Source organism: Tachyglossus aculeatus, chromosome 3 (assembly GCF_015852505.1).
Source record: "Tachyglossus aculeatus isolate mTacAcu1 chromosome 3, mTacAcu1.pri, whole genome shotgun sequence".
NCBI lineage: Eukaryota > Metazoa > Chordata > Mammalia > Monotremata > Tachyglossidae > Tachyglossus > Tachyglossus aculeatus.
This window is the reverse complement of record NC_052068.1, coordinates 106,966,659-107,038,079: the sequence shown is the minus strand read 5'-3', so window position 1 is coordinate 107,038,079 and position 71,421 is coordinate 106,966,659. Positions and strand designations below refer to the sequence as shown.

Here is a 71,421-nt window from a genome sequence, read left to right as displayed (position 1 = left end):
CACGAAAACCTGCCGGTGTCACCTCCACAACATCGTCAAGATCCGCCCTTTCCTCTCCATCCAAACCGCTACCTTGCTGGTTCAATCTCTCATCCTATCCCCACTGGATTACTGCATCAGCCTCCTCTCTGATCTCCCATCCTTCTGTCTCTCCCCACTTCAGTCTATACTTCACTCTGCTGCACGGATTATTTTTGCGCAGAAATGCTCTGGGCATATTACTACCCCTCCTCAAAAATCTACAGTGGCTGCCTGTCAACCTACTAATCAAGCAAAAACTCCTCACTCTCGGCTTCAAGGCTCTCCATCACCTTGCCTCCTCCTAACTCACCTCCCTTCCCTCCTTCTACAGCCCAGCCCGCACCCTCTGCTCCTCTACCGCTAACCTCTTCACTGTACCTCGTTCTCGCCTGCTCCGCTGTCGACCCCCGGCCCACGTCCTTCCCCTAGCCTGGAATGCCCTCCCTCCACACAACCAACAGCTATCTCTCTTCCTCTCTTCAAAGCCCGAGAGCTCTCCTCCTCCAGGAGGCCTTCCCAGATTGAGCTGCCTTTTTCTTCTCCTCTTCCTCATCCCCCCACCCTACCTACTTCCTCTGCCCACAGCACTTGTATATATTTCTATAGATTTATTACTCTATTTTCCTTGTATATATTTCCTATTCTATTAATTTTGTTACTGATGTGCATATAGCTTTAATTATATTTGTTCTGACTATTTTGACAGCTGTATATATGTTTCGTTTTGTTGTCTGTCTCCCGCTTCTAGACAGTGAGCCCGTTGTTGTGTAGGGATCGTCTCTATATGTTGCCAACGTGTACATCCCCAGCGGTTAGTACAGTTCTCTGCACACACTAAGCGCTCAACTACGATTGAATGAAAGAATGACTTTAACCTCTCTGGGCCCCAGTTTCCTCACCTGTAAAACAGGTATAAGAATGTCTCTCCCTCATACTTAGATTGTGAGGTGCTGTTTATCCTGTATCTACCCAAGCACTTAGAACTGTGTTTCGCACAAAGTAGGTGCTTAACAGATGCGCTAATTATTATATTTTGCTATTGTATCTGGGCCAAAATGGACTATTACCTCCTGTCACCCAATCACATTATACGTTTTCTTGAGATTGGTTAATCAATCGATTAATCAATCAATCATATTTATTAAACACTTGCTGTGTGCAAAGGACTGTACTTATCACTTTGGAGAGTACAATATAACAATAAACAGATACATCCCCAGGCCACAACGAGCTTACAGTCTGGAGTGGGAGAATGATGTTTATATAAATAAATAAATTACAGACATGTACAAAGTTGCTGTGGGGCTGATGGAGGGGTAAAGCGAGGGTACAAATCCAAGTTCAACGGTGATGCCGACGGAGTAGGAAAAGAGGAAATGAAGGATTAGTTAGGGAAGAACTTTCAGAGGAGATGTGCTTGTGATAAGACATTGAAGGAGGGGAGAATGATCATCTGTCAGATATGAAGGGTAAGGGCACTACAGGTCAGCTGTATAATGTGGGTGAGAGGTTGGGAGTGAGGTAAATGTGTTCGAGGTGCAGTGAATAGGTTGGCATTACTGGAGTGAAAAGTGCGGGCTGGATTTTAGTAGGAAATCAGGGAGGTAAGATAGGATGGGGCAAGGTGATTGAGCGTTGAAAAGCCGACGGTAAAAGTTTCTCTTTGATGCAGAGGTTCATGGGAAACCACTGGAGGTTCCTGAGGAGTGGGGAGATGTGGACTGAATATTTTTCTGGAAAAATGTTCCGGTCATCAGAGTGAAGAATGAACTGGACTGGGAAAAGACAGGAGGCAGCAAGTTCAGGCAGGTGGCTGTTGCAGTCATCAAGGTACACTACGATAAGTGCTTAGATCATCATAGCAGTTATTTGCATGGAGAGTTAAGGGTGGGTTTCAGTGGTGTTGTGAAAGTGAAACCAATAGGATTTGGTGGCATATTGAATATGTGTGTTAAATGAAAGAGATGTCGATGATGATGGCAAGTGTTCATATTTGTGAGACAAGGAGGATAGTGACATTGTGTTCAGTGATCCTAAAGTGAAGGGGAGGACAGTGTCTGGGGCAGAAGATAAGGAGTTCTGTTTTGAGCTTGTTAACTTTGAGGTGACAAGAGGAAATCTAAATAGAAATGTCTTGAAGGCAAGAGAAAATATGAGACTGCTGAGGAGAGAGTCAGGGCTGGAGAATCATCCATGTACAGAAGGTAGTTGAAGTCAAGGGACCAAATTAATTTTCCAAGGATGTGAGTGTACCCGGAGAATAAAAGAACCGATCCTTGAGGGACTCCCACGTTTAGAGGGTGGGAGGCAGATGAACCTGTGAAAGAAATTGGAAAGGAGCAGAAAACTAGGTGAGGATAGTGTCAGTGAAGGTGAAGATGGATAATGTTTCCACAAGAAGGGGGAGGTCAACAGTGTTGAAGGCAGCTGAGAGGTCAAGGATGATTAAGATGGAGGCCTTTGGATTTGGCAGAATGGAGATCACTGGTGACCTTAGAGAAGGCAGTTTCAGCGGAGCAAAGGGGGCAGGTACCAGATTGGAGTGAATCAAGGAGAAGAAGCGTACAGCCTGCTCAAGGAGTTTGGAAAGGAACGGGAGAAGGGAGATAAGACAATAGCTGGTGGTAGTTGTGGGGACAAAGAGGGTTTCCTAAGATAGGGGATATGTGAGCACGTTTACGAGCAATGTACTAGAAGTCCCTGGAAAGTGAATGGCAGAAGATTGCATCAGAAGCATTGGTGGAGGGTGTAGATTTTGAGAGGAGGTCTACTCTTTACCATGAATCCCTGTCAATGAAGGACAGTGGATGACTTTGTTGGGGGGTGGGGGTGCAGTAAATGCCTGCTGACTCACTGCCATGGAAATATAACTGGATTTTACCTGGAATCATATCTCAATCAATTGTATTTATTAAGTGATTTTTGGTGTAGAGCGCCGTACTAAGCACTGGGAATAGCACAATAGCGTAGGTAGACATGATCCCTTCCCTTAAGGGATTTATAGACTAGAAGGAGAGACACACATTAAAATAAATTACAGATAAGGGGAGCAGCAGAGTATAAGGTTATGGAAAAAGTGCTCTGCGACTGGGGATGGGGTCAATATCAAAGTTCTTAATGGACACTGACCATAAAGCTTAGATTAATCAATAAAGAAATGATACTAATTGAGTACCTCCTTCATGTACACAGTGTGCCTGGAAATTACATCGCAAATGACCACTGACCTCAAGGAGTTCAGCCACTTGTCAGTTTCGTTGCTTGGGCAAGTCACTTAACTTCTCTGTACCTCAGTTACCTCATCTGTAAGAAAGAGGATTAAAACCGTGAGCCCCACGTGGAACAGCCTGATTACCTGGCCTATACCACAGCGTTCAGAACAGTGCTTGGCACATAGTAATCTCTTAACAAATACCATTAAAAAAGGGAGCTAGCAATACTAGTTGGGGAGACAGGCATTAAAATAAATTACTAGTAATGGAAGTGTCAGCAAATAACTATATGGACATAAGTGCTCTGTGTCTGTGGGTGGAGAATTCTGAAAACGTGAGGTATAGTGGGATAATCTGCAATAGATCTCTTTTTGTTAATTGTTTATTGTAGAGCATTGTTGGAGTGTAAACTCCTGGTGGGCAGATGACAAATCTCTCCCTTCTGTTTACCTTTCCAAATGCTTCATACTGTGCATTGCAGTTAGTGCGACTATTAATACATACCATTCCCAATCAATCAATGGCATTTACTAAGTGCTTACTGTGTGAGGAGCACTGTACCAAGAGCTTGGGAGAGTACAGTATGATAGCATCGGTAGACACAATTCCTTGCCTCGGATAGCTCACAATCATGGTGGAATGAATCAAATTAATAAGCTCCAACTACTCTTACCCAGAACAGAATTGGTCAATCATTCAGTGGTATTTATTGACCCCTTACTGTGTACTGAGCACTTAGTAGTCACCTGGGAGGGTATAATAAAATACAGTTGGTAAATATGATCTCTGGGGTTTGACTTACAGAATGCATGGTGGTTTATTAATTACTAGTGGTAATATTCAGCTCCTTTAGGGCAGAGGTCGTGTTTATGAACTCAGAATCAATCAATCATTCGTATTTACTGAGTGCCTAATGTGTGCAGAGCACTGTACTAAGCGCTTGGGAAGTACAAATTGGCAACATATAGAGACAGTCCCTACCCAACAGTGGGCTCACAGTCTAGAAGGGGGAGACAGAGAAAAAAACAAAACATATTAAAAAAATAAAATAAATGGAATAGATATGTACAAGTAAAATAAATAAATAAATAGAGTAATAAATACGTACAAACACATATACATATATACAGGTGCTGTGGGGAAGGGAAGGACGAAAGGCGGGGAGTATGGAGAGGGGGAGGAGGGGGAGAGGAAGGAGAGGGCTCAGTCTGGGAAGGCCTCCTGACAGGCCTCCAGATAGAACACATTGTCCTATCTGGACATTGATAAACCCAAACATTCTCTCACTGCAATCGAACCTGCAATTTACCATCTCTCTGTGCTGAATTTTCTAGTACGAGGATACCCTCAATAGCACAAATCAGCCACTATCTTCCTCATGGCCCTACTGACAATTTCAAGTTACACCGTAGTTTTCCAACTCCAGTCTTTATGTCCGGGTGTGAAAAGGTAACCTGTGTCATTTCTCTATTGCATGGCTGTTGTTGTCCTAATTTTATCTGTTTCTTGTTACTCTGTGTTACCCTTGGCTTCCTCAGGTTCAGGCTCTGTGACAAAGAGAGGAGCCTTGGGATGTTTCCTGTAGAGACAACACTGGTGTCCGCCCATCCCAGGCGCCAAGGAGTCCAGCACAGACAGCTTCTGCTGCCATGGGGCATGCTCGTAATGCCACATCAGTTTCTTCCCTGCTCCCTCCTTTTCTGTTTTCCAGACCGCAGTCTGAGTTGAACTCCTGTGATCTGCAGCATACCGAGAACCATGCTGTCTGCTGCTATCAAGGGATGAATGAAGGGAGCATGTCAAGGCGTCATAGAAGGGAAAGGGAGAAGAGGAAAGAAGGGCTTAGCCAGGCAAGGCCTCTTGAAGGAGATGTGCCTTCAGTAAGGCTTTGAAGGAGGAGATAGTAATATTCTGTCTGATATGAGGAGGAAGGGCATGCCAGGCTAGAGGTAGGACATGGGCAAGACGTTGGCGGTGAAATAGATGTGGTCAAGGTACAGTGAGAAGGTTAGAATGAAATTAGAGTTGTAGTAGGAGAGTAGCACAGTCAGGTAGTAGGAGGCAAGGTGATTGAATGCTTTAAATCCTATAGTGAGGAGTTTTTGTTTGATGCAGACGTGGATTGGCAACCATTGGAGTTTCTTGAGGAGTGGGGTAACATGGACTAAATAATTTTGTAGAAAACTGATCAGAGCATGGACTGGAGTGGAGAGAGACAAGATGCTGGGAGATCAATAAGGAGTGTGATGTAATATCCAAACTCCTGGACCGAGTTGTCTACACGCGCTGCCTCGAATTCCTCAACAACAACACTCTCCTCGACTCCCTCCAGTCTGGCTTCCGTCCCCTACATTCCACGGAAACTGCCTTCTCAAAGGTCACCAATGACCTCCTGCTTGCCAAATCCAACGGCTCATACTCTATCCTAATCCTCCTCGACCTCTCAGCTTCCTTCGACACTGTGGACCACCCCCTTCTCCTCAACACGCTATCTGACCTTGGCTTCACAGACTCCGTCCTCTCCTGGTTCTCCTCTTATCTCTCCGGTCGTTCATTCTCAGTCTCTTTTGCAGGCTCCTCCTCCCCCTCCCATCCCCTTACTGTGGGGGTTCCCCAAGGTTCAGTGCTTGGTCCCCGTCTGTTATCGATCTACACGCACTCCCTTGGTGACCTCATTCGCTCCCACGGCTTCAACTATCATCTCTACGCTGATGACACCCAGATCTACATCTCTTCCCTTGCTCTCTCCCCCTCTCTCCAGGCTCGTATCTCCTCCTGCCTTCAGGACATCTCCATCTGGATGTCTGCCCGCCACCTAAAACTCAACATGTCCAAGACTGAACTCCTTGTCTTCCCTCCCAAACCCTGCCCTCTCCCTGACTTTCCCATCTCTGTTGACGGCACTACCATCCTTCCCGTCTCGCAAGCCCGCAACCTTGGTGCCATCCTCGACTCCGCTCTCTCGTTCACCCCTCACATCCAAGTCGTCACCAAAACCTGCCGGTCTCAGCTCCGCAACATTGCCAAGATCCGCCCTTTCCTCTCCATCCACACCGCTAACCTTCTCGTTCAAGCTCTCATCGTATCCCGTCTGGACTACTGCATCAGCCTTCTCTCTGATCTCCCATCCTCGTGTCTCTCCCCACTTCAATCCATACTTCCTGCTGCTGCCCGGATTGTCTTTGTCCAGAAACGCTCTGGGCATGTTACTCCCCTCCTCAAAAATCTCCAGTGGCTACCAATCAATCTGCACATCAGGCAGAAACTCCTCACCCTGGGCTTCAAGGCTGTCCATCACCTCGCCCACTCCTACCTCATCTCCCTTCTCTCCTTCTACAGCCCACCCCGCACCCTACTCTCCTCTGCCGCTAATCTCCTCACCGAACCTCGTTCTCGCCTGTCCCGCCATCGACCCCCGGCCCACGTCATCCCCCGGGCCTGGAATGTCCTCCCTCTGCCCATCCGCCAAGCTAGCTCTCTTACTCCCTTCAAGGCCCTACTGAGAGCTTACCTACTCCAGGAGGCCTTCCCAGACCTCAGTCTTCCTTCCTCTCCCCCTCGTCCCCCTCTCCACCCCATCTTACCTCCTTCCCTTCCCCACAGCACCTGTATATATGTATATATGTTTGTACATATTTGTTACTCTATTTATTTATTTATTTTACTTGTACATATCTATTCTATTAATTTTATTTTGTTAGTATGTTTGGTTTTGTTCTCTGTCTCCCCCTTTTAGACTGTGAGCCCACTGTTGGGTAGGGACTGTCTCTATATGTTGCCAACGTGTACTTCCCAAGCGCTTAGTACAGTGCTCTGCGCACAGTAAGTGCTCAGTAAGTACGATTGATGATGATGATGATGATGATGATGATGATATAGTGATCAAGGATAAGGATAAGTGATTGGATTAATGTGGTAGCAGTTTTAGATGGAGAGGAAAGGGCAGATAGTAGAGATGTTGTAAAGGTGGAATCGACTGGAACTAGTAATGGATTGGAATATTTGGGTTGAATAGGGGAGAGAAGACAAGGATAATGCCAAGGGTTACTTGTCAGTGAAGAGGGGTTCAAAGTACAGGAAGGGTGATCTAAAGAGGATCTGCGTCTGAAAACTGTTTGTGTAGGAGGATGTCCTCAAAAAACAATCCATCGGTCCACCAAACCTACTAGTTGACCATTTACTGTGGACAGAACATTGAACTAAGTACTGGAGGAATGCAACAGAGTAAATTCATATAATCCCTGACCCCAAGAGGCTTTCAGTATATTAGGGAAGAGTCATGGCCCCTCCTTGCCATGCTTTAGCCAGGCTTGTGTCTGTTGAGTTGATTTTGACTTTGAGTATTACATTATCATGGTCAATCTGAGACTGAGGTGAAGTCAGGACCAATTCCTCCATAGTTGTGCCCTGAGAATTGTCCCATCTATGAAACTAGGTGGCCTGTTCCATTGGCCCGGGAGACCCCTTGGGACTTGTGAAGCTCCCACTTCTGGGACTTTACGGTGGACAAGGCTGTGCCAGTCACAGAACAGTCCAGCCCCAAGAGAAAATATATGGTGCTTAAAATCCAGATCAAGGTACAATGATTTGGTTGGCATTAGAGTAGTGAAGCATGTAGCCTGGGTTGTATTGTGTAATCAGCCAGGTAAGATATGAATGGCAGAGCCGATTGAGAATTTAAAATCTGAGAGTAAGGCATTTCGATTCGATGTGGAGGTAGATGGGCAACACCTGAGATTTTTGAGGACTGAAGAGACCAATCAATCAATTAATCAATCAATCATATTTATTAAACACTTGCTGTGCACAAAGGACTGTACTAATCATTTGGGAGAGTATAATATAACAATAAACAGACACATTCCCAGCCCACAACGAGCTTACTGTCTGGAGTGGGAGAATGACGTTAATATACATAAATATATTACAGACATGTGCATAGTTGCTTTGGGGCTGATGAAGGGGTGAAGGGAGGGTACAAATCCAAGTGCAAGGGTGATGCAAGGGAGTGGGAGAAGAGGAAATGAAGCCTTAGTTAGGGAACACGTTTTGAAGGAGCTGTGCTTGTGATAAGACTTTGAAGGAAGGGAGAATGATAGTCTGTCAGATATGAAGAGTAATGTCACTCCAGGTCAGATACATAATGTGGGTGAGAGGTTGACAGTGAGGTAAATGAGTTTGAGGTGCAGTGAATAGGTTGACGTTAGAGGAGTAAAATGTGCAGATGGATTGTAGTAGGTAATCATGGAGGTAAGGTATGAGTGGGCAAGGCGATTGAGCACTGTAAAGACGATCGCAAAAGTTTCTGTTTGATGCGGGGGTTCGTGGAAAACCACGGTGGTTCCTGAGGAGTGGGGAGATGTGAACTGAGCATTTTTCCACAAAAATGATTCTGTCAACAGGGTGAAGTATGAACTAGACTGGGGAAGAGAGGAGGCAGCAAGATCAGCCAGGAGGATGCTGTAATCATCGTCAAACTACAATACGTGTTTGTAACAACATAGCAGCAATTTAGATGGAGAGTTAAGGATGGGTTTCAGTGGTGTTGTGAAGGTAAAACCAACAGGAATTGGTGGCATATTGAATATGCAGGTTAAATGAGAGAGAGATGTCGATGATAATGGCGAAGGTACAGACTTGTGTGACAAGGAAGATAGTGGTGTTGTCTTCATTGATCCTAAAGATAGGGGGAGGACAGGGTCTGGGGCAGAAGATGAGGAGTTCTGTTTTGAGTGTGTTAACTTTGAGGTGACACCTGGAAATCCAAATAGAAATGTCTTGAAGGCAAGAATAAATATGGGATTGCTGAGGAGAGAGAGTCAGGACTCGAGAGGTAGTTTAGGGAATCATTCACTCATTGATTCATTCATTCAATCGTATTTATTGAGCATTTTCTGTGTGCAGAGCACTGTACTAAGCGCTTGAGAAGTACAAGTTGGCGACATATAAAGACGGTCCCTACCCAACAACGAGCTCACAGTCTGTAGAGAAGGTAGTTGAAGTCATGGGAGCAAATGAATTTTCCAAAAGAGTGGGTGTATCTGCAGAACCAAAGGGGATCCAGAAACCATCCTTGAGGGACTCCCACATTTATTAGGTGGGAGGAAGAGGAACCTGTGAAAGTGATTGGAAAGGAGTGCAAAACTAGTAGAGGACAGTGTCAGTGAAGCCGAGGTAGAATAATGTTTCCAGAAGAAGGGGGTGGTCAACAGTATTGAAGGCAACTGAGACATCAAGGATGATTAAGATGGAGGCCTTTGCACTGGGCAAAAGGAAATCACTCGTGACCTTTGAGAAGGCAGTTTCAGTGGAACAAAGGGGGCAGAAACCAGAATGGAGTGAATGAAGGACAGGAATGTAGGAGAGGAAGCAGATAACTTGTTCAAGGAGTTTGGAGAGGAATGGTAGGAGGAAGAAAGGACAGTAGTTGATGGTAGTTATGAGGACAAAGAGGGTTTATTAACTTAGGGGATACGTGAGCACGTTTACAAGCAACATAGAAGAAGCCACTGGGAAGTAAATGGTAGACGATGGGGTAAAAAGCACTGGTGTAGGGTGTATATTTTGAGAGAAGTTCTACTATTTACCATGATCCCTGTCAATGAAAAGCAGTGGATGACCTTGTGGGAGGGTGCAGTAAGTACACACTGATCACTGCCATGGAAACATATCAGGATTCTACCTGGAATCCTATCTAAATCAATTGTATTTATTAAGTGCTTACTGGTGCAGAGCACTGTCCTAAGCACGGGGAAGAATACAATACAATAGAGCTGGTAGGTATGATCCCTTCACTTAACGGGTTTATAGACTAGTAGGAGAGACAGGAATTAAACTAAATTACATATAGGGGAAGCAGCAGAGCATAAGGCCATGAACAGAATGCTATGAGACTGGAAGTAGGGTGAAGAGCAATGTTCCTAAAGGATACAGACACTAATGCTTAGATCAATCAACAAAGAAACAAATAGTGAGCACTTACTACGTGCAGAACACTGTACTAAGTGCTTGGAAAATTACAGCACAAATGACCACTTCGCTCAAAGACCTATACCACTTGTCATCTTAGGGACTTTGGGCAAATCACTTAACTTCTCTGTGCCTCAGTTACCTCATCTGTTAAAAAGGGGATTAAAACTGTGAGTCCCACGTGAAACAACCTGATTACCTTGCATCTACTCCAGTGCTTAGAACAGCACTTGGCACATAGTAATCACTTAACAAATACCATTTAAAAAATGAGCTAACATACTAGTTGGGGAGACAGACATTAAAATAAATTACAGGTAGATGAAGTGGCAACAAATAAAGATATGATATAAGTGCTTTGTGTCTGGAGCGTCGAGTGAGAAAGAACGTTCTCAAAGGGTACGGTAGTGATTCAAGTGTTTACATGACATAGAAGAGAAGGCCAAAGAGTGGGTAAATGAGAGTATAATCAGCGGAGGCTACTTGGAGGATGTGTGATATACTAGGGTTTTTGAAGATGATGTGCGTAGGAGTTCACTACAGTAGTTGCATGGCCTATTGGAAAGCCACGAGGCTGGGAGACAGAGGACCTCGGTTTTAACATGATTCTGCCATTTGCCTGATGGTTGATCTTAGCAAGTCATTTAACCTCTATGGGCCCCAGTTTCCTCACCTGTAAAATGGGGATTAAGAACTATTCTCCTTCCTACTTATATTGTGAGGTAATGTTTATCTTGTATCTCCCCAGCACTTAAAACTGTGTTTGGCATATAGTAAGTGCTTAACGTATACCGCAGTTATTATTTTTTACTGTTGTATCTGGGCCAAAATGCACTCCTGCCTCCTGTCACCCCATCACATTATGAATTTTCTTGAGATTGGCTATAGCTCTTCACCAGAAAACCCCCAACACTAATAGCAGACTCAGACGATTGGTATGTTGACTTTGCACCATTCTTCACTCTCACAGGCAGCTCATGAAATCTCCCAGACCATGTCTAACATCACGACGGTGAAAGAATTCCTCCTCTTGGGATTCTCCGACATCTGGGAGTTGCAGCTGATCCACCTTGGGATGTTCCTTCTGGTCTATCTGGCAGCCGTGATGGGGAATCTCCTCATCATTGCTGTAACCACCCTTGACCGGTACTTGCACATCCCCATGTACCTCTTCGTCAAGAACCTGCCCATCCTTGACCTCGGCTACATCTCCATCACAGTCCCCAAACCCATCTTCAATTCACTCACAAATATCAACTCCATCTCTCTACTGGGCTGCGCTGCCCAGGTATTCTCCGTCTTTTTATTCGGTAGATCAGAGTTGGCCCTGTTCATGGTGATGTTCCATGACTGCTATGTCACCATCTGCCGCCTTCTGCACTATGAGATAATCATGCCCCATGGGGCCTGTGTACGCATGTTGGCTGCCTCTTCGTTCAGAAACTGTTTGAATGCCATCATGTACACAGCCAACACCTTCTCTCTATCCTTCTGTGGTCCCAACACTGTCCACCAGTTCTACTGCGATGGTCTCCAGTTGCTAAGACTTGCATGTTCCACTGACCATGTCCTAGAAGATGTGAGTTTAGCCATCAGTATCTGCTTAAGTTTCCTCTGCTTCGTGCTCATCGTGGGTTCCTACGTCCGCATCTTATCAGCTGTGCCGAGGATGCCATCGGCGGAGGGCCACTACAAAGCCTTTTCCACCTGTCTGCCCCACCTGGTCGTTATCACTCTGTTCATCACGTCTGCCTTCTCTGCCTACCTAAAGCCAATATCAGACTCTCCCTCTGCTCTGGACCTGCTGGTGTCTGTGTTCTATGCTGTCGTGTCCCCTACCCTTAATGCCCTCATCTACAGCCTGAGGAACAGGGACATTAAGGCAGCGACAGGAAGGCTGCTATGGCCAAATCATTTCGCAAAGGAGAAACCATCTATCGGATAAAAGGTCCTTCTCCACGGACCGCCCTGACCATGGGTCTGGCTTAACCAGTCTTCATGCCAGAATGATTTTACCTCAGCATTGTCTGGAAAAACTAGTGTTAAAAGCACTGGACTGAGAATCAGAGGACCTGGATTTTAGTCCTGGGTCTGCCACTCTCTGCAGTGTGACATTGGAAAAGTCAGGAAAACTTTCTGTGCCTCTGTTTCCTTTTGTGTACAATGGGGATGAAATACCCATTCTCTCTCCTACTTTGAGGGCCTATGTGGGGTAAGGACTGTGTTTGAACCCACAAATGATACCTAATGCAGTGCTTGGCATATGATAAGCGCTTAACAGATATCACGATTATTAGTATCATTATGAAGCTTGAAATCTTGACCAGTGGGCATAAATGCTCCATGGAGGGGTCCGGGAAGAACACAGACTGCAATTCTTACGCACTCCATGCCTTACTACAGTGAAAGACATCTTTGTTTCACTTCTTCTTTCTTCTCTCCTTCCCCTGATTACACTGCCTCCCTCCCACTCCCCTCTTTTCCTTATTTTCCTCACAAACGAAGAGTGAGCAGTCGGTCTGAAGCACATATGGAGGGTTTAGTTAAAAACGGAAAGAATTCTGAAGACATGAGATGGAGTGCGAAAATCAGGAGTAGACTTTGTTCTGTTTGTTGTTGCTAGAATGTTAAGTCCTGGTGGGCAGATGACAAATCTCTACTTTCTGTTTACCTTTCCAAATGCTTCATACTGTGCATTGCAGCTACTGGAACCTCAATAAATACCATTCCCAATCAATCAATGATATTCATTAAGTGCTAACTGTGTGAGGAGCACTGTACCAAGTGCTTGGGAGAGTACAGTATAATAGCATCTGTTGACACAGTCCCTTGCCTCGGAAGGCTCACAGTCTTAGTGGAATGAATCAAATTAAGAGACTCCAACAGCTCTTACCCAGAAGAGAATTAAGCAATCATTAAGTGGTATTTATTGACTCCTTACTGTGTGCTGTACACTTTCTACTCATTTGGGAGGGTACAAAAAATATAGTTGGTAAACATGATCTCTGGTGTCTGACTCGCAGAACTCCATGGCAGTTTATTAATGACTTGTGATAGGATTGATCTCCTTGAGGTTAGGGGTCGTGTTTATGCACTCAGAACACATTATCCTATCTGGACATTGATAAACCAAACTATTCTCTCACTTCAATCGACCCTGCAATTTACCATCGCTCTGTGCTGAATTTTCTAGTATGAGGATATCCTAACTAGCTCAAATCAGCCACTATCCCCCCCATTACCCTACTGAGAATTTCATGTTACGGTGTGGTTTTTCAACTCCAGTCTGTCTGTCCAGGTGTGAAAGGGACAACTGTGTCATTTCTCTATTGTGCGAATGTTGTTGTCCTGCATTTATCTGTTTCTTGTTACTCTGTGCTACCCCTGGCTTCCTCAGGTTCAGGATCTGTGAAAAAGAGGAGAATCATGGGCTGTTTTCTGCAGAGACAACAGTGGTGTCTGCCCACCCCAGGTTCCAAAGAGTCCGACACCAAGAAGCTCTGCTACCATGGGGCATCCCCAGTTTGCCACAGCAGTTTGTTCCCTGTTCCCTCATATTCCCCTTTCCAAACTGCAGTCTGAGTTGAGCTCCTGAGACCTGGAGCACACACGGAGAACCATGCTGTCTGCTGTTATCAAGGGATTAATGAAGGGAGCCGGTCAGGGTGTTTTAGAAGGGAAAGGGAGAAGAGGAAAGGAGGACTAAGTCAGGGAAGGCCTCTTGGAGGAGATATGCAATCCTCCAATAAGGCTTTGAAGGTGGAGAGAGTAATTTACTGTCTGATATGAGGGGGAAGGGCATTCCAGGCCAGGAGTAGGGCAAAGTCAAGAAGTTCGTGTTGAAATAGATGACGTCAAGGTACAGTGAGAAGGTTAGCATCAAAGGAGTGACATGTGTGGGCTGGGTTGTAGTAGGGGAGTAGAAAAATCAAATAGGAGGGGGCTAGGTGATTGAATGCTTTAAAACGTATGTTGAGGAGTTTTTCCTTAATGTAAAGGTGGATAGGCAAACATTGGAGTTTCTTGAGGAGTGGGGCAACATGGACTAAACATTGCTGCAAAAACCTGATCTGAGGAGCGGAGTAAAGTATGTACTGGAGTGGGGAAAAACAGGAGGCTGGGAGGTCAGCAAGAAGGCTGATATAGTAATCAAGGCAGTGTAGGATAAGTGATTGGATTAATGTGGTAGCAGTTTGGATGGAGAGGAAAGGGCAGATTTTAGCAATATCGTGAAGATGGAATCGACATAATTTAGTGATGGATTGCAATATTTGGGTTGATTGAGATAGAGGAGTTAAGGATAATTCCAAGGTTTACTTGTCAATGAAGAGGGAATCGAAATACAGGCACAGTGATCCTTGAGAGGATTTGCATCTGGAAAATCTATGCATAGGAGCATGTCCTCATAAATCAATCATTCAATCAATCTATCAGTCTTACTAATGGACCATTTACTGTGGACAGAACACCGTACTAAGCATTGGAAGAGTACAATAGAATTAATAGACATGATCACCTACCCCAAGGGGCTTTCAGTCTGGTAGGGAAGGGTCATGGTTCCTCCTTGCCATGCTTTCGCCTGTCTTGTGTCCACTGGGTTGTTTTCAGGGTGCTGAAGTATCACGTTATTATGGTCAATCTGAGACTGAGGAAAAGGCAGAACCAATTCCTCCCTGGTTGTGCCCTGGGAATAGCCCCATCTCTGAAACCACTTGGCCTGCCCCACTGGCTCGGGTCTGAACCCTGGAGACTCTTTGGGACTTTAGCTCCCACTTCTGGAACTTTGCTGTGGACAAGGCTGTGCCAGCCACAGAATAGTCCAGCCCTTGTAAAGAATCTATGGTGCTTAAAATCAAAATTGTTTTACAGTTAGCAAAGCTGCACAAGATGCGATCGATGGCCTGCAGACCCACAGGATAAGGAGAGCAGCTGGGGCAATTAAGCACAAACCCACCCCAGGTTAGTGAATTCCTCCTGAAATGCATGGGGTTGATCAAGCACCCACTGCAAACATGATGCTAAATGCTGAGCTAAACACAAATTATCAGTAAGATGTGGGGAGTGGTCACCCTCTGGTCCTCAGGAGGGGAAATGAGGTTTTGATTGGGGAAGGCCTCTTGGAAGATATGTGATGCTTTAAGGTTGTAAGATAGGGAGAGTGATAGTCTACCAGATATGAACAGAGAAAGAGTCCCAAGCTAGAAGCAGGATGTAGGAAAGTGGTCAAAGGTGAGGTAGACAAGATCGAGGTACAATGAGTAGGTTGGCTTTAGAGAACTGAAGTGTGTGGCCTGGGTTGTAGTTAGTATTCAACCGAGTGAGATATGAAAGCCGGGGCCTACTGAGAATTTAAAAGCTGAGAGCAAGGCATATCTATTCGATATAGAGATGGATGGGCAACCACTGGGTATTTCTGATTTAACAATCAATCATATTTATTAAACACTTACTGTGTGCAAAAGACTGTACTAATCATTTGGGAGAGTACAATATAACAATAAACAGACAAATCCCCAGCACACAATGAGCTTACAGTCTGGAGTGGGAGATGGACATTAATCGAAATAAATCAATTACAAATAAGTACATAAGTGCTTTGGGGCTGATGGGGGAGGTGAAGAAAGGGTACAAATCCAAGTGCAAGGGTAATGCAGAGGGAGTGGGAGAAGTGGGAATAAAGGCTTAGATAAGGAAGACTCAAGGAGATGTGCTTGTGATAAGACTTTGAAGGTGGGGAGGATGATCGTCTGTCAGATATGAAGTGTAAGGGCACTCCAGGTCAGAGGTATGTTGTGGGTGAAAGGTTGGCAGTGACGTATATGAGATTTAGGTGCAGTGAATAGGTTGACATTAGAGGAGTGAAATGTGCAGGCTGGGTTGTAGTAGGAAATCAGGGAGGTAAGGTAGGAGGGGACAAGGCGATTCAGCATGGAAAAGCCCATGGTAAAATTTCTTTTTGATACGGAGCTTCATGAGAAACAACTGGAGGCTCCTGAGGAGTGGGGAGATGTGGATTGAACATTTTTCTAGAAAATGATCCTGTCAGCAGAGTGAAGTATGAACTGGACTGGAGAAAGACAGGAGGCAGCAAGGTCAGGCAGGAGGCTGCTGCAGTCAGCAAGTCAGACTAGGATAAGTGCTAGGATCAACATAGCAACAATTTGGATGGAGAGTTAAGGATGGGTTTCAGTGGCTTCTTGAAGGTAAAACCAACAGGATTGTTTTACAGTTTACAGTGAATATGTAGGTTAAATGAGAGAGATATCAATGATAATGGCACAAGTACACATTTGTGAGACAAGGAGGATAGTGGTGTTGTCTTCAGTGACCCTCAAGAGAAGGGGAGGACGGAGTCTGGGGCAGAAGATAAGGAGTGCTTTTTGAGTTTGTTAATTTTGAGGTGACAACAGGAAATCCAAGTAGAAATGTCTTGAAGGCAAGAGTAAATATGAGATTGCTGAGAAGACGAGAGTCAGGGCTGGAGAGGTAAATTAGGGAATCATCCATATGGAGAAGGTAGTTGAAGTCATGGGAACAAATGAATGGTCTAAGGGAGTGGGTGTATCTGTAGAATAAAAGGGGTTCTGAACCGATCCTTGAGGGACTCCCATATTTAGAGGGTGGGAGGCAGAAGAGCCTGTGAATGTGATCACAAAGGGGCAGAAAACTAAGAGAGGACAGTGTTAGTGAAGCTGATGTTGGGTAATGTTTGCACAAGAAAGGGGTGATCGACAGTGTTGAAGGAAGCTGAGAGGTCAAGGATGATTAGGATGGAGGCCGTTTGATTGGGCAAAAGGGAAAACTGGCTATCTTAGAAAAGGCAGTTTAAGCGGAACAAATTGGGCAGAAACCAGATTGGATTGAATCATGGACAGAATTAAAGGAGAAGAAGCAGACAACTTGATCAAGGAGTTTGAAAGGAATGGTAGGAGGAAGATAGTGGTAGCTGTAAGGACAAAGAGAGTTTTTTTTAAGATTAGGGATACGTGATCACGTTTACAAGCAACGTAGAAGAAGCCACTGGCAAGTGAATGGTATCAGATGGGGTCAGAAGCACTGGTGGAGGGTGTAGATTTTGAGAGTAGGTCTACCTTTTACCATGATCTCTGTCAATGAAGGACAGTTGGGTGCAGTGAATGCCTGCAGACTCACTGGCATAGAAATATACATGGATTCTACCTGGAATCCTATCTCAATCAGTTGTATTTATTAAGTGTTTTTTGTGCAGAGCACTGTACTAAGCACTGGGAAGAGCACAACACAATAGAGCTAGTAGATGTGAGCCCTTCCCTTAGAGGTTTTATAGACTAGTAAGAGAGACAAGCAATAAAATAAATTACAGATAGGGGAAGCAGCACAGTATAAGGCTATGGACAAGGTGCTGTGCGACTGGGAGTGGGGTGGAAATCAAAGTTCGTAAAGAATACAGACCATAATGCTTAGATAAATCAATAAAGAAATGATATTACTGAGCACTGAGTACGTGCAGAGCACTTTATTAACTAAGTTCTCAGGAAATTACAGCGCCTATGATCACTGCACTCAAGGAGCTCTGCCACTTGTCAGTTTTGTGACTTTAGGCAAGTCACTTAACTTCTCTGTGCCTCAGATGCCTCATCTGTAAAAGAGGGGATTAAAACTATGAGCCCCACTTGGGATAACCTGATTACCTTGCATCTACCCCAGTGCTTAGAACAGGTCTTGGCACATAGTAATAGCTTAATAACTACCTTTAAAAAAGGAGCTAACATACTAGTTGGGGATACAGACATTAAAATAAATTACAAGTAGTGGAAGTGGCAGCAAATAAATATATGGACATAAGTGCTGTGTGTCTGTGGATGGAGTGAGAAAAAACATTTTAAAAGTGTACTGATTCAAGTGTATAGATGAAATAGAAGAGAAGGCCAATAGAGTGGGCAAATGAGAGTATATTCAGAGGAGGCTACCTGGAGGAGATGCGATTTATAAGGGTTTTTAGTAGGGTTTCAGAGACGCAGCGTGGCTCAGTGGAAAGAGCCCAGGCTTGGGAGTCAGAGGTCATGGGTTCTAATCCCAGCTCTGCCACTTATCAGCTGTGTGACTTTGGTCAAATCACTTAACTTCTCTGCGCCTCAGTTACCTCATCTGTAAAATAGTGATTAAGACTGTGAGCCCCACGTGGGACAACCTTCATTACCTTGGATTCCCCCCCACCCAGCGCTTAGAACAGTGCTTGGCATATAGAGACTAACAAATACCAACATTATTATTATCATTACTTAAAATGGTGTGAGTAGTAGCCGCATGGCCTAGGGCTGGGAGTTAGAGTACCTCAGTTTTAACCTGACTTTGCCACTGCCTGCAGAGTGATCTCAACAAGTCATTTAACCTACTAATTTCTAAACAGATATGCCAACATTACTTTTTGCTGTTGTACCTAGGTCAAAATGGACTCCTGGCACCTGCCACCCCATCACATTATTAATTTTCTTGAGATTGGCTATAGCTCTTCTCCAGAACCGCTCCCCTCCCCCCAACACTAATAGCAGACTCAGAAGATGCTCAGTTTGGGTTGTTGACTTTGCACCATTCTTCACCTCGTTCACTTCAAGCTTATCCTTTCCTGGCTTACCTCAGCCCTCTCCTCTGTCAGATAAAAATATTTCTCCTCCCTAATTGACACCCATGCCCATCATCCCCGTCAGCTCTTCCGTACGTTCAACTTCCTTCTCAGGCCACCTGTTCCTCCCCCTCCTCCTTCCCTCACCCCCAACGATCTGGCCTCCTACTTCATTAATAAAATTAAATCCATCAGGTCCGACCTCCCCAAAGTCACTCCCCGCTTTCTCCAACCCGCCAGCTCTCAACACTCTCTGCTACTCTCCCATCCTTCCCAGCAGTATCCTCAGAGGAGCTCTCCTCCCTCCTCTCAAGTGCTACTCCGGTCACCTGTGCTTCTAACCCCATTCCCTCTCATCTCATGAAATCTCTCGCTCCGTCCCTTCTCCCCTCCTTAACTTCCATCTTAAACCACTCACTCTCCACTGGTTCCTTCCCCTCTGCCTTCAAACATGCCCATGTCTCTCCCATCCTAAAAAAACCCTCTCTTGACCCCACCTCACCTTCTAGTTATAGCCCCATCTCCCTCCTACCATTCCTTTCCAAACTCCTTGAACGAGTCGAATACATGCGCTGCCTTGAATTCCTCAACACCAACTCTCTCCTCGACCCCTTCAGTCTGGCTTCCGTCCCCTACAATTCACGGAACCTGCCCTCTCAAAGGTCACCAATGACCTCCTGCTTGCCAAACCCAACGGCTCATACTCTATCCTAATCCTCCTCGACCTCTCAGCTGCCTTCGACACTGTGGACCATCCCCTTCTCCTCAACACACTTGGCTTCACCGTCCTCTCCTGGTTCTCCTCTTATCTCTCCAGTCATTCATTCTCAGTCTGTTTTGCAGGCTCCTCCTCCCCCTCCCATCCCCTTACTGTGGGGGTACCCCAAGGTTCAGTTCTTGGTCCCCTTCTGTTCTCGATCTACACGCACTCCCTTGGTGACATCATTCGCTCCCACGGCTTCAACTATCATCTCTACGTGGATGGCACGCAGATCTACATCTCTGCCCCTACTCCCTCCCCCTCCTTCCAGGTTCGCATCACATCCTGCCGTCAGGACATCTCCATCTGGATGTCTGCCCGCTACCTAAAACTCAACATGTCCAAGACTGAACTCCTTGTCTTCCCTCCCAAACCTTGCCCTCTCCCTGGCTTTCCCATCACTGTTGACGGCACTACCATCCTTACCGTCTCGCAAGCCCGCAACCTTGGTGTCATCCTCGACTCCGCTTTCTCATTCACCCCTCACATCCAAGCCGTCACCAAAACCTGCTAGTCTCAGCTCCACAACATTGCCAAGATCTGCCCTTTCCTCTCCATCCATACCGCTACCCTGCTCGTTCAAGTTCTCATCCTATCCCGTCTGGACTACAGCATCGGCCTTCCCTCTGATCTCCCATCCTCGTGTCCCTCCCCACTTCAATCCATACTTCATGCTGCTGCCCGGATTGTCTTTGTCCAGAAACGCTCTGCGCATGTTCCTTCCCTCCTCAAAAATCTCCAATGGCTACCAATCAATCTGCGCATCAGGCAGAAACTCCTCAACCTGGGCCTCAGGGCTGTCCATCACCTCGCCCCCTCCTACCTCACCTCTCTTCTCTCCTTCTACAGCCCACCCCGCACGCTCCACTCCTCTGCCACTAATCTCCTCACCGTACCTCGTTCTCGCCTGTCCCGCCATCGACCAGCAGCCCACGTCATCCACCGGGCCTGGAATGCCCTCCCTCTGCCCATCTGCCAAGCTAGCTCTCTTCCTCCCTTCAAGGTCCTACTGAGAGCCCACCTCCTCCAGGAGGCCTTCCCAGACTGAGCCCCTTCCTTCCTGTCCCCCTCGTCCCCCTCTCCATCCCCCATCTTACCTCCTTCCCTTCCCCACAGCACCTGTATATATGTATATATGTTTGTACATATTTATTACTCTATTTATTTATTTATTTATTTTACTTGTACATATCTATTCTATTTATTTTATTTTGTTAGTATGTTTGGCTGTTTTTCTCTGTCTCCCCCTTTTAGACTGTGAGCCCACTGTTGGGTAGGGACTGTCTCTATATGTTGCCAACTTGTACTTCCCTAGCTCTTAGTACAGTGCTCTGCACACAGTAAGCACTCAATAAATACGATTGATTGATTGATTGATTTACAGGTAATTATTCTTGCCACCTTAAAAATTTTATCACAAGCATGTTTCCTCCAAAATGTCTTCCCTAACTAAGCCTTCATTTCCTCTTCTCTCACTCCCTCCGCATCACCCCTGCACTTGGACTTGTACCCTCATTTCACCCCTCCTCCAACCTAACAGCACTTAGCTGCATATCTGTAATTTGTTTATTTATCTTAACATCCATCTCCCACTCCAGACTTTAAGCTAGTTGTCAGCTGGGAATGTGTCTGTTTATTGATGTATTGTACTCTCCCAAATGATTAGTTCAGTCCATTGCACACAGTAAGTGTTTAATAAATAGGATTTATTGATTAATCAATTTCAATTGATTGGTCTCTCCAGTCCTCAAATATCCCCAGTGGTTGCCCATCCACCTCCACATCGAATAAGAATCCCTTGCTCTCAGCTTTTAAATTCTCGTTCGGCCTGGCCCTTCATATCCTACCTGGCTGATTACACAGTGCAACGCAAGCCACAGGCTTCACTACTACTACTCTAATGCCAACCTACTCATTTTACCTCAATCTTGTGTGCTTCACCTCTGACCACTTGCCTACATCCTTCCCCTAGCCTGGGATTCTTTTCCTGTTCATATTCGGTAGACTATCACTCTCACTATCTTCAAATACTTATGAGAATCACATTGCTTCCAAGAGGTCTTCCCTTTTCAAAAACTCATGTCCCCTACTGAGGACCAGAGGGTGGTCTCTCCCCACATCTTATTGATAACTTGTGTTTCACTCAGCATTTAGCATCGTGTTAGAAATGAGTACTTGATTAACCCCATGCATTTCAGAGGGAGCTCACTGCCCTGGAGTGGGTCCGTGCTTAATTGCTCCTGCTGCTCCTGTAAGACTGCAGGCCATCGATCACATCTTGTGGAGGTTTGCTAATTTTAAAATAATTTTGATTTTAAGCATCATAAATTCCCTCCTGGGGCTGGACTGGTCTGTGACTGGCACAGCCTTGTCCACCGCAAAGTCCAAGAAGCGGGAGCTGCACAAGTCCCAAAGGGTCTCCAGAGTTCAGGCAGGTCACCTGGTTTCATAGATGGGGCAATTCCCTGGGCACAACCAGGGAGGAATTGGTTCTGCCTTCTCCTTAGTCTCAGATTGACCTTGATAACGTGATACCTCAGCACCTTGAAGCCAATCCAGCAGATGCAAGCCTGGCAAAAGTAGGGTAGGGAGGGACAATGACTTCCCTACGATACAGAAAGCTCCTTGGTGTCCGAGATCATGCCTATTAAGTCTATTGTACTTTTCCAGTGCTTAGTACAGTGTTCTGCCTACAGTTAATGTTCAATTCGTCAGACTGATAGATTGATTAATTGCTGAGGACATCCTCCTACAGAAACAGTTTCCAGAGGCAGATCCTCTAGATCACTGTGCCTGTATTTCGAACCCCTCTTCACTGAGAAGTAACCCTTTACATTATCCTTAGCTCTTCTTTCCCATTCAACCCAAATATTCCAATCCATCACTAATTCCCATTGATTCCACTTTCACGACATCGCTACAATCTGCCCATTCTTCTCCATACAAACTGCTACCACATTAATCCAATCATTTATACTACCCCGCCTGGATTAATATATCAACCTCCCTGCTTACCTCCCAGCCTCCTGTCTCTCCCCACTCCAGTCCATACTTTACACTGCTTCTCAGATTAGCTTTCTACAAAAATGTTTAGTCCACGTTTCCCCACTCCTCAAGAAACTCCAATGGTTGTCTATCAACCTCTGCATCAAACAAAAACTCCTCACCATAGGTTTTAAAGCATTCAATCAATCAATCAATCGTATTTATTGAGCGCTTACGGTGTGCAGAGCACTGTACTAAGAGCTAGGGAAGTACAAGTTGGCAACATATAGAGACAGTCCCTACCCAACAGTGGGCTCACAGTCTAAAAGGGGGAGACAGAGAACAAAACCAAACATACTAACAAAATAAAATAAATAGAATAGATATGTACAAGTAAAATAAATAAATAGAGTAATAAATATGTACAAACATATACACATATATACAGGTGCTGTGGGGAAGGGAAGGAGGTAAGATGGGGTGGAGAGGGGGACGAGGCGGAGAGGAAGGAAGGGGCTCAGTCTGGGAAGGCCTCCTGGAGTAGGTAAGCTCTCAGTAGGGCCTTGAAGGGAGGAAGAGAGCTAGCTTGGCGGATGGGCAGAGGGAAGACATTCCAGGCCCTGGGGATGACGTGGGCCGGGGGTCGATGGCGGGACAGGCGAGAACGAGGTTCGGTGAGGAGATTAGCGGCAGAGGAGAGTAAGGTGCGGGGTGGGCTGTAGAAGGAGAGAAGGGAGATGAGGTAGGAGGGGGCGAGGTGATGGAGAGCCTTGAAGCCCAGGGTGAGGAGTTTCTGCCTGATGCACAGATTGATTGGTAGCCATTGGAGATTTTTGAGAAGGGGAGTAACATGCCCAGAGCGTTTCTGGACAAAGACAATCCGGGCAGCAGCAGGAAGTATGGATTGAAGTGGGGAGAGACATGAGGATGGGAGATCAGAGAGAAGGCTGATGCACTAGTCCAGACGGGATAGGATGAGAGCTTGAACGAGCAGGGTACCAGTTTAGATGGGGAGGAAAGGGCGGATCTTGGCAATCGTGCGGAGCTGAGACCGGCAGGGTTTGGTGACGTCTTGGATGTGAGGGGTGAACGAGAGAGCGGAGTCGAGCATGACACCAAGGTTGCGGACTTGTGAGACGGGAAGGATGGTAGTGCCGTCAACAGAGATGGGAAAGCCAGTGAGAGGGCAGGGTTTGGGAGGGAAGACAAGGAGTTCAGTCTTGGACATGTTGAGTTTTAGGTGGCAGACAGACATCCAGATGGAGATGTCCTGAAGGCAGGAGGAGATGCGAGCCTGGAGAGAGGGGGAGAGAGCAGGGGCAGAGATGTAGATCTGGGTGTCAACAGCGTAGAGATGATAGCTGAAGCCGTGGGAGCGAATGATGTCACTAAGGGAGAGAGTGTAAATCGTGAACAGAAGGGGACCAAGCACTGAACCTCGGGGAATCCCCACAGTAAGGGGATGGAAGGGGGAGGAGGAGCCTGCAAAAGAGACTGGGAATGAACGACCGGAGAGATAAGAGGAGAAGCAGGAGAGGATGGAGTCTGTGAAGCCAAGGTCGGATAGCATGTTGAGGAGAAGGAGGTGGTCCACAGTGTCGAAGGCAGCTGAGAGGTGGAGGAGGATTAGGATAGAATATGAGCCGTTGGATTTGGCAAGCAGGAGGTCATTGGTGACCTTCGAGAGGGCAGTTTCCGTGGAATTTAGGGGACGGAAGCCAGAATGGAGGGGGTCGAGGAGAGAGTTGGTGTTGAGTATTGTTGGTATTCATTCACTTTGCCCCCTACAACCAGACTTGGCTACTCTTCTACTACAACCCAGATCATCCACTTTGCTCCCTTAATGTTAACCTTCTCACTGTACCTTGACCTCATCTATCCCACCACCAACCTCTTGCCCATGTCCTACCTCTGGCCTGACATGCCCGTCCTCCTCATATCAGACAGAAAATTACTTTCTCCACGTTCAAAGCCTTATAGAAGGCAAATCACCTCCAAGAGGTCTTCCCTGACTAAGCCCTCCTATCCTCTTCTCCCTTTGCCTTCTATGACACCCTGACGTGCTCCCTTCATTCATTCTGGGATAACAGCAGACAGCATTGTTCTCGGTGTGTGTTGCAGGGCACAGGAGCTCAGCTCAGACTGCGATTTGGAAAGGAGAAAAGGAGGCAGCCAAGAACAAACTGCTCTGGCAACCCGAGGTTGCCCCATGGCAGCAGAGGCTCTCGGTGCTGGAAACCTTTGCACCTGCTGTTGGGGGACACCAGTGTTGTTTCCACAGGAATCAGCCCAAGGCTCCCCTCTTTGTCACGGAGCCTGAACCTGAGGAAGCCAAGGGTAGCATAGAGTAACAGGAAACAGGAAAATACAGGACAACAGTCACACAGTAGAGAAATGACACAGTTGACCTTTTCACAACTGGAAAGACAGCCTGGAGTTGGAAAACTACACTGTAACCTGAAATTGTCAGTAGGACCACGGGGAGGATAGTGGCTGATTTGTGCTAGTGAGGATATCCTCATACTAGAAAATTCAGCACAGAGAGATGTTAAATTACAGGGTCAATTGCAGTGACAGAATAGTTGGTTTATCAATGTCCAGATATGACATTGTGTTCTGAGTTCTAAAACGACCCTGCCCTCAAGGAGGTTTATCGTAACACCAGTAATTAATGATCTGCCATGAGCTCTGTGAGTCAGACCCCAGAAATCATGTTTATCAACTACATTTTATTGTACCCTCCCAAGGTGACTAGTACGTGCTCAGCACACAGTAAGGAATCAATAAATACAATTGAATGATTGATGAATTCTCTGCTGGGCAAGAGCAGTTGGAGCTTCTTAAGTTGAATCATTCCACTAAGATTGTGTGCTACCCGAGGCAAGGGTTTGTGTCCACCGATGCTATTATTCTATACTCTCCCAAGCACTTGGTAAAGTGCTCCTCGCACAGTAAACACTTAATAAGTATCATTGACCGATTAGGAATGGTATTTATTGAGATCCCACTAATTGCAAAGCACAGTATGAATCATTTGGAAAGGTTAACAGAAAGGAGAGATATGTCATCTGCCCACCAGGAATTTACACTCTAAAAACAACAAATAAAAAGATAGCTATTCCAGATTTTCTCACTCCATCTTGTGTCCTGAGAATTGTCTCACCGTTTTTCACCAAACCGTCGATTGGTGCTTCAGACTGACTGCTCCCTCTCCGTTTTAGAGGAAAATAAGGAGAAAAGGGAAGTGGGAGGGAGGCAGTGTAATCAGGGGAAGGAGAGAAGAAAGGAGAATTGAAACGAAGATGTCTCTGACTGTAGTAAGGCATGGAGTGCATAAGAATTGTAGTCTGTGTTTTTCCTGGACCCCACCATGGAGGGTTTATGGCCACTGGTCAAGATTTCAAGCTTCATAATGATAATAATAATTGTGATATCTGTTAAGCACTTACCATATGCCAGCACTGTATTAGATACAATTTTCTGGGTTCAAACACAGTCCTTACCCTACATAGTGTTTCAGTAAAAATGGGAGATGGAATGAGTATTTCATCCCCGTTGTACAGAAAAGGAAAAGGATGCACAGAAAGCTTTACTGACATTTGCAATATCACACTACAGACAGTGACAGACCTAGGACTAGAATTCAGATCATCAGACTCCCAGGCCAATGCTCTTTCCACTAGGTCACCCAGAAAATGCCATTCTGGATAAAAACCATTCTGGATAAAAGACTGTTTAAGTCAGAGCCATGGTCAGGACAATCCGTGGAGAGGAACTTTTACCAGTAGATGGTTTCTCCTTTGGGACATGTTTTGGCCATATCAGCCTTCCAATTGTTGCCTTCATGTCCCGATTCCTCGGGCTGTGCTGCACCACAGCACAGAACACAGACATCAGCGGTTCCAGTGCAGTGGGAGAGTCTTATATTGGCTTTAGTTAGGCAGAGAAGCCAGACGTGAGAAACAGAGTGACGACGAACAGGTGGGGTAGGCAGGTGGAGAAGGCCTTGGAGCTACCCTCCGCCGATGACATCCTCAGCATGGCTGAAAAGATGCGGATGTAGGAGCTCACGATGAGCCCGAAGCAGAAGAAAGCTAAGCAAATGCTGATGGCTAAACTCATATCTTCTGGGCCATAGTCAATGGAATATGCAAGCAACTGGGCACTGTGACAGAAGAACTGGTGGACAGTGTTGGGGCCACAGAGGGAAGGAGAGAAGGTGCTGGCTGTGTATGTGATGGCACACAAACAGCTGCTGAACCAAGGGGCAGCCAACATGCATACATAGGCCCTGTGGGGTATGATGATCTCATAGTGCAGTGGGCAGCAGATTGCAACATAGCGGTCGTGGAACATCACTGTGAGCAGAGCCATCTTTGTTCCAGCGAATAAATTAAGAGGAATACCTCGTAATCCCAGCCCAGCAGAATGATGTAGTTGACATTTGTGAGGGAATTGAAGATGGATTTGGGGACTGTAACAGTGATGCAGCCGAGGTCCAGAATGGACAGGTTCTTGAGGAAGAAGTACATGGGTGTGTGGAAGTGCCAGTCAAGGGTGGTGACGGCAATGATGAGGAGATTCCCCATTATGACTGCCAGATAGAAGAGAAAGAACAGCTCAGTGTGGATCAGCTGCAACTCCCGGATGTCGGAGAATTCCAGGAGGAGGAATTCTGTCACCGTCGTGATATTAGACATGGTCTGGGAGATGTCATGAGCTGCCTGTGAGAGTGAAGAATGGTGCAAAATCAACATCCCAAACTGAGCATCTTCTGAGTCTACTATTAGTGTTGGGGGTTTTCTGGGGACGAGCTATAACTAATCTCAAGAAACTTTGTAATGTGATGGGGTGACAGGGGGCAGGAGTGCATTCTGACCCAGATACAACAGCAAAAAATAATAATTGGCGTATCTGTTAAGCACTTACTTTGTTCAAAACGCAGTTCTAAGTGCGTGGGTAGATACAAGATAAACAGCACCTCACAATCTAAGTAGGAGGGAGAACTGTTCTTAATCCCCGTTTTACAGGTGAGGAAACTGGGGCCCTAAGACTTTAAATGAAATGTTAAGATTACCCAGCAGGCAGGGGGCAGAGTCAGTCCTCTGGCTCCCAGCCTTGTAGTCTTTTCCACTTGGCCATGCAACTACTGCAGTGATACTCCTACTCACACCATCTTCTAAATCCCTACTAAATCACACCTCTTCCAAGTAGCTTTCATTATGCTCTCATTTCCCCACGTTATTGACCTTCTGTTCTATTTCGTCTATACACTTGAATCAGTACCCTTTGAAAATGTTTTTGCTCACTCCATCCACAGACACACAGCACTTATGTCCATGTCTTTATTTGCTGCCAATTCCACTATTTGTAATTTATTTTAATGCCTGGCTCCCCAACTTGTATGTTAGCTCCTTTTTACTTTAATAGCAGTTGTTAAGCAATTACTATATGTGCCAAGCGCTGTTCTAAGCGCTGGGGTAGATACAAGGTAATCAGTTTGTTCCACGTGGGGCTCACAGTTTTAATCCCCGTTTTTACAGATGAGGAAACTGAGGCACAGAGAAGTTAAGTGACCTGCCAAAAGTCACAAAGCTGACAAGTAGCAGAGCTCCTTGAGTGCAGTGGTCATATGCGCTCTAATTTTGCAAGCACTTAGTACAGTGTTCTGCTCGTACTCAATGCTCATTAATATCTTTTCTTTATTGATTGATCTAAGCCTTAGGGTCTGTATCCTTTCAGAAGTTTGATATTCACCCCACTCCCAGTCGCACAGCACTTCGTCCATAGCCTTATACTATGCTGCTTCCCCTATCTGCAATTTATTTTAACGCTTGTCTCTCTTAGTAGTCTGTAAGCCCCTTAAAGGAAGGGATCACTGTCTACCAGCCCTATTGTATTCTGTTCTTCCCAGTGCTTAGTACAGTGCTTTGAACCAAAAAACACTTCATAAATACAATTGATTTAAATATGATTCCAGGTAGAATCCAGATATATTTCCATGCCAGTGCATCAGCAGGTATTCACTGCATCCTCCCACAAGGTCATCCATTGGCTTTACAGAGCTCAATCACGTTGCCTCCTCCTACCTTACCCTCCCAATTTTCTACTGCTATCCAACCAGCACATTTCAATCCTCTAATGTCACCCTAATCATTGCACCTCAATCTCATTTACCTCACTCCCGAACTCTCACCCACATCATACCTCTGACCTGGAGTGCTCTTGCTCTTCATATCTGACAGAGGATCATCCTCCCCTTCAAGGTCTTATCACAAGCATTTAATCTCCAAAAGGTCTTCCCTAACTAACCCTTCATTTCCTCTTCTCCCACTCCCTCTGCATCACCAATGCACTGGGATTTGTATCCTCTCTTCACCTCCCCATCTTCCCCCCAGCACTTATGTACATATCTGTAATTCATTTATTTCTATTAATGTCTGTCTCCCTCTCCAGACTGTAAGCTCGTTGTGGGTTGGGGATGTGTCTATTTATTGCTATATTGTACTCTTCTAAATGATTAGTAAAGTTCTTTGCACATAGTAAACGTTTAAGAAATATGATTGATCGATTGATTAATTCCTCTAAAATCTCCAGTGGTTGACGATTCACCTCCACAACGAATAGAAATGGCCCTGCTCTCAGCTTTTAAATTCTCAATCGGCCAGGCCTTCATATCTTCCTGGCTGATTACCCACTACAACCCAGGCCACATGCATCACTACTCTAATGCCAACCTACTTTTCGTACCTTGATCTTCTCTACCTCACCTCTGACCACTTGCCTAAGCCCTGCCTCTAGCTTGGGACTCTTTCCCTGTTCATGTCTGGCAGTCTATCTCCCTATCTTCAAAGCCTTAAAAGAATCACATTTTTTTTTCTAAGAGGTCTTTCCCTCTCAATCCCTAATTTCCCCTGCTGAGATCTAGAGGGTGGTCTCTCCCCCACATCGTATGGATAACTTGTGTTTAGCTCAGCATTTAGCATCGTGTTTGGAGTGAATTCTTGAACAACCCCATCCATTTCAGGAGGAACCCACTGACCTGGGGTGTGTTTGTGCTTAGTTGCCCCTGTTGCTCTCATCATCCTGTCGGTCTGTAGGCGATCGATTGAATCTTGTGAAGCTTATCTAACTGTAAAATAATTTTGATTTAAGCACCATAGATTCTCACCTGGGGCTGGACTGTTCTGTGACTGGCACAGCCTTGTCCACCATAAAGTCCCAGAAGTGCGAGCTGTACAATTCACAAAGGTTTTCTAGAGTTTAGGCCCGAACCAATGGGGCAGGCCATCTGGTTTCAGAGATGGGGCAATTGTGTCCTCCCAGGGCACAACAAGGGAGGAATTGGTTCTGGCTTCTCCTCAGTCTCAGAATGACCATGATAACGCAATATGTCAGCACCTGGAAGCCAACTCAACAGACACAAGCCTGGCAAAAGCATGGCAAGTAGGAGCTATGACTTCCCTAATATACTGAAAGCCCCTTGGGGTCAGGGATTATATCTACTAACTCTGTTGTACTCTTCCAGTGCTTAGTTCAGTGTTCTGCCCACAGTAAATGGTCGAATAGTAGGTTTGGTGGATCGATGAATTGATTTATGAGGGCATCCTACTACACAAACAGTTTTTAGATGCAGATCCTCTCTCGATCACTGTGCCTGTATTTCGAACCCCTCTTCACTGATAAATAAACCTTGGTTTTATCCTTGACTCCTCTTTCTCTCATTCAAACCAAATATTCCAATACATCACTAAATCCTGTCGATTCCATCTTCACGACATAGCTAAAATCTGCCCTTCCCTCCCCATCCAAACTACTACGACATTAATCCAATCACTTCTCCTAACCCGCCTTGATTACTATGTCAGCCCCCTTCCTGACCTCCCGGCCTCCTGCCTCTCCCCACTACAGTTCATACTTTACTCTGCTGCTCAGATCATTTTTCTACAAAAATGTTTAGTCCATGTTTCCTCACTCCTCAAGAAACTCCACTGGTCACTTATCCACCTCTGCATCAAACAAAACTCCTCCTCATAGGTTTTAAAGCACTCAATTACTATACCCCTCCTACCTGACTTTGCTACTCTCCTACTACAACCCAGCCCACTCACTTCCCTCCTTTAATGTTAACCGTCTCACTGTACCTTGACCTCATCTATCCCACCACCAACATCTTGCCCATGTCCTACCTCTGGCCTGACATGCCCGTCCTCCTCATATCAGACACAAAAGTACTCTCTGCACTTTCGAAGACTTATTGAAGGCATATCTCCTCCAGGAGGTCTTCCCTGACTAAGCTCTCCTTTCCTCTTCTTGCTTTCCCTTCTATGATACCCTGATTGCTCCCTTCATTCATCCCGGGATAACAGCAGACAGCGTGGTTCTCGGTGAGTGCTGCAGGACACAGTAGCTGAACTCAGACTGTGGTTTGGAAAGGAGAAAATGAGGGAGCAGGGAACAAACTGCTGTGGCAACCCGAAGATGCCCCAAGGCAGCAGAGGCTTTCGTTGTTGGACTCTTGACACTTGGGGTGGGCGGACACCAGTGTTGTCTCCACAGGAAACAGCCCAAGGCTCCCCTCTTTGTCACGGAGCTTGAACCTGAGGAAGCCATGCGTAGCACAGAGTATCAAGAAACAGATACATACAGGACAACAACAGTCACACAATAGAGAAATGACACAGTCGTCCTTTTCATACCTGGACAGAAAGACTGGAGTTGGAAAACCACATTGTAACATGAAATTCTCAGCAGTGCCATGGGGAGGATAGTGGCTGATTTGAGTTATTCAGGATATGGTCATACTAGTAAATTCAGCACAGAGAGATGGTAAATTTTAGGGTCGAATGAAGTGAGAAGAATAGTTGGGTTTATCAATGTCCAGATAGGACAATGTGTTCTCAGTTCATAAACAAGGAGCTCCTCAAGGAGCTCAATCTTACCACCAGTAATTAATAAACCACCATGAGTTCTGTGAGTCAGACCCCAGAGATCATGTTTACCAACTATATTTTATTGTACCCTCCCAAGTGACTAGTAAGTGCTCAGCACACAGTAAGCAGTCAGTAAATACCATTGAATGATTGATCAAATCTCTTCTGGGTAAGAGCAGTTGGAGCTTCATGATTTGGTTCATTCTACTAAGACTGTGAGCTATCCGAGGCAAGGAATTGTGTCTACCGATGCGATTATACTGTACTCTCCCAAGTACATGGCAAAGTGCACCTCACACAGTAAGCACTTAATGAATACCATTGATTGATTGGGAATGTTATTTATTGAGGTCCCACTAGGTGCAATGCACAGTATGAAGCATTTGGAAAGGTAAACAGAAAGTAGAGCTATGTCATCTGCCCACCAGGAGTTTACACTCCAACAACAACAAACAGAAAGATAGCTATTTCAGATTTTCTCACTCCATCTTGTGTCCTGAGAATTGTCTCACCGTTTTTCACCAAACCCTCGATTTGTGCTTCAGACTGACTGCTCCCTCTCCGTTTTAGAGGAAAATAAGGAGAAGAGAGAAGTGGGAGAGAGGCAGTGTAGTCAGGGGAAGGAGAGAAGAAAGGAGAAGTGAAACGAAGATGTCTCTCACTGTAGTAAGGCATGCAGTGCGTAAGAATTGTAGTCTGTGTTTTTCCTGGACCCCAGCATGGAGGGTTTATGGCCACTGGTCAGGATTTCTAGCTTCATAATGGTAAAAATAATCGTGATATCTGTTTAGCACTTACCCTATGCCAGCACTGTATTAGATATAGTTTGTTGGGTTCAAACTCAGTCCTTACCCTACACAGGCTCTAAGTCTACATAGGAGAGAAAATGGGCATTTCATCCCCATTGTACAGAAAAGGAAACAGAGGCACAGAATGTTTTAGTGACTTTTCCAATTTCACTCTACAGACAGTGGCAGACCCAGGACTAGAATCCCGGTAGTTTGACTCCCAGGCCACTGCACTTTCCACTTGGTCACACAGACACTGCTGAGGTAAAATCATTCTGGAGTGAAGACTGGTTAGATCATAGCCATGGTCAGGGCAGTCTGTAAATAAGGACCTTTTATCCGATAGACACTTCCTCATTTGTGAGATGTTTTGGCCATAGCAGCCTTCCCATTGCTGCCTTAATGTCCCAGTTCCTCAGGCTGTAGATGAGGGGACGAAGGGTAGGTGGGGCACGACAGCATAGACACAGACACCAGCAGGTCCAGTGCAGAGGGAGAGTCTGATATTGGCTTTAGGTAGGCAGATGTGCCAAACGTGATGAACAGAGCAACGAAGACCAGGTTGGTTATGCAGGTGGAGAAGGCCTTAGAACAACCCTCTGCCGATGGCATCCTCAGCATGGCTGAGAAGATGCAGACATAGGAGCCCACGACGAGCACGAGGCAGAAGAAAACTAAGCAGATGCTGATGGCTAAACTCATATCATCTGGGGCAAAGTCAGTGGAACATGCAAGTCTTAGCAACTGGGGACCATCGCAGAAGAACTAGTGGACAGTGCTGGGGCCACAGAAGGATAGAGAGAAGATGCTGGCTGTGTACATGATGGCATTCAAACAGCTGCTGTTTGATGCAACCAGCATGCGTAAACAGGTCCCGTGGGGCATGATGATCTCATAGTGTGGGGGCAGCAGATGGCGACATAAGCGGTTGTGGGACATCACCTTGAGTACTGCCATCTCTGTTCCAGCGAATAAAAATAGGAGAAATGCCTGGGCAGCGCAGCCCAGAAGAAAGATGGAGTTGACATTCGTGAGGGAATTGAATATGGATTTGGGGACTGCGACGGAGATGTATGCGAGGTCAAAGATGGGCAGGTTCTTGAGGAACAAGTACATGGGGGTGTGGAACTTCCGGTCAAGGGTGTTTACAGCAATGATGAAGAGATTCACCATCACGGCTGCCAGATAGACCGGAAGGAACAGCGCAGTGTGGATCAGCTAAAATTCCAGGATGTCGGAGAATCCCAGGAGGAGGAATTCTGTCACCATCGTGATATTAGACATGGTCTGGGGATATATTTATGTCCATATGTTTATTTACAGCCACTTCAAATGTTTTTAATTTATTTTAATTCCTGTCTCCCCAACTAGTATTTTAGCTCCTTTTTAAAATCGTATCTGTTATGCGATTATTATGTGCTAGGCACTGTTCTAAGCTCTGGGGTAGATGCAAGGAAATCAGGTTGTCCCTCGTGGGGCTCACAGTTTTAATCCACCCGTTTACAGATGAGGTAACTGAGGCACAGATAAGTCGTGACACCTAAAGTCTCAAAACTGACAAGTGGCAGACCTCCTTGAGGGCAGTGGCCATGTTGTGCTGTAGTTTTACAAGCACATAGTACAGTGCTCTGCACGTAGTACGTGCTCAATACGTATCATTTATTTATTGATTGTTCTAAGCATTAGGGTCTGTATCCTTTAAGAACCTTTTTATTGACCCCACCCCAGTCGCACTGCACTTTGTCCACAGCCTTATACTCTGCTGCTTCCCCTATCCGTAATTTCTTTTAATGATTGTCTCTCCAACTAGTCTATAAACGCATCAAGAGAAGGGATCATATCTACCTACTATTTTCTGTTGCCAAAGTGTACTTTCCAAGTGCTTAGTACAAGGCTCTACACAGAGTAAGCGCTCGATGAATACAATTAAATGAATGAATGAACCTACTCTATTTTACAGTGCTCTTCCCAGTGCTTAGTACAGTGCTTTGCACTAAAAAGCGTTTAATAAAAACAATTGATTGATATATGATTCCAGGTATAATCCAGATATATTTCCAGGACAGTGAGTCAGCAGGTATTCACTGCACCCTCCCACAAGATCGTTCATTGCCCATTATTGACAGGGATCATGGTAAAGACTAGACCTCCTCTCAAAATCTACACCTTCCACCAGTGCTTCTGACTAGATCTTCTACCATTCACTTCCCAGTGGCTTCCTCCACGTTGCTTGTAAACATGCTAACGTATTACGTATCTTAAAAAACCCTCTTTGTCCCCACAACTCACACCTGATATTGTCTTATGTTCTGCCTACTAATCCTCTCCAAACCCCTTGAGCAAGTTGTCTGCTTCTTCTCCTCCAATTCTGTCCTTGATTCACGCCAATCTGGTTGATTTCCCCTTTGCTCCACTGAAACTGCCTACCAGTGATCTCCTTTTGCCAAACTCAAAGGCCTCCACCCTAATCATCCTTGTCCTCTCAGCTGCCTTCAACACTGTAGGCCACCAATTCTGGTGGAAACATCATCCAACATCGACTTCACTAACACTGTCCTTTTCTAGTATTATGCTCCTTTCTAGTTTCTTTCACAGTTGCGTCGGCCTCCTACCCTATAAATGTTGGAGGCCCTCAAGGATCGGTTCTAGATCCCCTTTAACTATCCGGATACACCCACTCCCTTGGACAATTCATTCGCTCCCATGACTTCAACTATTTTCTCTGCGTGGCTGATTCTTCACCTCTGACTGTCTCCTCAGCCGTCTCATATTTACTCTTGCCTTCAACACATTTCTATTTCGATTTTCTGTTGTCATCTCAAAGTTAACAAGCTCAAAACAGAACTCCTCGTCTTCTGCCCCAGACCTTGTCCTCCCGCTGCCTTTAGGATCGTTCAACACAACACCACTTTCTTACAAATATGTACCCTTGCCATTATCATCGACATCTCTCTCATTTAACCCTCATATTCAATATGTCACCAAATCCAGTTGGTTGTACCTTCACAACACCACTGAAACCCATCCTTAACTCTCAATCCAAATTGCTGCTATGTTGATTCAAGCACTTGTCGCCCTGACCATGGATCTGACTTAACCAGTCTTCACTCCAGAATGGTTCTACCACAGCATTGTCTGGGGTTTCTACTGGTAAGAGCACTTGCCTGGGATTCAGAGAACTTGGTTTCTCGTCCTGGGCCTGCCACTGTCGATAGTGTGACATTGGGAAAGTCAGCAAACCTTTCTGTGCCTCCGTTTACTTATCTTTAAAATGGGGATAAAATATGCACTCTCTCCAACTTTGACTGAGAGGCTATGTGGGGTAAGCACTGTGTTTGAACATCATCATCATCAATCGTATTTATTGAGCGCTTACTATGTGCAGAGCGCTGTACTAAGCGCTTGGGAAGTACAAATTGGCAACATATAGAGACAGTCCCTACCCAACAGAAGGCTCACAGTCTAAAAGGGGGAGACAGAGAACAACACCAAACATACTAACATAATAAAATAAATAGAATAGATATGTACAAATAAAATAAATAAATAAATAAATAGAGTAATAAATATGTACAAACATATATACATATATACAGGTGCTGTGGGGAAGGGAAGGAGGTAAAATGGGGGGATGGAGAGGGGGACAAGGGGGAGAGGAAGGAAGGGACTCAGTCTGGGAAGGCCTCCTGGAGGAGGTGAGCTCTCAGTAAGGCCTTGAAGGGAGGAAGAGAGCTAGCTTGGCGGATGGGCAGAGGGAGGGCATTCCAGGCGCGGGGGATGACGTGGGCCGGGGGTCGATGGCGGGACAGGCGAGAACGAGGTACGGTGAGGAGATTAGCGGCAGAGGAGCGGAGGGTGCGGGGTGGGTTGTAGAAGGAGAGAAGGGAGGTGAGGTAGGAGGGGGCGAGGTGATGGAGAGCCTTGAAGCCCAGAGTGAGGAGTTTCTGCCTGATGTGCAGATTGGTTGGTAGCCACTGGAGATTTTTGAGGAGGAAAGTAACATGCCCAGAGCGTTTCTGGACAAAGACAATCCGGGCAGCGGCATGAAGTATGGATTAAAGTGGGGAGAGACACGAGGATGGGAGATCAGAGAGAGGGCTGATGCAGTAGTCCAGGCGGGATATGATGAGAGCTTGAACGATCAGGGTAGCGGTATGGATGGAGAGGAAAGGGCGGATCTGGGCAATGTTGCGGAGCTGAGACCGGCAGGTTTTGGTCACGGCTTGAATGTGAGGGGTGAATGAGAGAGCAGAGTCGAGGATGACACCAAGGTTGCGGGATTGTGAGACGGGAAGGATGGTAGTGCCGTCAACAGAGATGGGAAAGTCAGGGAGAGGGCAAGGTTTGGGAGGGAAAACAAGGAGTTCAGTCTTCAACATGTTGAGCTTTAGTTGGCGGGCAGACATCCAAATGGAGATGTCCTGAAGGCAGGAGGAGATGCGAGCCTGGAGAGAGGGGGAGAGAGCAGGGGCAGAGATGTAGATCTGGGTGTCATCAGCGTAGAGATGATAGTTGAAGCCGTGGGAGCGAATGAGGTCACCAAGGGAGTGCGTGTAGATCGAGAACAGAAGGGGACCAAACACTGAACCTTGGGGAACCCCCACAGTAAGAGGATGGGAGGGGGAGGAGGAGCCTGCAAAAGAGACTGAGAAAGAACGACCGGAGAGGTAAGAGGAGAACCAGAAGAGGACGGAGACTGTGAAGCCAAGGTCAGATAGCGTGTTTAGGAGAAGGGGGTGGTCCACAGTGTCAAAGGCAGCTGAGAGGTCGAGGAGGATTAGGACAGAGTATGAGCCGTTGGATTAGTTGTTGAACCCAACAAGCGATATCTAATACAGTGCATGGCATATGGTAAGTACTTAACAGATATCACTTTTATTATTATCATTATGAACCTTGAAATGTTGACCAGTGGCCATGAACCCTCCACTGAGGGGTCCAAGAAAAGCACAGACTACAATTCTTATGCACTCCAAGCCTTACTACAGTGAGAGACATCGTTGTTTCCCTTCTCCTTTCTTCTCTCCTTCTCCTGCTGTTGGGTTAACGAAATAGTTCTTCAGTTAACCAACGAATAAGTTTCAGACCGGCGACTACAAGTTCCCTTTTTTCAGAGAAAGAAGCGCAGACACATAGCAATATAGGTGTATCGTTACAATTTTAATAGAAGGACAATTTTAATAGAAAGACGCAGGGAGCGTGGGAAGGCGCTGAGACAGGGAGTATGTGCACACAAACCGTACCCAACGGCTCAAAGCCAAACAGACTCAACAACAGGAGATAAAGAGACCAGGGCAAGAAAAACAAGCTTGCACCTGCAAGGCTCGGAGGCAACCTCAAGGCCATATCCGCAGCCAGCGATGGTTGGCAACGGGTGGCTGGGGGCGAACCAGAGCAAACGCTTCGTGACTGGACAGAGCTATTGTTAATCTAGTGGCTGGAGGGCGGTGTGTGCTACATGGCAAAGCCTCGATACGCCATCCCCTGAGAAAACCCTGCCCCCGGGCAACGGAGGGTATAAGAGACGAACAAGACAAGGGGGGGGGGGGGCGCCCGCTCTCGCGCCTCTCTCCCTTTCTCTCTCTCTCTCTCTCTCTCTCTCTCTCTCTGTCTGTCTCTCTCTCTCTTTCTCTCTCTCGCTCTCTCTCTCTTTCAACCATGTAACCGCTGATAGCAAATAAATGGCAACCAAGCTTTGAACCTCTGTCTGACTCTTCCTGGTGTGAACGCGCGGGCCACGTCCGGAGATGTCCGAAGACCCAGAGAGGGTAAGAACCCCAGAGTTGCCCCCGAAACTACCGGGGAGCAAAGTAAAGAAAGGAATACGAAAGAAGAAAACAAACAAATACAAAAAAGAAGGGGTTAAAACAAACACACAAAAAAGGGGTTACATCACCAATTCTGGGGAACACCAACTCCTGAAGTTTCATGCTGGGGAATCCCAGATTCAGCTTTCAGGGTCCCGAATGAGCAGGTTCCAGGCAGAGCGTCCTGTCCGTGGGTGAGATTCCGAGTTAGCCCCAACGTACGAGCCTTAATAAACCCTTTGCAAACCAAGAAGGCTTTTTGCCAATTGCACAAGTTCCCGGGCGATTGGCCAGGTCACCCTGGGAAGATGTGTTTATTCAAGATCTTTCTGTACTGTGAGAAATGGCCCGTTTCCAGAGTACAGAGATAAGTTGTTTTTCTTCTCCTTTGTTTTGCAATTGGTTATCTGTCAAGCCCGGTCGAAGTCGCCCAGCAGACAGGTCGGTCTAGCCGTTGCCAAATCGAAGCCTATACTTAATGTGCAAGAGTTTCTAAATTTGCCCATCACCTGCCTTCATGTCCCAGTTCCTCAGGCTGTAGATGAGGGGATTAAGGGTAGGGGGCATCACAGCATAGAACACAGACAACAGCAGGTCCAGTGCAGAGGGAGAGTCTGAAATTGGCTTTAGGTAGGCAGAGATGCCAGACGTGCGAAAAAAATGACGATAACCAGGTGGGGCTGACAGTTGGAGAAGGCTTTGGAGCAGCCCTCCACCGACGGCATCACCGGCACGGCTGAGAAGATGCAGGCATAGGAGCCCACGATGTGCATGAAGCTGAAGAAAGCAAATCAGATGTTGATGGCTAAACACACATCTTCTGTGACATGATCAGTGGATAATGCAAGTCTTAGCAACTGGGCACCATCGCAGAAGACCTGGTGGACAGTGTTGGGGCCACAGAAGGATAGAGAGAAGGTGCTTGCTGTGTATGGCATTCAAAAAGTTGCTGAACCAATAGACAGCCAACATGCGTACACAGGCCCTGTTGGGCATGATGATCTCATAGTGCAGGGGGCGGCAGATGGCTACATAACAGTAGTCGGACAGCTCCGTGAGCCGGGCCATCTCTGATCAAGCCAATAACAATACGAGGAATACCTGGGTAGCGCAGCCCATCAGAGAGATGGAGTTAACCTTCGTGAGAGAATTGAGGATGGATTTGGGGACTGTGACGGAGATACATGCGACGTCAACGACGGACAGGTTCTTGAGAAAGAAGTACATGGGGGTGTGCAAGTGCCGGTCAAGGGTGGTGACGGCAATGATGAGAAGATTCACCATCAGGGCAGCCAGATAGACCGGAAGGAACAGCGGAGTGTGGATCAGCTGCAACTCCCGGATGTCGGAGAATCCCAGGAGGAATTCTGTCACCGTTGTGATGTTAGACATGGTCTGGGAAATGTCATGAGCTGCCTGTGAGTGTGAAGAGTGGTGCAAAGTCCCATCCCAAACTGAGCATATTCTGAGTCCGTTATTAGTGTTGGGGATTTTCTGGAGAAGAGCTATAACCAGTCTCAAGAAAATTTATAATCTGACAGGAGGCTGGAGTGCATTTTGGCCCGTATACATCAGCGAAAAATGATAACTGGGGTATCTGTTAAGAACGTACTATGTGCCAAATACAGTTTAAAGTGCTGGGGTCGATACAAGATAAACAGCACTTCACAATCTAAGTAGAGAGGGAGAACCGTTCTTAATCCCCATTTTACAGGTGAGGAAACTGGAGCTCGTACAGATTAAGTGATTTGCTAAAATCACTCAGCTGGCAAGTGGCAAAGTCTGTTGAAAACAAAGGTCCTCTGACTCCCAGCCTTCTGGTTTTCCAATAGGCCATACAGCTACTGTATGATACTCCTACTCGCACCATCTTCAAAAATGCTATTAAATCACACATCCTCCAAATTGCCTCCACTGATTATACTCTAATTTCCCCACTCTTTGGCCTTCTGTTCTATACCATGCATACATTTGAAACAGTACTGTACACTTTGAGAACCCTTGTTCTCACTCAACCCCCAGGCACAAAGCACTTATGTGATATCTTTATTTGCTGCCACTTCCAATACCTGTAATTTATTTTAATGCCTGTCTCCCCAGCTAATATGTTAGCTCCTTTTTAAAAAATCGTATTCGTTAAGTGTTTACCATGTGCCAAGTGCTGCTCTAAGCAATGCGGTAGATGCAAGGTAATCAGGTTGTCCCACTTGGGACTCACAGTTTTAATCCCCTTTTTTACAGATGAGGTAACTGAGACACAGAGAAGTTAAGTTACTTGCCCAAAGTCATTAAGATGACAATTGGCAGAGCTCTGTGAGCACAATGATCATTTGCGCTGTAATTTTCCAAGCACATAGTACAGTGCTCTGCACGGAGTAAGTGCTCACTAATATTATTTCTTAGTTGACTGATCTAAGCATTAGGGTCCGCATCCTTTGAAAACTTTAATAATCACCCTGTTCCCATTTGCACAGCACTCTGTCCATAGCTTTATACTATGCTGCTTCCCCTATATGTAATTTATTTAGATGCATGTCTCTCCTACTAGTATATAAACCCCTTAAGGAAAGGGATCATGTCTACCAACTGTATTGTATTGTGCTCTTCCCAGTGCTTAGTACAGTTCTCTGCACCAAAAGGCACTTAATAAATGCAATTGATTGAGATAGGATTCCAGGTAGAATCCAGATATATTTCCATGTCAGTGAGTAGGTACATAATTACTGCACCCTCCTACAAGGTCATCCACTGCCCTTCATTGACAGGGATGGTAAAGAGTAGACCTCCTCCCAAAATCTACACTCTCTAACAGTGCTTTTGACCCCATCCTCTACCATTCAGTTGCCAGTGGGTTCTTCTACGTTGCTTGTAAACGTGCTCTCGTATCACCTATCTTGAAAAAAATTCTTTGGCCTTACAACTACCAGCACATATTGTCCTATCTTCCTCCTACCATTGAACAAGTTTGGAAGTCTGCATCTTCTCCTCCCATTCTGTCCTTGATTCACTCCAATCTAGTTTCTGCCCTCTTTGTTCCACTGAAACTGCCTCCTCTATGGTCAGCAGTGATTTCTTTTTGCCTAATCCAAAGGCCTCCATCCTAATCATTCTTGACGTCTCAGCTGAATTCTACACTGTTGACCACCGCCTTCTTCGGGAAGCATTATCGTACCTCGGCTTCATTGACACTGTCCTCTCCTAGTTTTCCATCTCTTTGTGATCTCTTTCACAGGCTCCTCTGCCTCTCACCCTCTAAATGTGGGAGTCTCTCGAGGATCGGTTCAGAACCCCTTTTATTCTACAGATACACCCACTCCCTTGAACCACTCCCATGACTTCAACTACCTTCTCCATAAGGATGATTCCCTAATTTACCTCTCCAGCCCTGACTCATTCTCCTTCTCAACAGTCTCACATTTACTGTTGCGTTCTAGACATTTCTATTTGGATTTCCTGTTGTCACCTCAAAGTTAACAAGCTCAAAACAGAACTCCTCATTTTTGCCCCAGACTCTGTTCTCCCCCTTTCTATAGGATCACTGAAGACAGCAACACTGTGTTCCTTGTCTCACAAAAGTGTACTCCTGCCATTATCATCGACAGCTCTCTCATTTAACACACATATTCAATGTCACCAAATACTGTTGGTGTTACCTTCACAACACCATTGAAACCCATCCTTAACTATTCATCCAAATTGCTTCTATGTTGGTCCAAGCACTTATCGTAGTCTGTTATCATGAATGCAGCAACCTCCTGGCTGACCTTGCTGCCTCCTGTCTTCTCTGTGCTGACTGGATCATTTTTCTATAAAACTGTTCAGTCCGCCTCTCCCCACTCCATAGGAGACTCCAGTGGTTTCTCATGAACCTCCGCATCAAACTAAATCTTTTACCATTGGCTTTAAAGCGCTCAATCGCCTTGCCTCCTCCTACCTTACCCTCCCGATTTTTTACTACAGCCCAGCCCGCACATTTCACTCCTCTAATGTCAATCTACTCATTGCACCTCAATCTCGTTTACCTCGCTCCCAAACTCTCACCCACATCACTCCTCTGAACTGGAGTGCCCTTACTCTTCATATCTGACAGACGATGATCCTTGTCACCTTCAAAGTCTTATCACAAGCACACCTCCTCCAAAAGGTCTTCCCTAACTAAGCCATCATTTCTGCTTCTCCCACTCCCTCTGCATCACCCTTGCATTAGGATTTGTATCCTCTATTCACCCTCCATCATCCCCACAACACTTATGTACACATCTGCAATTCATTTACTTCTATTAATGTCGGTCTCCTGCTCCAGATTTTAAGCTCACTGAGGGCTGGGGATGTGTTTATTTATTGTTATATTGTACTCTCCTAAATGATTAGTAAAGTCCTTTGCACACAGTAAACGTTTAATAAGTATGATTGATCGATTAATTGATTGATGTCTACGTTCCTCTAAAATCCCCAATGGTTGACCATCCACCTCCACAACGAATAGAAATGCCTTCCTCTCAGCTTTTAAATTCTCAATCGACCTGGCCCTTCATACCTTACCTGGTTGATTACCCATTACAACCCAGGCCACATGCATCACTATTCTAATGGCAACCTACTCATCGTACCTCTATCTTGTCTACTTCACCTCTGACCACTTGCCTACACCCTTCCTATAGCTTGTGATTCTTTCCCTGTTCATATCTGGCAGACGATCTCTCTCCCTATGTTCAAAGCCTTATAAGAATCACATCTCTTCAAAGAGGTCTTCCCCTCTCAATCCCTCATTTCCCTTTCTAAGGACCAGAGAGTGGTCTCTCCCCATATTGTATTGATAACTTGTGTTTAGTTCAGCATTTAGCATCGTGTTTGGAGTGAGTGCTTGATCAACCCCATTCATTTCAGGAGGAACTCATTGACGTGGGGTGGGTTCCTGCTTATTTGGCCCTGCTACTCTCCTCATTCTGTGGGACTGGAGGCCATCGATCACATTTTATGGAGGTTTGCTAACTGTAAAATAATTTTGATTGTAAGCACGATAGGGGGCTGGACTGTTCTGTGACTGGCACAGCCTTGTTCACAGCAAAGTCCCAGAACTGAGAGCTGTAAAAGTCCCAGAACGTCTCCAGAGTTCAGACCCGGTACAATGGGACAAGCCACCTGGTTTCAGAGATTGGGGGGGGGGGATTTCCAGGGCACAAACAAGGAGGAATTGGTTCTGACTTCTCCTAAATCTCAGATTGACCATGGTAACGTGATACGTTAGTACCCCGAAGCCAACTCAATGGACCCAAGCTTGGCAAAAGCATGGCAAGGAGGGGGCATTCATTCATTCATTCATTCAATCGTATTTCTTGAGCACTTACTGTGTGTAGAGCACTGTACTAAGTGCTTGGGAAGTAGAAGTTGTCAACATATAGAGACAGTCCCTACCCAACAGCGGGCTCACAATCTAGAAGGGGGAGACAGATAACAAACCAAAACATATTAACAAAATAAAATAAATAGAATAAATATGTACAAATAAAATAAATAAATAAGTAGAGTAATATATACGTACAAACATATATACATATATAGAGGTTCTCTGGGGAGGGGAAGGAGGTAAGGCGGGGTTGGTGGGGAGGGGGAGAGGAAGGAGGGGACTCAGTCTGGGAAGGCCTCCTGGAGGAGGTGAGCTCTCAGTAGGGCTTTGAAGGGAGGAAGAGAGCTAGCTTGGCGGTTGTGCGGAGGGAGGGCATTCCAGGCCAGGGGATGACGTGGGCCAGGGGTCGACGGCGGGACAGGCGAGAACGAGGCACAGTGAAGAGATTGGCGGCAGAGGAGCTGGGGGTGAGGGCTGGGCTGTAGAAGGAGAGAAGGGAGGTGAGGTAGGAGGGGGCGAGGTGATGGAGAGCCTTGAAGCCGAGGGTGAGGATTTTTGCCTGTTGCGTAGGTTGATTGGTAGCCACTGGAGATCTTTGAGGAGGGGTGTAACATGCCCAGAGCGTTTCTGCACAAAGAAGATCCGGGAAGCGGCATGAAGTGTGGATTGAAGTGGGGAGAGACAGGAGCATGGGAGATCAGAGAGGAGGCTGATGCATTAATCCAGTTGGGACAGGATGAGAGATTGAACGAGCAGGGCAGTGGTTTGGATGGAGAGGAAAAGGCGGATCTTGGCAATGCTGTGGAGGTGAGACCGGCAGGTTTTGGTGACAGCTTGGATGTGAGGGGTAAACGAGAGAGCGGGGTTGAGGATGACACCAAGGTTGCGGGCTTGTGAGACGGGAAGGATGGTAGTGCCGTCAACAGTGATGGGAAAGTCAGGGAGAGGGCAGGGTTTGGGAGGGAAGATAAGGAGTTCAGTCTTGTACATGTTGAGTTTTAGATAGGAGGCAGACATCCAGATGGAGATGTCCTGAAGGCAGGAGGAGACGCGAGCCTGGAGGGAGGGAGAGAGTGTAGGGGCAGAGATATAGATTTGGGTATCAGCGTAGAGATTATAGTTGAAGCCGTGAGAGCGAATGAGTTCACCAAGGAAGTGAGTGTAGATAGAGAACAGAAGGGGACCAAGAACTGACCCTTGAGGAACCCCTACAGTAAGGGGATGGTGGGGGGGAGGAGAAGCCCGCAAAGAAGACTGAGAATGAACGGCTGGAGAGATATGAGGAGAACCAGGAGAGGACAGAGTCTGTGAAACCAAGGTTGGATAGCATGTTGAGGAGAAGGGCGTGGTCCACAGTATCGAAGGCAGCTGAGAGGTCGAGGAGGATTAGGATAGAGTAGGAGCCGTTGGACTTGGCAAGCAGGAGGTCACTGTTGACCTCCGAGAGGGCAGTGTCCGTGGAATTTAGGGGACGGAAGCCTGATTGGACGGGGTCGAGGAGAGAGTTGGCGTTGAGGACTTCGAGGCAGCGCATGTAGACGACTCGTTCAAGGAGTTTGGAAAGGAATGGTAGGAGGAGATAGGGCGATAACTAGAAGGTGATGTAGGATCTGGAGAGGGGTTTTTTAGGATGGGAGAGACGTGGGCATGTTTAAAGGCAGAGGGGAAGAAACCAGTGAAGAGTGAGCGGTTGAAGATGGATGTTAAGGAGGGGAGGAGGGAAAGGGCAAGAGGTTTCATATGATGAGGGAGAATGGCGTCAGAAGCACAGGTGGTAGGAGTAGCACTTGAGAGGAGGGAGGAGATCTCAACTCCTCATACTACTGGGAAGGATGGGAGAGTAGCAGTGAGGGTTGAGAGCAGGGGGGTTGGAGAAGGGGGAGGAGTGACTTTGGGGAGCTAAGACATGATGGATTTAATTTTACTAATGAACTAGGAGGCCAGATCGTTGAGGGTGAGGGATGGAGGAGGGGGGCCTAAGAAGAGAGTTAAATATACGAAACAGCTGATGGGGATGCTGGGCATGGGTGCCGATAAGGTAGGAGAAATAGTTTTGCCTGGCAGGGGAAACGGTAGAGTTAAGTCAGAAAAGGATAACCTTGAAGTAAACAAGTTTGGCCTGGTGTTTAGTCTTTCGACAGCAGCGTTCAGCAGCTCGAGCATAAGAGTGAAGGACGAGGACAGTAGCAGTGATCCAGGGCTGTGGGTTAGTGGTACGAGAGCAGCGAAGGGAAAGGGGAGCGGGAGAGGTGAGCTGAGTAGAGAGGTTAGAGTTGAGAGCAGTAATCTGATAATCAAGATTGTGTAGAGAGGAAAGGGAGGCCAGGTGGGGTGTGAGGCACTCAGAAAGATGGATGGGGCCGAGAGTGTGGAGGTCGCTTTGAGGTGAAAATATAGATTTATAGGGGGTAGGAGTGTGAGTGAGGAGGCAGGGGAGAAGGGTATGATCAGAGAGAGGGATTTCAGAGTTGGTGAGGGTGGAGATAGTGCAGCGGTAGGAGATGATGAGGTCGGTGGTGTGACCAAGTCGGTGAGTGGGCGAGGTGGGGTGGAGCAAGAGGTTGGCAGCGTCATGAAGAGCTAGAAGGAGGGCGGCAGATGAGTCACCAGGGACATCCATGTGGATGTTGAAGTCTCCGATGATCACAGTGGGCATGGAAAAGAAGAGAAGGAAGGCAAGAAAGGGGTCAAATTCGTTGAAGACGTTGGAGGTGGGTCCTGGGGGGCGGTAGATGATGGCTACAAGAATCAGGAGGGGGTGGTAGAGGCGAATAATGTGGGCTCCAAAGGAGGGGAAGGAAAGGGAAGAGGGAGAAGGGAATAGTGCGAAAACGACATTGGTGAGTGAGAAGGAATCTGACACCTCATCCTTTTCCAGTGGGTCTGGGGGATTGGGAGAAGAAGAGGCCTCCACTGGAGAGAGCAGCAGAAGAGACCGTGTCGTCCGGAGAGAGCCATGTTTCAGTTAGGGCGAGGAGGAGTAGAGAACTGGAAAGGAATAGGTCCAGGATGAAAGGGAGCTTACCTATAATGGAGCGGGGATTCCAAAGGCCACACTTGGCAGCAGTTGGGGAGGGAAAGGAGGGAGCGGGAAGGGTGCGAGGGTTGGGGAGGGTTTGGATTGGGATGAGTTGGCGGGGGCCTGGGCGGGGAGAGGGGGATGAAGGGTGGCGATCAGAAAGGAGAACTGGGATGGGTTGGGGACCGGGAAGAGGGGAGGGAGGGTGCTGGAAGGGAGGAGAAGAGGGTTGGCGCTGATACAGAGGGATCCTGGGAAGGGAGCGAGGGGGACGAGTGGGGATGGGGTAAAGGGAGGGATAGAGCTGTGTGGGAGAGGGGAAGGGGAAGCGGAGGAATGGGAAGGGCAGTTGGGAACAGGGGAATTGATAGTCCATGGGGTGAGATCAGCAAGGTAAACGACAGCACAGTGGGAGGTTAACAATTAAAACCCAGTAGCAGTAATACATTAGCAATAATAAAATAAGTAGGTGTTGACATCACAGAGAGCAGTTAACAATTAACATGCTATGGCAATAATAAAATATGCAGATGATGATATCTCACAAAGCAGATAACAATTTATATGTGATGGCAAAAAAAATAAGCAGATGATATCACAGAGAGCAGTTAGCAATTAACGTGTGATGACAGCAAAATAAGCAGGCGATGACATTGAGAGACGTTAACAATTAACATTCAATGGGAATAATAAAATAAGCAGATGATGACATCACAGAGAGCAGTTAACAATTAACATGCAGAAGCGACCATAAAATAGGCAGATGATATCTGTTAAGCCCTTATCATATGCCAAGCACTGTATTAGATCTCGTTTCTTGGGTTAAAACACAGTCCTTACCCTACATAAGTTATCAAAGTAGGAGAGAGAATGGCTATTTCATCCCTATTGTACAGAAAAGGAAACAGAGGTACGGAAAGTTTTACTAACTTTTCCAATGTCAACCTACAGATAGTGGCAGACCCCGCACTAGAATCTAGTCCTCTGATTCCCAGGCTAGTGCTCTTTCCACTTAGTTACCCAGACACTGATGAGGTAAAGCCATTCTGAAGTGAAGACTAGTGAAGTTAGAGGCATAGTCAGGGAAAAAGACCTATTCTCCGATAGATGGTTTCTCCTTTGGCATATATTTTGGCCATAGCAGTCTTCCCATCGCTGGCTTCATATCCCGGTTTCTCAGGCTGTAGATGAGGGCATTAAGTGTTGGGGGCACCACAGCATAGAAAATAGACACCAGCAGGTCAAGTGCAGAGGGAGCGTGTGATATCGGCTTTAGGTAGGCAGAGAAGCCAGTCGTGACGAACAGAGTGACGACGACCAGGTGGGGTAGGCTGGTGGAGAAGGCTTTGGAGCGGCCCACCGCCGACGGCATCCTCAGCTCAGCTGAGAAGATGCGGACAAAGGAGCCCACGATGAACACAAAGCAGAAGAAACCTAAACAGATACTGATGGCGAAACTCACATCTTCTGAGACATGGTAAGTGGAATATGCAATTCTTAGCAACTGGGGACCATCGCAGAAGAACTGCTGGACAGTGTTGGGGCCACAGAAGGATAGAGAGAAGGTGCTGGCTGTGTACATGATGGTATTCAAGCAGCTTCTGAATGAAGAGGCAGCCAACATGCGTACACAGGCTCCGTGGGGCATGGTGATCTCATAGTTCAGGGGGTGGCAGATGGCATCAGAGCGGTCGTGGGACATCACGGTGAGCAGGGCCAACTCTGATCCACCGTATAAAAACACGAAGAATACCTGGGTAACGCAGTCCAGCAGAGAGATGGAGTTGATATTTGTAAGGGAATTGAAGATGGATTTGGGGACTGTGACGGAGATGTAGCCAAGGTCAAGATAGACAGGTTCTTGAGGAAGACATACATGGGGATGTGCAAGTGCCGGTCAAGGGTGGTGACGGCAATGATGAGGAGATTCCCCATAACGGCTGCCAGATAGACCAGAAGGAACAGCGCGGTGTGGATCAGCTGCAACTCCCGGATGTCGGAGAATCCCGGGAGGAGGGATTCTGTCACTGTCGTGATGTTAGACATGGTCTGGGAGATGTCATGAGCTGCCTGCGAGAGTGAAGAATGGTGCAAAGTCAACATCCCAAGCTGAAAATCTTCTGAGTCTGCTATTAGTGTTGGGGGGCTTCTGGAGAAAAGCTATAGCCAATCTCAGGAAAATTAATAATGTGATGGGGTGACAGGAGGCAGGAGTGCATTTTGGCCCAGATACAACAATAAAAAATAATTACTGGGGTAACTGTTTAGCAATTACTATGTGACAAACACAGGTCTAAGTGCTGAGGTAGATTCAACATAAACAGCACCTCAAAGCCTTAGTCGGAGGGAGAACAGTTCTTTATCTCCATTTTCACGTGGGGAAACTGGGGCCCAGAGAGGTTAAATGACTTGTTGAGATCACCCAGCAGGTAGTGGCAGTCAGGTTAAAATTAAGGTTCTCTGATTTGAAGTCCTAGGCCATGCGGCTACTACTTACTACAACTTCAAAAATAGTGATAATAATAACGATAATGTTGGTGTCTGTTAAGCATTTACAATGTGCCAAGCACTGCTCTAAGGGCCGGGAGGGAATCCAAGGTAATGAAGGTTGTCCCACGTGGGGATCACAGTCTTAACCGCATTTTACAGATGAGGTAACTGAGACACAGAGAAGTTAAGTGACTTGACCAAAGTCAAACAGCTGACAAGTGGCCGAGCTGGGATTAGAACCCATGACCTCTGACTCCCAAGCCCGGGCTTTTCCCACTGAGCCACGCTGCTTCTCTGAAACCCTACTAAAAACCCTACTAAATCATATCTCCTCCAAGTAGCCTCCTCTGAATATACTCCCATTTCCCTACTCTATTGGCCTTCTCTTCTATTTCATCTATACACTTGAATTAGTACCCTTTGAAAACGTTTTTTCTCACTTCATCCACAGACACAAAGTACTTATATAATATCTTTATTTGCTGATGCTTCCTCTACCTGTAATTTATTTTAATGACTGTTTCCCAAACTAGTATGTTAAATCCTTTTTTTAAAATGGTATTTGTAAAGTGATTATTATGTGCCAAGTGCTGTTCTAATTATTGGGGTAGATGCAAGGCAATTAGGTTGTCCAAGAGGGACTCAAGGTTTTAATCCACTTTTTTACAAGTGAGGTAACTGAGGCACAGAGAAGTTAAGTGACTTGTCCAAAGTCACTAAGATGACAAGTGGTAGAATTCTTTGTCGCAGTGGTAATTTGCGCTGTAATTTTTGAAGCACTTAGTACAGTGCTCACTAATATCGTTTCTTTGTTGATTAATCTAAGCATTAGGGCCTGTATCCTTTAAGAACTTTGACATTCACCCTACTTCCAGTCGCACAGTACTCTATCCATAGCCTTATACTCTGCTGCTGCAATTCATTTTAATGCTTGCCGCTACTACTAGTCTATAAAACCCGTAAGGGAAGGGATCATGTCTACCAGCTCTATTGTAATGTGCTCTTCCCAGTGTTAAGTACAGTGCTCTGCACCAAAAAGCCCTTAATAAATACAATTGATTGAGATAGGATTCCAGGTAGAATCCCACAAAGTCAGCTACTGCCTTTCATTGACAGGGATCATGGAAAAGAGTAGACCTCCTCTTAAAACCTACACACTCCACCAGCTCTTCTGACCCCATCTGATACCATTCACTTGCCAACGCCTTCTTCTACGTTGCTTGTAAACATGATCACGTATCCCCTATCTTAAAAAAAGACCTTCTTTGTCCTCACTACGATGAGCTATTGTCCTATCTTCCTACTACCATTCTTTTCCAAACTCCTTGAGCAAGATGTCTGCTTCTTCTCCTCCAATTCTGTCCTTGCTTCACTCCAATCTGGTTTCTGCCCAATTTGTTCCGTTTCTGCCCAATTTGTTCCTCTGAAACTGCCTTCTCTAAGATCGCCAGTTTTTCCTTTTGCCTAATCCAACGGCCTCCATCCTAATCATCCTTGACGTCTCAGCTGCCTTCAACACTGTCGACCACCCCCTTCTTGTGGAAACTTTACCCAACCTAGGCTTAACTGACACTGTCCTCTTCTAGTTTCCTGCCCCTTTGCGATCTCATTCACAGGCTCCTCTGCCTCCCTCCATCTAAATGAAGGAGTCCATCAAGGATCGGTTCAGAACCCCTTTTATTCTACAGGTACACCCACTCCCTTGGACAATTCATGTGCTCCCATGACTTCAACTACCTTCTCCATATGGATGATTCCCTAATTTACCTCTCCAGCTCTGACTCTCTTCTTCTCAGCAATCTCATATTTACTCTTGCCTCCAAGACATTTCTATTTGCATTTCCTATTGTCACCTCAAAGTTAACAAACTCAAAACAGAACTCCTCATTTTCTGCCCTAGACTCTGTCCTCCCCCTGTCTTGAGGATCACTGAAGACAACACCACTATCCTCCTTGTATCACAAATGTGTACTCCTGCCATTATCATCGATATCTTTCTCATTTAACCCACATATTCAATGTCACCAAATCCTGTTGGTTTTACCTTCACGAAGCCACTGAAACACATCTGTAACTCTCCATCCAAATTGCTGCTATGTTGATCCTAGCACTTATCCTAGTCTGACTTGCTGACTGCAGCAGCCTCCTGCCTGACCTTGCTGCCTCCTTTTTTTCCCCAGTCCAGTTCATACTTCACTCTGCTGACAGGATCACTTTTGCTAGAAAAATGTTCAATGCACACCTACCCACTCCTCGGGAACCTGCAGTGGTTTCCCATTAACCTGCGTGTCAAACAGAAACATTTACCAGCGGCTTTACCGTGCTCAATCGCCTTTCCCCGTCCTACCTTACCTCCCTGATTTCCTACTACAACACAGCCCTCACATTTCACTCCTCTAATGTCAACCTACTCACTGCACCTCAGTCTCATATACCTCACTGCCAACCGCTCACCCACAGCATACCTCTTAACTGGTATGCTCTCACACTTCATATCTGACAGACGATCATCCTCGCCACCTTCAAAGTCTTATTGCAAGCACATCTCCTCCAAGAGGTCTTCCTTAACTAAGCCTTGATTTCCTCTTCTCCCACTGCCTCTACATTACCCTTGCCCTTGGATTTGTACCCTCTCTTCACACCCCCATCAGCCCCACAGCACTTATGTACTTATCTGTAATTAATTTATTTCTGTTAATGTCCATCTCCCGTTCCCGACTGTAAGCTCGATGTGGGCTCGGGATATGTCTGTTTATTTTTATATTGTACTTTTCCAAATGATCAGTACAGTCCTTTGCACACAGTAAATGTTTAATAAATATGATTGATGGATTAATCAATTGATTGGTCTCTCCAGTCCTCAAAAATACCCAGTGGTTGCCCAACCACCTCCATATCAATTGGAAAGGGCTTGCTCTCAGATTTTTAATTCTCAATCGGCCCAGCCTTTCAAATCTTACCTGGCTGATTACACCACTACAGCCCAGGCCACACGATTCACTACTAATGCCCACCTACTCATTGTGCCTCGATCTTGTCTACCTCACCTATAACCACTTGCCTACATCCTGCCTCTGGCTGGGGACTCTTTCCCTGTTCATATCTGGTAGGCTATCACTCTCCCTATCTTCAAACCTTAGAAGAATAACATCTCTTCCAAGAGGCCTTCCCTGATCATAATCTTATTTCCCCTAATGAGGACCAGAGGGTGGCCTCTCCCCACATCTTATTGATAACTTGTGTTTACCTTAGCATTTAACATCGTGTTTGGAGTAAGTGCTTGATCAACCCCATGTATTTCAAGAGGAACACACTGACCTGGGTGGGTTGGAGCTTAATTGCCCCTGCCACTATCCTTATCCTGTGGGTCTGCGGCCAGCGGTCGCATCTTGTGGTGCTTCGCTAACTGTAAAATAATCTTGATTTTAAGCACCATAGATTCTCTCCAGGGACTGGACAGTTCTGTGTCTGGCACAGCCTTGTCCACCGCAAAGTCCCAGAAGTGTGAGCTGCACAAGTCCCAGAGAGTTTCCAGAGTTCAGCCTCGAGACAATGGAGCAGACTATCTGGTTTCAGAGATGGGGATATTCCCAGGGCACAACCAGAGGGGAATTGGCTCTGCCTTCTCCTCAGTCTCAGATTGAACATAATAACGTGATACTTTAGCACCTTGAAACCAACCCAGCAGACACAAGTCTGGCATAAGCATGGCAAGGCAGGACCACGACTCTTCCCTACCAGACTGAAAGCCCCTTTGGTTTTAGGATCATGTCTATTAACCCTATTGTACTCTTCTATTCCTCAGTACAGTGTTCTGCCCACAGTATATGGTCAGAGAGAAGGTGTAATGGATTGATTGATTGATTTATAAGGGCATCCTCCTACACAAACAGTTTTCAGATGCAGATCCTCTGTAGATCAATAGGCCTGTATTTTGAAAACCCCTCTTCACTGACAAGTAGACATTGGCATTATCCTAGACTCCTCTCTCTCATTCAAGCCAAATATTCCAATCCATCACTAAATATTATCGATTCCACCTTCACAAGATCGCTAAAATCTGCCCTTTCCTCTCCATACAAATTGCTTCCACATTAATCCAATCACTTCTCCAAGCCCCGCCTTGATTACTATATCAGCCTCCCTGTTGACCTCCCAGCCTCCTGTCTCTCCCCACTCCAGTCCATAATTTACTCTGATGCTCAGATCACTTTTTTACGAAAATATTTAGTCCATGTTTCCCCACTCCTCAAAAAACTACAATAGGTGCCTATCCACCTCCGCATGAAAAATAAAACTCCTCTCCATAGATATTAAAGTACTCAATCACCGTGCGCTCTCCTACCTGACTTTACTACTCTCCTACTACAACCCAGCACACAAAATCTGCTCCTTTAATGATAACCTTCTCACTATAACTTGTTCTCATCTATCTCACCATCAACGCCTTGACCTTGTCCTACCTCTGGCCTGGAATGCCCTATCTCCTCATATCAGACAGAAAATTACTCTCTACACCTTCAAAACATTATTGAAGGCACATCTCCTCCAAGAGGCATTCCCTGACTAAGCCCTCCTTTCCTCTTCTTCCTTTCCCTTCCATGACATCCTGACTTGCTCCCTTCATTCATCCCGTGATAGCAGCAGACAGCATGGTTCTCGGTGTATGATGCAGGGCACAGTAGCTCAACTCAAACTGCGGTTTGGAAAGGAGAAAAGGAGGGAGCAGGGAACAAGATGCTTTAGCAACACAGGGATGCCCCATTTCAGCAGAAGCTCTCGGTGCTGGACTCCTTGGCACCTGGCGTGAGCAGGCAACATTGTTGTCTCCACAGGAAACAGTCTAAGGCTCCCCCCATTGTCACAGAGCCTGAACCTGAGGAAGCCAAGGGTAGCACAGAGTAAAAAGAAACAGATAAATACAGGGCAACCACAGTCACGCAGTAGAGAAATTGAGAAGCAATAGGACAAAAAGGACATATAGGACAAATCGAGAATTGAGAAGCAGCGTGGCTCAGTGGAAAGAGCATAGACATTGGAGTCTGAGGTTATGGGTTCAAATCCCAGCTCCACCGCTTGTCAGCTGTGTGACTTTGGGCAAGTCACTTAACTTCTCTGTGCCTCAGTTACCTCATCTGCAAAATGGGGATTAAGACTGTGAAGCCCACATAGGACAAACTGATCACCTTGTAACCTCTCCAGCACTTAGAATGTGCTTTGCACATAGTAAGCACTTAGTAAATGTGATTATTATTATTATTAGAAATGACACAGTTGTCCTTTTTACACATGGACAGAAAGACTGGAGTTGGAAAACCACACTCTAACATGAAATTCTCAGTAGGGCCATGGGGAGTTGATTCATTTTAGTGAGGATTTCCTCATACTAGAAAATTCAGGTAAATTGCAGGGTGGATTGCAGTGAGGGAATAGTGGGTTTATCAATGTCCATATGGGACAAAGTGTTCTGAGTTCATAAACACGACGCGACCTCAAGGAGCTCAAATTTACCACCAAAAAGTAATGACCTGCCATGAATTCTGTGAGTCAAACCCTAGAGATCATGTTTGCCAACTATATTTTATTTTACCCTCCCAAATAACTTGTAAGTGCTTCAGCACACAGTAAGGAGTCAATAAATACCACTGAATGATTAAACAATTCAATTCTAGGTAAGAGCAGTTGGAGCTTCTTAATTTGATTCATTCCACTAGGATTGAGTCTACTAATGCTATTATACTGTACTCTCCCAAGCACTTGGTACAGTACTCCTCACACAGTAAGCACTTAATAAATACAATTAATTGATTTGGAATGGTATTTATTGAGGTCGCACTAGCTGCAATGCACAGTATGAAGCATTTGGAAAGGTAAATAGAAAGGAGAGATATGTCATTTGTCCACCAGTAGTTTACACTCCAACAACAATCAGAAACAGATCTATTGCAGATTTTTCCACTCCATCTCATGTCTTCAGAATTCTCTCCCCGTTTTTCACCAAACCCTCCATTTGTGCTTCAGACACTCTTCGTTTGAGGGAAAAATCAAGAAAAGGGTGAAGTGAGGTGGGAGGAAGGCAGTGTAAATGAGGGAAGGCGGCTTCAACTATTATCTCTACACTGATAACACACAAATCTACATTTCTTCCCCTGGTCTCTTTTCCACCCTTCAGGTTCGGGTCTCCTGCCTTTAGAACATCTCCATCTGGATGTCTGCCCGCCATCTAAAACTCAGTATGTCTAAGACTGAACTCTTTATCTTCCCTCCCAAACCCTGCCCTCTCCCTGACTTTTCTGTCACCGTGGACAGCATTACCATCCTTCCCTTCTCACAAGCCTGCAACCCTGGTGTCATCCTCGACTCCGAACTCTCGTTCATCCCTCACATCCAATCCATCAAAAAAACCTGCCGGTCTCACCTTCACAACATCGCCAAGATCCATCCTTTCCTCCCCATCCAAACCACGACTTTGTTGGATCAGTCTCTCATCCTATCCCGACTGGATTACTGCATCAGCCTACTGTCTGATCTCTCATTCTCCTGTCTCTCCCCACTTCAGTCTATACTTCACGCCGCTGCCCGGATCATCTTGTGCAAAAACGCTCTGAGCATTTACTCCCCTCCTCAAAAATCTCCAGTGACTGTCTGTCAACCTACGCATCAAGCAAAAACTCCTCACTCTCAGCTTCAGGGCTCTCCATAACCTCGCCCCCTCCCACCTCACCTCCCTTCTGTCCTTCTACAGCCCAGCCCACACCCTCCACTCCTCTGCTGCCAACACCCCTCCCTGTGTCTCGTTCTTGCCTGTCCCGCTGGAACGCGCTCCCTCCACACATCCGCCAAGCTAGCTCTCTTCCTCCCTTCAAAGCCGTACTGAGAGCTCACCTCCTCTAGAAGGCCTTCCCAGACTGAGCCCCCTTTTTCCTCTCCCCCTTCCCCCGCCCTATCTCCTTCCCCTCCCCACAGCACCTGCATATATATTTTACAGATTTATTGCTCTATTTATTGTACTCGTACATATTTACTATTCTATTTATTTTGTTAATGATGTGCATCTAGCTTTACGTCTATTTATTCTGATGACTTGACACCTGTCCACATGTTTTGTTTTGTTGTCTGTCGTCCCCTTTTAGACTGTGAGCCCGTCGTTGGGTAGGGACTGTCTCTATGTGATGCCAACTTGTACTTCCCAAGCGCTTCGTACAGTGATCTGCACATGGTAAGCGCTCAATAAATACGATTTAATGAATGAATGAAACAGAGGGGAAGGGAAACAATGAAGTCGCTCACTGTAGTAAGGCAAGGAGTATGTAAGAATTGTAGTCTGTGTTTTTCATGGATCCATCCATGGCCACTGGTAAAGATTTCAAACTTCATAATAATACTAATAATCGTGATATCTGTTAAGCACTTACCATATGCCAAGCACTGCATTAGATATAGTTTGTTGAGTATGTAGAGTAAAAGCACTCTAGGTCAGACGCATGATGTGGGTGAGAGGTTGGCAGTGAGGTAAATGAGACTGAGGTGCAGTGAGTAGGTTGACGTTAGACGAGTGAAATGTGCGGGTTGGGTTGTAGTAGGACATCAGGGAGGTAAGGTAGGAGAGGACAAGGCCATTGAGCGCAGTAAAGCCGGTGGTAAATGTTTCTGTTTGATACGCAGGTTCATGGGAAACCACTGGAAGTTCCCGAGGAGTGGGGAGATGTCGACTGAACATTTTTCTAGAAAAATGATCCTGTCAGCAAAGTGAAGTATGATCTGAACTGGGGAAAGAGGAGGCAGCAAGGTCAGCCAGGAAGCTGCTGCAGTCATCATGTCAGACTACAATAAGTGCTTGAATCAACATAACAGCAATTTGGATGGAGAGTTAAGGATGGGTTTCAGTGGTGTTATGAAGGTAACACCAACTGGATTGGGTGACATATTGAATATGAGGGTTAAATGAGAGAGATGTTGATGATAATGGCAAGGGTACACATTTGTGAGACAAGGAGGACAGTGGTGTTTTTTTTAGTGATCCTAAAGAGAGGGGGAGGACAGAGTGTGGGGCAGAAGATGAGGAGTTCTGATTTGAGCTTGTTAACTTTGGGTTGACAACAGTAAATCCAAAAAGAAATCTCTTGGCAAGAGTAAATATGAGGCTGTTGAGATGAAGAGAGTCATGGCTGGAGAGGTAGATAAGGGAATCATCCATGTAGAGAAAGAAGTTGAAGTCATGGGAGCAAATGAATTGTCCAAGGGAGTGGGTGTATTCCGATAATAAAAGGTAATCTAGAGCAGATCCTTGAGGGACTCCCACATTTGGAGGGTGGGAAGCAGAGGAGCCTGTGAAGGAGATCAGAAAGCAGCAGAAAACTAGGACAGGACAGTGTCAGTGAAGCCGAGGTTGGATAATGTTTCCACAAGAAGGGGGTGTTCAACAGTGTTGAAGGCAGCTGAGAGGTCAAGGATGATTACGATGGAGTAATTTGGGTATGGCAAAAGGAAATCACTGGTGACCTTAGAGAAGGCAGTTTCAGTGGAGCAAAGGGGAAATCAACCAAACTGGGTAGATCAAGGAAAGAATTGGAGAAGAATAAGCAGACAACCTGCTCAAGGAGTTTGGAGAGGAGTAGTAGGAGGGAGATAGGACAACGGCATATTGGAGTTATGGGGACAAAGAGGGTATTTTTAAGGTAGGGGATACGTGAGCATATTCACAAGCAACGTAGAAGAAGTCACTGGGAAGTAAATGGTAGAAGACGGGGTCAGAAGCAGTGGTGGAAGGTGTAGATTTTGAGAGGAGATCTACTCTTTACCATCACGCTTGTCAATGAAGGGCAATGGAATGACGTTGTGAGAGGGTGCAGTGAATACCTGATGACTCACTGTCATGGAAATATATCTGGATTCTACCTGGAATCTTTCTTTATTAAGTGCTTTTGGGTGAAAAGCACTGTGCTAAGTACTGGGAAGAGCACAATATGATAGCGTAAGTTCATTCATTCATTTAGTCGTATTCATTGAGCGCTTACTAGGTGCAGAGCATTGTACTAAACATTTGAAAAGTACAATTCGGCAACAGAAAACAGTTGGTAGACATGATCCCTTCTCTTAATAGGTTTATAGACTAGCTGGAGAGACAATCATTAAAAGAAATTACAGATAGGGGAAGCAACAGAGTATAAGGCTATGGACAAAGTGCTGTGCGACTGGGGGTGGGGTCAATAAGTACTTTCTTAAAGGGATACAGAACAATCAATAAATAAATGATACTTACTGAGCACTTACAACGTGCAGAGCACTGTATTATGTGCTTGGAAAACTACAGCGCAACATGACCACTGCCCTCAAGGAGGTCTGCCACTTGTCAGTTTTGTGACTTTGTGCAAATCTCTTATCTTCTCTGTGCCTCTGGTACCTCATCTGTAAAATGGTGGATTAAAACTTTGAGCCCCACGAGGGACAAACTGATTTCCTTGCATCTATCCCATCGCTTAAAACAGTGCCTAGCACATAGTAATCGCATAACAAATACCATTAAAAAAGGAGTTAACATACTAGTTGGGGAGACAGGCATGAAAATAAATTATAAGTATTGGAAGTGGCAGCACATAAAGATATGGCATAAGTGATGTGTGTTTGGGAGTGGAGTGAAAAAAAATTCTCAGAGGGTACTTATTCAAGTGCATAAATGACATAGAAGAGAAGGCCAGTAGAATGGGGAAATGAGAGTATAATCAGAGGAGTCTATTTGGAGAAAATGTGATTTAGTAAGGTTTTTGAAGATGTTGTGTGTAGGGGTGTCAATACAGTAGCTGCATGGCCTATTGGAAAACTGTGAGGCTGGGAGTCAGAGAACCTCTGTTTTAAGCTGACTCTGCCACTTGCCTGCTGGGTGATTTTAGCAAGTCATTTAACCTCTATGGGTCCCAGTTTCCTCACCTGTAAAATGGGGATTAAGAACAGTTCTTAATCCTGTTCTCCCTCCTACTTAGATTGAGAGGTGCTGGTTATCTTGTACCTACCTCAGCACTTAAAACTGTGTTTGGCACGTAGTAAGTGATTAACAGATACCCCAGTTATAATTTTATTGTGTTGTATATGGGCCAAAAGGCACTCCTGCTTCCTGTCACCCCATCAGATTATAAATATTCTTCAGATTGGTCATAGCTCTTCTCCAGAAAACCCTCAACGCTTAGAACAGACTCAGAAGGTGTTCAGTTTAGAATGTTCATTCATTCATTCATTCAATCGTATTTATTGAGCGCTTACTGTGTGCAGAGCACTGTACGTAGCACTTGGGAAGTACAAGTTGGCAACAAATAGAGACGGTCCCTACCCAACAGCGGGCTCACAGTCTAGAAGCAGCGTGGCTCAATGGATAGAGCCCGGGCTTTGGAGTCAGAGGTCATGGGTTCAAATCCCGGCTCCACCACTTATCGGCTGTGTGACTTTGGGCAAGTCACTTCATTTCTCTGGGCCTCAGTTACCCCATCTGCAAAATGGGGATTAAGACCGTGAGCCCCGCGTGGGACAACTTGATCATCTTGTAAACTCCTCAGCGTTTAGAACAGTGCTTTGCACATAGTAAGCGCTTAATAAACGTCATTATTATCATTATTATTATTAGAAGGGGGAGAGAAAACAAACCAAAACATATTAACAAAATAAAATAAATAGAATAAATATGTACAAGTAAAATGAATAGAGTAATAAATATGTACAGACATTTATACATATATACAGGTGCTATGGGGATGAGAAGGAGGTAAGGCGGGGGGATGGGGAGGGGGAGGAGGAGGAGAGGAAGGAGGGGGCTCAGTCTGGGAAGGCCTCCTGGAGGATGTGAGCTCTCAGTAGCGCTTTGAAGGGAGAAAGAGAGCTAGCTTGGCGGATGTGCGGAGGGAGGGCATTCCAGGCCCAGGGGAGGATGTGGGCTGGGGGTCGACGGCGGGACAGGGAAGAACGAGGCACAGTGAGGAGATTAGCGGCAGAGGAGCGGAGGGTGCGGGCTGGGCTGTAGAAGGAGAGAAGGGAGGTGAGGTAGGAGGGGGCGAGGTGATGGAGAGCCTTGTAGCCGAGAGTGAGGAGCTTTTGCCTGATGCGTAGGTTTATTGGTAGCCACTGGAGATTTTTGAGGAGGGGAGTAACATGCCCAGAGCGTTTCTGAACGAAGACGATCCGGGCAGCGGCGTGAAGTATGAATTGAAGTGGTGAGAGATAGGAGGATGGGAGATTGGAGAGGAGGCTGCTGCAGTAATCCAGTAGGGATAGGATGAGAGATTGAACGAGCAGGGTAGTGGTTTGGATGAAGTCTTGGAGATGTTGTGGAGGTGAGACCGGCAGGTTTTGGTGAAGGATTGGATGTGAGGGGTGAACGAGAGAGCGGAGTCGAGGATGACACCAAGGTTGCAGGCTTATGAGACGGAAATGATGGTAGTGCTGTCAACAGTGATGAGAAAGTCAGGGACAGGGCACAGTTTGATAGGGAAATAAGGAGTTCAGTCTTGGACATGTTGAGTTTTCGATGGTGGGCAGACATCCAGATGGAGATGTCCTGAAGGCAGGAGGAGATGCGAGCCTGGAGGGAGGGAGAGAGAGCAGGGGCAGAGATGTAGATTCGGGTGTCATCAGCGTAGAGATGATAGTTGAAGTCGTGGGAGCGAATGAGTTCACCAAGGGAGTGAGCGTATATAGAGAACAGAAGGGGACCAAGAACTGACCCTTGAGGAATCCCTACAGTTAGGGGATGGAAGGGGGAGGAGGAGCCCGCAAAAGAGACTGAGAATGAACGGCTGGAGAGATAAGAGGAGAACCAGGGGAAGACAGAGTCTGTGAAGGCAAGGTTGGATAGCGTGTTGAGGAGAAGGGGGTGGTCCACAGTGTCAAAGGAAGCTGAGAGGTCGAGGAGGATTAGGATAGAGTAGGAGCCGTTGGAGTTGGCATGTAGGAAGTCATTGGTGACATTTGAGAGGGCAGTTTCCGTGGAATGTAGGGGACGGAAACCAGACTGGAGGGGGTCGATGAGAAAGTTGGCGTTGAGGAATTCGAAGCAGCGCGTGTAGACGACTCGTTCAAGGAGTTTGGAAAGGAATAGTAGGAGGGAGATAGGGCGATAACTAACAGTTGAGGTGGGGTCAAGAGAGGATATTTTTAGGATGGGAGAGACGTAAGCATGTTTGAAGGCAGAGGGGAAGGAATCAGTGGAGCGTGAGCAGTTGAAGATGGACGTTAAGGAGGGGAGAAGGGACGGAGCGAGAGATTTCATAAGATGAGAGGGAATGGGGTCAGAAGCACAGGTGGCCGGAGTAGCACTTGAGAGGAGGGAGGTGATCTCATCTGAGAATGCTGCTGGGATGGATGGGGGAGTAGCAGAGAGGGTTGAGAGCCGGCAGGTTGGGGAAGGGTGGGGGAGTGACGTTGGGGAGCTCAGACCTGATTGATTTAATTTTATTAATGAAGTAGGAGGCCAGATCTTTGGCGGTGAGGGAAGGAGGAGGGGGAGGAACAGGGGGCCTGAGAAGGGAGTTAAATGTACTGAAGAGCATACGGGGATGATGGGCATGGGTGTCGATAAAGGAGGAGAAATAGTTTTGTCTGGCATAGGAGAGGGCCGAGTTAAGGCAGGAAAGGATAAACTTGGGGTGAACGAGGTTACCATGCTGTTTAGACTTTCTCCAGCAGCCTTCAGCAGCTCGAGCATAAGAGCGAAGGAGGCGGACAGTGGCAGTGATGGAAGGCTGTGGGTTAGTGGTACGAGAGTAGCGAAGGGAAAGGGAAATGAGGGAGTCAAGCTGAGTAGAGAGGTTAGAGTTCAAAGCAGTAATCTGTTCATCAAGATTGGGTAGAAAGGAAAGGGAGGCAAGGTGGGGTGTAGGCGCTCAGAAAGATGGATGGGGTCGAGAGAGCAGAGGTCTCTGTGAGGAAGTAATACAGAGTTGCCGTTTTCACACCTGGATGGACTGGAGTTGGAAAACCACACTCTAACATGAAATTCTCAGTAGGGCCATTGGGGCGATACAGGCTGATTTGTTTAGTGAGGATTTCCTCATACTAGAAAATTCAGCACAGACAGATGGTAATATGCAGGGTCGATTGCAGGGAGAGAATAGTGGGTTTATCAATGTCCATATAGGACAAAGTCTTCTGAGTTAGTAAACAAGATCCCTGACATCAGGGAGCTCAATTTTCCCACCAGAAATTAATACACTGCCATGAATGTTATGAATCAGACACCAGAGATCGTTTTTTATCAACTATACTTTGTACCCTCCCAAGTGACCAGGAACTGCTGAGTAGGAAGTCAGTAAATATCACTGAATGATGGATCAATTTTCTTCCGGGTAAGAGCAGTTGGAGCTTCTTAATTTGATTCATACCACTGAGATTTTAAGTTATCCGAGGCAAGGGATTGTGTCTACAGATGTTGTTATACTTCACTCTCCCAAGCACTTGGTACAGTGCTTCTCACACTGGAAGACTTAATAAATGCCATTGATTGATTTGGAATGGTATTTATTGAGGTATCACTAGATGCAGTGCGTAGTATGAAGCATTTGGATAGGTAAACAGAAAGTAGAGATATGTCATCTGCCCACCCGTAGTTAATGCTCCAACAACAACAAATAGAAAGACATCTATTGTAGATTTTCCCACTCCATCTCAAGTCTTCGGAATTATCTCCCCGTTTTTCACCAAACCCTCCATCTGTGCTTCAGACTGACTGTTCACTCTTCGTTTGAGAGGAAAGAAAAAAATGGGGAAGTGGGAGGTTGGCAGTGTAATCGAGGGAAGGAGAGGAGAGAAGAGAAGGGAAGAAAAATGTCTCTCACTGTAGTAAGGCATGGAATGCATACGAATTGTAGTCGGTGTATTTCCTGGACCCCTCCATGGAACATTCGTGGACACTGATCAAGATTACAAGCTTCATAAAGATAATAATAATCGTGATATCTGTTAAGCATTATCATATGCCAAGCACTGCATTGGATATAGTTTATGTGGAACAAACACAGTCCTTACCCCACATAAGCTCTCAGCCTACGTCAGAGAGAGAAGGAGTGTTTTATCCCCATTTTTCAGAGAAGGAAACAGAGGCACAGAAAGTTTTACTGACTTTTCCAATGTAACACTGCAGAGAGTGGCAGACCCAGGACTAGAAACCAGGTCATCGGAATGCCAGGCCAGTGCTCTTTCCACTAGGTCACCCAGACAATGCTGAGGTAATAGCATTCTGGAGTGAAGACTGGTAAAGTCAGAGGCATGGTCAGGGCAGTTCGTGGAGAGGACCTTTTATTCGAAAGATGGTTTCTCCTTTGAGAAATGCTTTGGCCATAGCAGCCTTCCCATCGCTGCCTTCATGTCCTGGTTCCTCAAGCTGTAGATGAAGGGATTAAGAGTAGGGGGCACAACAGCATAGAACACAGACACCAGCAGGTCCAGTGCAGAGGGAGAGTCTGATATCGGCTTTAGATAGGCAAACATACCCGACGTGATGAACAGAGTGATGACGACCAGGTGGGGTACACAGGTGGAACACAGGTGGAGAAGGCTTTGGAGCGGCCCTCCACGGATGGCATCCTCAGCACAGCTGAGAAGATGCAGACGTAAGAGGCCACGATTAGCACTAAGCAGAAGACAGCAAAGCACATGCTGATGGCTAAACTCACATTTTCTGGGACATGGTCAGTGGAGCATTCAATTCTTAGCAACTGGGGACCATCGCAGAAGAACTGCTGGACAGTGTTGGGGCCCCAGAAGGAAAGAGAGAAGGTGCTGTCTGTGTACGTGATGGCACTCAAACAGCTGCTGAACCAAGAGGCAGCCAACATGCGTACACAGGCTCCGTGGGGTATGATGATCTCATAGTGCAGGGGGCGGCAGATGGCAACATAACGGTCGTGGGACATCACGGTGAGCAGGGCCAACTCTGATCCACCGAATAAAAACACGAAGAATACCTGGGCAGCCCAGCCCAGCAGAGAGATGGAGTTGATATTTGTAAGGGAATTGAAGGTGGATTTGGGGACTGTGACGGAGATGTAGCCAAGGTCAAGGATAGACAGGTTCTTGAGGAAGAAATACATAGGGATGTGCAAGTGCCGGTCAAGGGTAGTGATGGCAATGATGAGGATATTCCCCATAACGGCTGCCAGATAGACCGGAAGGAACAGCGCAGTGTGGATCAGCTGCAACTCCCGGATGTCGGAGAATACCAGGAGGAGGAATTCTTTCACTGTCGTGATGTTAGACATGGTCTGGGAGATGTCATGAGCTGCCTGCGAGAGTGAAGAATGGTGCAAAGTCAACATCTCATACTGAGCATCTTCTGAGTCTGCTATTAGTGTTGGGGTTTTCTGGAGAAGAGGTATAACCAAACTCAAGAAACTTTATAATGTGATGTGGTGACAAGATGCAGGAGTGCATTTTGGCCCAGATACAACAACAAAAAATGGTAATTGGGGTACCTGTTTAGAAATTACTATGTGGCAAATCCAGGTCTAAGTGCTGGGGTAGATACAACATAAACAGCACCTCATAGCCTAAGTAGGAGGGAGAACAGGTCTTAATCTCCATTTTACAGGTGAGGAAACTGGGACCCAGAGAGGTTAAATGACTTGTTGAGATCACCCAGCAGGCAGTGGCAGAGTCAGCTTAAAACTAAGGTTCTCTGACTCGAAGCCCTATGCCATGCGGCTATGACTCACAATATCTTCCATAATGATAATAATAATAATAATAATAATGATAATGTTGGTATTTGTTAAGCATTTACTATGTGCCAAGCACTGTTCTAAGCGCTGGGGGGATCCAAGGTAATCAAGGATGTCCCACATGGGGCTCACAGTCTTAATCCCAATTTTACAGATGATATAACTGAAGCACAGAAAAGTTAAATGACTTGCCCAAAGTCACAAAGCTGACAAGTGGCAGAGCTCCTTGAGTGCAGTGGTCATAGGCGCTGTAATTTTCCAAGCACTTAATACGGTGCTCTGCTCGTAGTCATTGCTCACTAACATCGTTTCTTTATTGATTGCTCTAAGCCTTAGGGTCTGTAGACTTTGAGACCTTTGATATTCATCCCACTCCCAGTCGCACAGCACTTTGTCCATAACCTTAAACTGTGCTGCTTCCCGTATCTCTAATTTATTTTAATGCTTGTCTCTCCTACTAGTCTATAAACCCCTTCAGGGAAGGGATCATGCCTACCAGCTCTATTGTATTGTGCTATTCCCAGTGCGTAGTTCAGCACGCTACACTAAAAAGCACTTAATAACTACAACTGATTGAGATATGATTCCTGGAAGAATCCAGATATATTTCCATGCCATTGAGTCAGCAGGTATTCACTGCACCGTCCCACAAGGTCATCCACTGCCCTTCACTGACAGGGATCATGGTAAAGAGTAGACCTACTCTCAAAATCTACACCCTCCCCCAGAGCTTCTGACCCCATCTGCTACCATTCACTTGCAAGTGGCTTCCTCTACATTCCTCTAAACGTGCTCTCATATCCCCTACCTTAAAAAAACCCTCTTTGTCCTCACAACTACCACCAGCCTTTGTCCGATCTTCCTCCTACCATTCCTTTCCAAACTCCTTGAGCAGGTTGTCTGCTTCTTCTCCTCCAATTCTGTCCTGGATTCATTCCAATCTGGTTTCTGCCCCTTTTTCTTCCCCTGAAACTGTCACCAGTTTTTTCTTTTGCCCAATCCAACGTCCTCCATCCTATTCATCCTTGACAACTCAGCTGCCCTCAAGACTATCGACCACCCCCTTCTTGTGGAGACATTACCCCACCTCGGGTTCACTGGCACTGTCCTCTCCTAGCTTTCCACCCCTTTGCGATCTCTTTCACAGGCTCCTCTGCCTCCCACCCTCTAAATGTGGGAGTCCCTCAAGGTTTCGGTTCAGAACGCCTTTTATTGTACAGATACACTCACTCCCTTGGACCATTCATTTGCTCCCATGACTTCAAGTACCTTCTCTACATTGATGATTCCCTAATTTCCCTCTTCAGCCCTGATTCTCTCCTTCTCAGCAATCTCATATTTACTCTTGCCTTCAGGACATTTCTATTTGGATTTCCTGTTGTCAACTCAAAGTTAATAAGCTCAAAACAGAACTCCTCATCTTCTGCCCCAGACTCTGTTCTCCCCGTCTTGAGGATCACTGAAGACAACACCACTATCCTTCCTGTCTCACAAATGTGTACTCTTGCCATTATCATCGATATCTTTCTCATTTAACCCACATATTCAATGTCACCAAATCCTGTTGGTTTTACCTTCACAGCACCACTGAAACCCATTTTCAACACTCCATCCAAAGTGCTGCTATGTTGATCCAAGTACTTATCGTAGTCTGTTGCTGCTATGTTGATCCAAGTACTTATTGTAGTCTGCCTTGATGACTGCAGCAGCCTCCCGGCTGACCTTGCTGCCTCCTGTCTTTCCCAGTCCAGTTCAGACTTTGCTGACCGAATCATTTTTCTAGAAAACTGTTCAGTCCACATCTCCCCACTCCGCAGGAACCTCCAGTGGTTTTCCATGAACCTCTGCTTCAAATAGAAACTTTTACCATTGGCTTTACCGCACTCAATCACCTTGCCCCCTCCTACTATTCCTCCCAGATTTCATACTACAACCCAGCCTTCACATTTCACTCCTCTAATCTCAACCTACTCACTGCACCTCAATCTCACATACCTCACTGCCAACCTCTCACCCACATCATACCTCTGACCTGGAGTGCCCTTACTCTTCATATCTGAACAGAACATCATCCTCCCCACCTTCAAAGTCTTATTGCAAGCACATCTCCTCCAAGAGGTCTTCCTTAATTAAGCCTTCATTTCATCTTCTCCCACTCCCTCTGCATTACCTTTGCACTTGTATTTGTACCCTCTCTTCCCCTCCCCCATCAGCCCCGCAGCACGCATGTACTTATCTGTAATTTAATTATTTCTGTAAATGTCCATCTCCCTCTCTAGACTGTAACCTCGTTGTAAGCTGGGGATGTGTCTGTTTATTATTATATTGTACTCTACCAAGTGATTAGTGCAGTCCTTTTCACACAGTAAGTGTTTAATAAACATTTAATAAATAAATATTATTAAATCAATTATTGATTAACTGATTGATTGGTCTCTCCAGTCCTCAAAAATCTCCAGTGTTTGCCCATCCACTTCCACATCGAATAGAAATGCCTTGCTCTCACCTTTTAAATTCTCAATCGGCCCAGCCCTTCATATCTTATATGGCTGATTACCCAATACAACCCAGGCCACACACATCACTACTCTAATGCAAACCTACTCATTATACCTCTATCTTGTCTACCTCACCTCTGACCAGTTGCCTACACCCTGCCTCTAGCATGGGACTCTTTCCTATTCACATCTGGTAGGCTCTCTCCCTATCTTCAAAGCCTTATAAGAATCATATCTCTTCCAAGAGGCCTTCCCCTCTCAAGCCCTTATTTCCCCTACTGAGGACCAGAGGGTGGTCTCTCCCCACATCTTATTGATACCTTGTGTTTAGCTCAGCATTTAGTATCATCTTTGGACTGAGTGCTTGATCAACCCAATACATTTCAGGAGGAACTCACTGACCTGGCATGGGTTCGTGCTTAATTGCCCCTGCTGCTCTCCTTATCCTGTGGGTCTGCACATCATCTACCACATCTTGTGGAGGTTTGCTAACTGTAAAACAAATTTCATTTTAAGCACCATAGATTCTCTCCTGGGGCTGGACTGTTCTGTGACTGGCACAGACTTGTCCACTGCAAAGTCCCAGAAGTGGGGGCTGTACAAATACCAAAGGGTCCCCAGATTTAAGGCCTGGGCCAATGCAGCAGGCCACCTGGTTTCAGAGATGGGACTATTCGTAGGGCACAACCAGGGAGGAATTGGTTCTGCCTTCTCCTCAGTCTCAGATTGACCACGGTAACGTGATACTTCAGCACCTTGAAAGCAGTCCAGTGGACACAAGCATGACAAAAGCATCGCAGAGAGGGACCATGAGTCTTCCCTGTGATACTGAAATCAATCAATCAATCAATCGTATTTATTGAGCGCTTACTGTTTGCAGAGCACTGCAATAAGCGCTTGGGAAGTACAAGGTGGCAACATATAGAGACAGTCCCTACCCAACAGTGGGCTCACAGTCTAAAAGGGGGAGACAGAGAAGAAAACCAAACATACTAACAAAATAAACTAAATAGAATAGATATGTACAAGTAAAATAAATAAATAAATAAATAGAGTAATAAATATGTACAAACATATGTACATATATACAGGTGCTGTGGGGAAGGGAAGGAGGAAAGATGGCGGATGGAGGGGGGACGAGGGGGAGAGGAAGGAAGGGGCTCAGTCTGGGAAGGCCTCCTGGAGGAGGTGAGCTCTCAGTAAGGCCTTGAAGGGAGGAAGAGAGCTAGCATGGTGGATGGGCAGAGGGAGGGCATTCCAGGCCCGGGGGATGACGTGGGCCGGGGGTCGATGGCGGGACAGGCGAGAACGAGGCACGGTGAGGAGATTAGCGGCAGAGGAGCGGAGGGTGTAGGGTGTGTTGTAGAAGGAGAGAAGGGAGGTGAGGTAGGAGGGGGCGAGGTGATGGAGAGCCTTGAAGCCCAGGGTGAGGAGTTTCTGCCTGATGCGCAGATTGATTGGTAGCCACTAGAGATTTTTGAGGAGGGGAGTAACATTCCCAGAGCGTTTCTGGACAAAGACAATCCGGCAGCAGCATGAAGCATAGATTGAAGTGGGGAGAGACATGAGGATGGGAGATCAGTGAGAAGGCTGATACAGTAGTCCAGACGGGATAGGATAGGAGCTTGAACGAGCAGGGTATCGGTTTGGATAGAGAGGAAAGGGCGGATCTTGGCAATGTTGCAGTGCTGAGACCGGCAGATTTTGGTGACGGCTTGGATGTGAGGGGTGAATGAGAGAGCGGAGTCGCAGATGACACCAAGGTTGCGGGCTTTTGAGGCGAGAAGAATGGTAGTGCCGTCATCAGAGATGGGAAAGTCAGGGAGAGGGCAGGATTTGGGAGGGAAGACAAGGAATTCAGTCTTGGACATGTTGAGTTTTAGGTGGCGGGCAGACATCCAGGTGGAGATATCCTGAAGGCAGGAGGAGATGCGATCCTGGAGAGAGGGGGAGAGAGCAGGGGCAGAGATGTAGATTTGGGTGTCATCAACGTAGAGATGATACTGAATGCCACTTGGTGTCAGGGACCATGTCTATTAACTCTATTATACTCTTCCAGTACTTAGTACAGTTTTCTGTCCACAGTAAATGTTCAATTAGTATGATTTATAGATTGATTGATTTATGAGGACATCCATCTACACAAACTGTTTCCAGAGGCAGATCCTCTCTAGATCACTGTGCCTGTATTTTGAACCCCTCTTCATTGACCAGTAAACCTTGGCATTCTCCTTGGAAACTTTCTCACTCAACCCAAATATTCCAATCCATCACTAATTTTTGTTGATTCCACCTTCACGACATCACTACAATCTGTCCTCTCCTCTCAATCCAAACTACTACCACCTTAATCCAATCACTTATCCTACCCCGTCTTGATTATTATATCAGCCTCCTTGCTGTCCTCCCAGCCTCCCATCTCTTCCCACTCCAGTCCATACTGATCCCTGCTGCTCAGATCAGTTTTCGACAAAAATGTTTAGTCCGTGTTTCCCAACTCCTCAGGAAACTCCAATCGTTGCCTATCCACCTCTGCATCAAAGAAAGCTCCTCACCATAGGTATTAAAGCATTCGATCACCTTGCTTCCTACTACCTGCCTTTGCAACTCTCCCACTACAAGCCAGCCCACACACGTCACTCATTTAATTCTAACCTTCTGACTATATCTAGACCTCATCTATCTCACAACCAATGTCTTCTCCATGTCCTACCTCTGACATGAAATGCCCTTCCTTCTCACTTCAGACAGAAAGTTACTCTCTCCACCTTCAAAGCCTTATTCAAGGCTCATCTCCTCCAAGAGGCCTTCCCGGACTAAGCCCTCCTTTCCTCTACTCCCTTTCCCTTCTATGACACACTGACTTGCTCCCTTTCTTCATCTCTTGATAGCAGCAGAAAGCATGGTTCTCGGTGTGTGCTGCAGTCGCAGGAGCTCAACTCAGACTGCAGTTTGGAAAGGAGAAAAGGAGGGAGCAGGGAACAAACTGCTGTAGCAACCCAGGGTGCCCCCTGGCAGCAGAGGCTCTTGGTGCTGGACTCCTCGGCACCTGGGGTGGGCAGACACCAGTTTTGCCTCCACAGGAAACAGCCCCAGGCTCCCCTATTTGTCACAGAGCCTGAACCTGAGGAAGCCAAGGTTAGCACAGAGTACCAAGAAACAGATGAGTAAAGGACAACAACAGACACGCAATAAAGAAATGATAAAGTTGTCCTTTTCACACCTGGACAGACAGATTGGAGTTGGAAAACCACACTGTAGCGTGAAATTCTCAGTAGGGCCATGGGGAGGGTAGTGGCTGATCCGTGCTAGTGAATATATCTTCATACAAGCATAGAGAGATGGTAAATTGCAGGGTCGATTGCCATGAGAGACTAGTTGGGTTTATTGTCTAGATAGGACAATGTGTTCTGAGTTCAAAAACGACCCCTGCCATTAAGGAGCTCAATCCTACCACCTGTAGTCAATAACCTGCCTTGAGTGTAGTGAGTCAGACCCCAGAGATCATGTTTACCAACTATATTTTATTGTACTCTCCCAAGTGACTAGTAAGTGCTCAACGCACAGAAAGGAGTCAATAAAAATCACTGAATGATTGTTCAATTCTATTCTGGGTAGGAGCAGTTGGAGCTTCTTAATTTGATTCATACCACTAAGATTGTAAGCTACCTGAGGCAAGGGATTGTGTTTATCAATGCAATTATACTGTACTCTCCCAAGTACTTGGCATAGTGCTCCTCACACAGTAAGCACATAATAAATACCATTGATTGATTTGGAATGGTATTTATTGAGGTCCAACTAGCTGCAGTGCACAGTATGAAGCATTTGGAAAGGGAAACAGAAAGTAGAGATATGTCATCTGCCCACCAGGAGTTTACACTCTAACAACAATAAACACACTGAGAGCTATTCCAGATTTTCCCACTCCATCTCATGTTTTGAGAATTCTCTCCCTGTCTTTTTTTTTTTTTACCAAACCCTACATTTCTGCTTCAGACCCACTGCTCACTCTTCGTTTGAGAGGAAAATGAAGAAAAGGGGAAAGTGGGAGGGAGGCAATATGATCAAGGGGAGGAGAGAAGAGAGAAGGGAAACAAAGATGTCTCTCACCGTAGCAAGGGATGGAGTGCATAGGAACTGTAATATGTGACTTTCCTGAGCCACCCCATGAAACATTCATGGTTACTAGTCAAGATTTCAATCTTCATAATGATAACAATAATCATGATTTCTGTTAAGCACTCTACCATATGCCAAGCACTGCATTAGATATAGTTTGGTGGGTACAA

At 46.1% G+C, this 71,421-nt stretch overlaps 3 protein-coding genes across 3 annotated transcripts; 1 reads left to right on the top strand and 2 right to left on the bottom strand.

The window, feature by feature from the left end:
• Positions 1–11,307: 11,307 nt before the first annotated feature.
• On the top strand, positions 11,308–15,020 carry LOC119925370 (olfactory receptor 14A16-like). Its single transcript, XM_038743448.1, has 3 exons — positions 11,308–11,731; positions 11,777–11,948; positions 14,969–15,020. Exons 1-3 carry the CDS (start codon positions 11,308–11,310, stop codon positions 15,018–15,020), a joined length of 648 nt encoding a protein of 215 aa, XP_038599376.1.
• Positions 15,021–26,485: 11,465 nt separating this feature from the next.
• Positions 26,486–33,861, bottom strand: LOC119925369 (olfactory receptor 14A16-like). Its single transcript, XM_038743447.1, has 4 exons — positions 33,841–33,861; positions 33,330–33,488; positions 26,956–27,183; positions 26,486–26,728 (listed from the first exon to the last, which is right to left on the bottom strand). Exons 1-4 carry the CDS (start codon positions 33,859–33,861, stop codon positions 26,486–26,488), a joined length of 651 nt encoding a protein of 216 aa, XP_038599375.1.
• Positions 33,862–38,868: 5,007 nt separating this feature from the next.
• Positions 38,869–64,937, bottom strand: LOC119925368 (olfactory receptor 14I1-like). Its single transcript, XM_038743446.1, has 7 exons — positions 64,905–64,937; positions 63,756–64,106; positions 51,180–51,215; positions 48,074–48,196; positions 47,843–47,947; positions 39,179–39,286; positions 38,869–38,955 (listed from the first exon to the last, which is right to left on the bottom strand). Exons 1-7 carry the CDS (start codon positions 64,935–64,937, stop codon positions 38,869–38,871), a joined length of 843 nt encoding a protein of 280 aa, XP_038599374.1.
• Positions 64,938–71,421: the final 6,484 nt, after the last annotated feature.

Bases quoted from the DNA above. Each gene is read 5' to 3' on its own strand.
- LOC119925370 (XM_038743448.1), top strand. From the start codon at position 11,308: ATGGGGAATCTCCTCATCATTGCTGTAACCACCCTTGACCGGTACTTG. The intron at 11,732-11,776 runs GTCTCCAGTTGC...ACCATGTCCTAG, and splicing joins CCACCAGTTCTACTGCGATG to AAGATGTGAGTTTAGCCATC. The intron at 11,949-14,968 runs GTCTGCCTTCTC...TTGGGACTTTAG, and splicing joins GTTATCACTCTGTTCATCAC to CTCCCACTTCTGGAACTTTG.
- LOC119925369 (XM_038743447.1), bottom strand. From the start codon at position 33,861: ATGGCCACTGCCCTCAAGGAG. The intron at 33,489-33,840 runs GTCTGCCACTTG...CTGGAATTTTAG, and splicing joins TGGCCACTGCCCTCAAGGAG to CTGATCCACACTGCGCTGTT. The intron at 27,184-33,329 runs GTCCCCAAATCC...CGGGAGTTGCAG, and splicing joins TCGCATACATCTCCGTCGCA to CTGATCCACACTGAGCTGTT.
- LOC119925368 (XM_038743446.1), bottom strand. From the start codon at position 64,937: ATGTTAGTGAGCAATGACTACGAGCAGAGCACC. The intron at 64,107-64,904 runs GTATTAAGTGCT...CGGGAGTTGCAG, and splicing joins ATGACTACGAGCAGAGCACC to CTGATCCACACTGCGCTGTT. The intron at 47,948-48,073 runs GTACGCATGTTG...GATGGTCCCCAG, and splicing joins CCATGCCCCACGGAGCCTGT to TTGCTAAGAATTGCATATTC.